This window comes from Dendrobium catenatum, unplaced genomic scaffold (genome assembly GCF_001605985.2).
Source record: "Dendrobium catenatum unplaced genomic scaffold, ASM160598v2 fragScaff_scaffold_1684, whole genome shotgun sequence".
NCBI lineage: Eukaryota > Viridiplantae > Streptophyta > Magnoliopsida > Asparagales > Orchidaceae > Dendrobium > Dendrobium catenatum.
Window position 1 is genome coordinate 865,597 of NW_021320146.1, and position 72,089 is coordinate 937,685.

The 72,089-nt window shown below is 33.3% G+C and overlaps 5 protein-coding genes across 7 annotated transcripts; 3 read left to right on the forward strand and 2 right to left on the reverse strand.

Annotated features, from left to right (window-relative positions):
- Positions 1–4,636: 4,636 nt before the first annotated feature.
- LOC110103100 (chromoplast-specific carotenoid-associated protein C1, chromoplastic) lies at positions 4,637–11,778 on the forward strand. Its single transcript, XM_020831668.2, has 3 exons — positions 4,637–5,183; positions 5,278–5,476; positions 11,311–11,778. Exons 1-3 carry the CDS (start codon positions 4,711–4,713, stop codon positions 11,620–11,622), a joined length of 984 nt encoding a protein of 327 aa, XP_020687327.1. The 5' UTR covers positions 4,637–4,710; the 3' UTR covers positions 11,623–11,778.
- A 9,604-nt stretch (positions 11,779–21,382) lies between these two features.
- LOC110103101 (transcription factor MYB73) lies at positions 21,383–22,653 on the forward strand. The gene has a single exon (XM_020831670.2). The coding sequence runs from the start codon at positions 21,602–21,604 to the stop codon at positions 22,376–22,378; it is 777 nt and encodes a 258-aa protein (XP_020687329.1). The 5' UTR covers positions 21,383–21,601; the 3' UTR covers positions 22,379–22,653.
- Positions 22,654–26,827: 4,174 nt separating this feature from the next.
- Positions 26,828–40,427, forward strand: LOC110103102. Of its 2 annotated transcripts, none has more exons than XM_020831671.2 (2): positions 26,828–27,147; positions 39,682–40,427. In XM_020831671.2, the coding sequence occupies exons 1-2, from the start codon at positions 26,950–26,952 to the stop codon at positions 40,051–40,053; spliced, it is 570 nt and encodes a 189-aa protein (XP_020687330.1). In that variant the 5' UTR covers positions 26,828–26,949; the 3' UTR covers positions 40,054–40,427. The 2 variants fall into 2 exon arrangements, with proteins under 2 accessions (XP_020687330.1, XP_028557206.1); XM_028701373.1 differs by lacking the exon at positions 26,828–27,147 and adding an exon at positions 35,509–35,855.
- A 2,266-nt stretch (positions 40,428–42,693) lies between these two features.
- Positions 42,694–54,428, reverse strand: LOC110103107 (CBS domain-containing protein CBSX1, chloroplastic-like). Its single transcript, XM_020831676.2, has 8 exons — positions 54,066–54,428; positions 50,409–50,496; positions 50,264–50,328; positions 47,549–47,597; positions 46,200–46,252; positions 43,609–43,724; positions 43,209–43,266; positions 42,694–43,130 (listed from the first exon to the last, which is right to left on the reverse strand). Exons 1-8 carry the CDS (start codon positions 54,264–54,266, stop codon positions 43,056–43,058), a joined length of 705 nt encoding a protein of 234 aa, XP_020687335.1. The 5' UTR covers positions 54,267–54,428; the 3' UTR covers positions 42,694–43,055.
- Positions 54,429–64,002: 9,574 nt separating this feature from the next.
- Positions 64,003–65,715, reverse strand: LOC114581373. Of its 2 annotated transcripts, XM_028701371.1 has the most exons (3): positions 65,454–65,715; positions 64,426–65,376; positions 64,003–64,338 (listed from the first exon to the last, which is right to left on the reverse strand). In XM_028701371.1, exons 1-3 carry the CDS (start codon positions 65,484–65,486, stop codon positions 64,015–64,017), a joined length of 1,308 nt encoding a protein of 435 aa, XP_028557204.1. In that variant the 5' UTR covers positions 65,487–65,715; the 3' UTR covers positions 64,003–64,014. The 2 variants fall into 2 exon arrangements, with proteins under 2 accessions (XP_028557204.1, XP_028557203.1); XM_028701370.1 differs by having other exon boundaries at positions 64,426–65,715.
- Between the last annotated feature and the right edge of the window lie 6,374 nt (positions 65,716–72,089).

A 72,089-nucleotide genomic window follows, 5' to 3' on the forward strand; every position in this document is an offset into this window, starting at 1 on the left:
ACACACATTATTTTTTTAATGCATTGTATTAAATAAAATATAATTGAGCTTAATTGAGAAAGTGTTAAAATATCCTAAAGATAGACAACAGAAAATCCTATTGAGCATAAATTCATATATATATATATAAATTAACCAAATTATCATATATCATATATAACAACATTATGAAGCTTTAATTGGACTAAAGAACTATTTTTAGATGTCAAAATAAAATTTTGAATCGATAAAAATCGTTCCTTTTCAAAATCATTCGGCAAAAAATTTCAAATAAATAATTAAAATAGTAATAATCTCAATCTCTATAATATATAAAAAGTTTTGTACGTTGGAAAGTTTTTACGAACATAAATCTTATTATGATTTTTAAGATGAACAGACAATTACATTGAATGAAAAAAGAATCCTTCAATAAATAGCAAAATTAAATAAAAAAGAAAAATTGATAAATGGTTCCACTTACGATATAAGTACATTGAGCAAATTTCTCAAACAAGGGTCGTAGTAGAAAAAAAACCACTCCATCGGCCTTCAAATTCCTAAAATTTGTTTCTCTTCAAGACTACTTTACTTAATCCCTAATTGTCTTTTTCAGAATGATCTTAGACTGAATTGACTTAAGGAATAAAAGGCTGTTAATGGATTCGTTGAGTGCCTTTAAAGATATCTTATATTAAAAAATAATATTAATATAATTATATAATTTTATTTATTTTTTATATAAATTTTTTAGAAACTCTTTTAGGTCTTCAAAAATTATAAAAAATTAGTGTAATTAAAGTGCTATAATACTTATATTATGGCGAAGATTATTTATAATTTAGACTTATAATGACTTCTGAAAATTTTTATTTGACAGGATTAAACTATTGGCTATTACAAAGCACATCTTCATTTATTACATAAAAGAGAAGATATAGGAGAAGTAATAAAGAAAAATGTCACCCAAGTAATATAAATGTACTCTCCACACTTCTTTCTACTCCAACTACATGATTACTCATAATAAGATAGGTAAAGATCTTCAAAGAAAAATATCTTATTTTTCTCTCATCTCCCTTAGACTTGACTCTAAGTGGGCACTACATAAAAATATAACTCCACAAAATTTTTGGTAGAGCCTCACCGAAATTGACAGAACTCTCAAATAAAAGAATTGAAAAACTTTTTATAGTAAATATAGAAACGACCTTAAGCGTCGTAGTGCTTGACATGGTGGCGTCATAATGTTATAAGATGAACTAGCACCTCAACACTATTGGGCTTGCTCTAATGCTATGATGCACTAACTTGGCATGCCTTTACTGAATCGGTGTGTTGCTTGGCTGATTCAGAGTGGCTCCATTTTAATTTATCGCTCCACCGCGGCGCCGTAAAAGTTGAGCGCTATGGTGCTTGAATGTGCAATCTGGTGCTATGGTGTTTTAATGCTTGGCATTCCGGTTTTCAAAGTTCTAAGACTCGAGTGATGTTGCACGGATTTCTAATGTTACGACGCTATTAAGCAATGCGGCACTGAATTATTTGTCTTTTTTTTCAAAACTCCGATGTTGTGATTCCCTAATCTACCGCTCTGGCATTGTAGACATTGAGGTGCTCATTCAACTCTTGTTAATTTTTTCTCATTTGCTTGAGCATTTCTTGCATAACATCAATTAAAATATTACATTTTCATTGACTTTTAACATAATAAAAATGTATAAAGTTTAGACTTGACAGACTTCATGGTTAATTACATCTTGGACAAAGGGTCCATGAATTCTCTCGATTAAGGATGTTCTTTTATTTTTCTATGGGTTTAGTACACGAATTTTCTTCTAAGGTTACCTAACTTAATGAAAGAGGAAGGCTCAAAATGGTTATTCAATATGTAAACGTGGCACATCAAAGTCATACAAAGGCTAGTATAGTGTAGGTGGAGGAATACCAAGCAAACATATCATACACAGTGGTTGAACATGTGAGAGGATGTCATCCATAGATGTGGATATGTTGGACTTATATTCTCTAAAAGAGTGAAAACTTGCCCAATGAGGAGAACTGTAACACTATGTTAATAGCGTCAGTCTTAACCCTAAATCTAAAATGAGACTAAAAATATCAAAGATGTACGACCCACATGGGCGGATCTACAGTGGGGGCCCTGGGGGCATAGGCCCCCACTGGCCCAATAATTAAGAAACAGATCATTTTGAATTATATTAATATAATTATTAATATATAAGATTAAATTTATCCGCCTCTACCTCCGCCTCCGCTCCCGCCTCGACCCATGCCCTTTTTTTTTTGCTGACATTGTTGGCACTTGGCTGCATGTTCTCTCTCTCTCCTATCATTATCAGATTAAGGCTTCGTTTGGGACGACTTTCTTACTGCTTCTTAAAACAGCTTTATAGTACAAAAATTTTAATTATTGTACTTAAAAGCTGTTTTAAGAAGCAAGAAGAAAGCCGTCCCAAACGAAATCTAAATTAATTGTTTAAACTTAAATATACGGGCTATAATATATACCTTAGGTACAAATCATTTGACTTGATTTCATTGAAGTTAGAAGGCATAATAATTTATCCTAAGAGTGCTTAGCAAGGAAGAAACAGGTAGTGAGTTTTTTTTTTTTTTTTATGGAGGTGGGGCCAATGTATAAAAGCTTTCCCTTTTCTAAACTATATTGGCTGCCATTAGATTTTTGAAAGGACAAGGCCATGTGGATTAAAGGCACATTCTTGGAACATTTTCAGTGGGTCAATTGAGCAAATTAGTAAAGTGTAATTTATAGTTTTTTTTTTTTGTCATATTTGTTGTAAACTCTTTTGTAATTTGTAAACTAATTTGTAATTTAGCAATTGATTAATAGTTTAGCAACATATTTGTGAATAAGGAATTGAATTGTAACTTGATGTTTGTAATTTATTTTAATTTTTTAACTCATAGTTGCTTTTTATTTAATTCATAGTTATTTTAATTTTTAATCTGATGTATAAATGAGCAACATAAATGTATAAACCTGATAGCTACTATTTATTTCTTTGGACCCGGGTTGGCGGGTGGTGACAATTTGATCTGTGTCCGAAGGTGGTCGGGTTCAGGTCCAAGAAAGTGACCTATTTTTAAAAATGGGTCAAGTTCAGGTCAGATCAACTAGTGTCGAGTCAATTCTGGGTTGGACCCGACCATGACTCGTGACCAAATTTTGATAGCTCTACCTCAGAGTTCTCTTGACTTTCTAGCTCAGGGTCTAAGCTTCCAAAGGTCTCAACACTCAAAGGTTCAATCCCTATTTCATGTGGGAAGAGGAGGACTATTTATAGATTTTGATAGTGGCATGCCTCGTAAGTCGACTTTTGGTGACTTATCAATACTGATAGAAGTTGGGGTTTCGCTGCTCTCGTCATCCACGATATGCTCTCTCTCCATGCAAATGCTCTCTCTCTCTCTCTCTCTCTCTCTCTCTCTCTCTCTCTCTCTTTATAATAGCCCATAATTTAACACAATCAAATAATTTTTTTAGGGGTCATTATAAGTCTATTTTGAAAATTATTTTTGCCAGAAGATAGTTATTATAATATTTTTTATAATAATAATTTTTTATTATTTTTTAGCACTGGTATAAATCCTTAAGAAAAAGATACTTATCGGTACAAGTGAGGATTTTGGGACCGTTGGGTGTCTGATTTGCAAATCAATTTCACCAATATTTTCTAAATAAAATAAGCTATTTTATAAATATTTTTCTATAATTTTTAAAGCTCCAAAAGAATTTATATGATTTTATATTAATGATTGATTAAATTAATTAATTAATTATATAAATATTATTTATTGTATTTCAAAATATTTTATGTCACTAATATAAACCATTAAATAAGCCATTAACCATTTCTTCTTATCAAATCAACTAATAGAAATGGAATGAGGGAATTAAGAGAGAAATTGAGGAGACGGAAAAAGAACTTAGGTTTGGGGGTCATTGAACGAGTTTTGGTAGTCGTTCTCATCGGGAGATTTGCTCGTCTCTTTGTAAGGAATAATGACGTGCCTCTGATTTTAATAAATTTATGTTTTTGATATTTTTTGATCAAATTGGTATTTTTGTTACTGAAAATTGAGGATAATTTTATATTAGTAAAATTTACACCGCATAACTTTTGGTATGTGATAAATCTTATCAATATGAGCATTTTAATATGAATATATGCATTTTCACCGGTTAAATGGAAGATATAGTTTTTTTGAAGTAAATACATATGAGGTAAATTTGATAGTTTTTCCTGCATTTTATGAATGACTGCATTTCATACATGACATTGATAAAAACTGTAGCATTTGGATGTAAGGGAGGCTAGATAGGATGCTTGTTGTTAACCTGAAAGATGATGATTGATACTAATTGATCGAAAGTTGAGTCTAATTAAGATTGACACCTAACTGGGCAATAACTGGAGTGGACCGATACCAATTGGTTGACAGTTGGACCTAATTAAGATTGATATCCAAAAAATCCAATCCACATAAATTAAAAAAAAAAAATCTCGAGGCAAGACAATTTTGAATTTTCTTCAATATTTTTATTTTTTTTTTATTTTTTTTTTATTTTTTTTTTTATTTTTTGAGATGCTTAAAATTTCTATAAAATGGTTCTCCAGCCGCAGAAGTTTACAGGGCGGGGAATTGAATCTTTTTTCTGTTGGTTCATAAAAGGCGTACGATAAAATGTCGTCTTTGGCATTGCGTAACGCTTTCGCTCTCAACGCTTTTCCGGCAGCTTTATCGGCGGCGCCGGTGCCGGCAGGTCGAAACCCCCCGCCACTGGCTTTACTCTCTTCTAGAGGCCTTTCTCCTGTGAGCAAGCGTCGGATACTCACAATCTTTCGTCCGCCGACTGCACCGTCCTTTCGGCTGCAGGCTGTCGCAGACGACGACGAGTGGGGGGCCGAGAAGAAGATTCTGAAGGGAGCCGCCGGAAGTGTGGCAGCGGTGGAGGAGGAAACGACAGATGTGACTTCTGTGACCGCTGAGCTCAAGCGGAAGCTCCTCGATCAGTTATTCGGAACGGATCGGGGGTTAAAAGCGACGAGCGAGACAAGGGCGGAGGTTAATGAGCTCATCACCCAGCTCGAGGCCAAGAATCCTACTCCTGCTCCCACCGAAGCCCTAAGCTTGCTCAACGGCAAGTGGATCCTGGCGTAAGATCAAACAACTTCCTCTCTCTTTTGTTTGTTTCACAAGTAGGTTTAGGTTTTGGTTTTGATTGATGTTGGAATTGGTGGATTACGGCAGGTACACGTCCTTTGTGGGGCTCTTCCCGCTGCTGGGGGCGGGGAGCCTGCCGCAGCTGGTGAAGGTGGATGAGATTTCTCAGACAATCGATTCGGAGGCGTTCACCGTCCAGAACTCGGTTCGGTTTGTAGGGCCGTTCTCTTCCACTTCGGTCAGCACTAATGCCAAGTTCGAAGTACGAAGCCCTAAACGTGTGCAGGTAATTGATTCACAACTGTTTATTTGACTGTAATGAAACTCTTTATTTCTGTAATACCTGTCTCACGATTAAAAGTTACTTCGTTGCTTGATAGTTGAATTTCAATGGACACTGTTTGGAACCAAGTGTTTAATCCAAAATTATAAGATAGAGTTTGGATGCAGCTAGGATTCAACTTAAGTAGAATTATTCAACTTAAGTAGAATTTAGTAAATTCTCTAAATCTGGATTATTAAGTACTGATGGTGTTAAATCTTGGTAAGTCTCAACTCAGAATTTAAGAAGAAACTCATATGATATTTATTTAAAGGAAATTATATCTAAATAGTGATAATTTGTATGAATATATCGACTCATTAAAGTGAAGAAAGATCTGAACATCATTTACAACATCACAACTGAATTTTTACTTCTTGTCACTTATATCCCAAATTTTCACTTCTTGTCAATGATAACCACAAACATAGGCATGTCTGACATGTGTCGGATATGTGTCGGAAGCGTGATGTGTTGAATACGTGTCAGACACCGCATGCCGCTATGAGAAATGTCGGTGCATCATAGATTTTCACTTTAGTTTGACTCCAAGTCCTTTTAATTTTTTCAATGGCTTTCTTTATATTTGCTTAATTACTTCTTTAAAACTCAAGTTCTTAAGTCATGCATGGACGGGTTACACGCTTTTGACCATAAGCACATGTGGTATGGATCATATTGTAGTAAGAGTGGGAGGATGCCAAATTGAATGGAAGGTCATTCTCATGTTGTGTATATGTGTCTTAGGGTTAGGGTGATGCATGACTAAGTGATGTGATGATGAATATTAAAGAATTTGCACGCTTCGTTGTTGAAAACAATATTAGGAATTAACTTTAAGTGATTAAAACAAAGAAGTAAAACAAAAGTGGGGTGATATCAATTTAAGCCAAGCTACACGCATCAAGTTAGGATCTCAAACAATCAATAGTTCAAAACATAGCGTACATAGGGGTTATCAACAAGATATCCCTAGATTAACAATGAGACAAGTCACTATGAGAAATTCCACTCATTCAACTCTCTAAGATTTTACTAGGTTTTAGCGGAGATCAATTAACAAGCTCCATATGAATTCATTAAGACATGAAGTAGGGTAACAAAGAAAATGAGAGCCTAGGGAAAGAGTTCACCAATATCAAGTATTATGCAGATTTGGGGCTTCAAATCAACAATCCCCTTAGCCTCAATAGTCTGGACAGCAACCTGGAATAACTATGGAATTCTGGACAGCAACTAAAACATTCTGGTTGAAAGATAAGGTGTAGATATGCCCGCAGAAATCCGTGGACAACAATCTGGCCTTCATGGAACAACATTTTTGCAAAGGTATTGGGCTGGATTCTATGATGAAGACATCTCGAGCTTCTGGACAGCACGATAACTCCAGAAGGAACTTTGTTTTCAGCATTCACGGGGAAGAATTGGAAGGGCTAACAAGCGGAGGGAGGCGGGGGATGGAATGACCGGCTAGAGTAGGGAGGGGGAGCAAGGCTTTGGGCCAGATTTGGGCTCAGTAGTAAGGAAGCCACGGAGGGAAAATCTGAAATATATATCAGATTTAGTGAATTAGGAATTAGGAGGGAATTCAAATTTCAAACCCCAAGTAATTAAGGAGAATAAAGGGGTGGCTGATTTGGAGGAGGAGATTGGGTTTAATTTGGAAGGAAAGTAATTAAGCAAAGAGAGTGGGAGAGGGGCCGACCATATGGGGAGGAGGATTAGATGTCTATGTTCAATATATGTGGGCCCCAAGGATTCAATTATGGATTTAAATCAAATTTGAATTTTAATTTCAGATTTCATTTAATTGAGGGGGTTTCCTAATTGGAGTTTATTAATAGAGAAGGTATTTGAAATTCAAATATTTATTTGAATTCAAAATACACCTTTGCACATTAATAGCTAATTAAATTAGGAAAGTAATTATGGGTGAATTTGAATTTTGAAATTCAAAACAAGAAAAGGGAGGGGATGACGGTTTGGAAGGTTAGGGGGAAAGAGGTTGGCGGGTGGGGGTGGTGGATGGGCTAGGCCAGAGGGAGGTGAATGGATGAGGGGAGGCTGGCCGTTGGGGTGACCTGTGGGATGGTATGGGGGTAGGGAGCCAACGATCTAGGGTGGAGGGGAGGTTGCCGGCGGCTTCTAGGGAAGGGAGGGGAAATAGGAAAAGGGGAGGAAGAAGAAACCATGAACCCAGGCGTCCAAAGTTGGTGGGTGTTGCGATTCCCTTTCATAGGGATTTTCTCCAAGAACTCTCAATTCTCACAAGAACTCAAAAGCGCAGAAATTTTCATAATAATTCTTCATTAGCCCTCAAAGAAGGAGGGGAAAGCTTTAAATAACCAATACAAAGAGACAAATAAAAAGTATTAATATGCCCCTAGGGCTTACACATGTCTAAACCCTTAAGTAAGGGCAAAAGAGGAAAAGACATAATAGAATGCATAAATAAAACTAATACATCCATAATACAAATTGAACATTAAAAGTAGATCGGTGCGATCGTGGCCGTAGATCGACTGCCACGCCTTTGATAGACTTTCCAAGGCCGGATGTCCTCATCAGAGGGTAAATAGTCTTTCTATTAAAAAAAGCCTAATTCTAGATGTGTACGGTGTTTATGCCTCTAGGTGCGTCTACAAGCCTCATATTGTGTATTTTTAAGTAATGTTGGAGGGTACATCTGATGATGATCCTTTATAGATCTCATGATATATGCTATTGGATCTAGGGTTATGCAACATAGGCAGAGATGCACAATGAAAACACAAAAACTCCTAATATCTAGGATTCAAACTCTCAACTTCAGCAAAAATGAGTCACCTTTAATGCAAAAATACTGAACATGCTTCTTTCATTCCTACAATAATTAGTTTTAAAATTGAAACCTAACATGAAAAATTGAGAACAACACAAAATTTGAGCGATAATCAAAATTAATGCTATAAAACAGATATTTGACATGAATCATAATTGAAAAAACATCAATCACGATACACATCAATTACTAAACAAGGAGAATAAATGATATGTATATAAATCTTCCATGAAGTGAGAAAATCCATATTATACAGCAAAAACACAAGAATTGAGGAAAACTGGAATCTTATTTCACCACTTAATGTTCAATGAGTTTTATACATCAAGGGCCTTTTATGTAGCCCACGAAATACTCAAAATAAGAAACAAAATTCTATTACATCTAGTCAAAAATTACGAGTTTCAACTCTCTTAGCATTAAGTAGAACTTTTATTTTTGTTATTTTTCCATCTTGTAAATAATGAAGAATAAATCCAAAGGAGATGGAAACCCTCGCACGAAAAATCCTATATGGCGGCCATTCTTGAGACTGCAATAATTAGAAAGTTCCTTCGGTGGCTTCGAGATTGTAGCAATTAGCGATTTCTTTTTGTGACTCCGATGCTAGTATTTAGTGATTTTTTTCTTCGGCACTAACTTTCCTGTGATTGTAGCATGCAAATAAATAGGCTATAAAGAAATAATATAGAAGGAAATGCCTATACAGTTGCACAATAAATCGTCAAGCATAATAAGAATTTTTAAGCTTCAGCTCCTCTCTGAGAGAGAGAGAGAGAGAAGATTTCAATTTGTAATCATTCATCCAATATGCTGTAACCTTTTATATGACCCCAACGTTCTTGAAGTTAATTCCTTAAATACGTTTAAAGGAAAATTTTTCTCGATTTTGATGCATCATTATCTTATCACTTTGATTGGAATTATACACACCATCTATTCACATAAAAAACATACTCATGATTGCCAAAATCAATAAATAGTTTTCTTTGAATATCCTCATGTAGATCATGCATGTGCTGTGCAAAATGACTGCAATTTCACAGGCCTAGATTCAGTAGGAGTTCTATAAGATCTATAACAATTTTAAATAGAATCATGCATGTATACCTATTAATAGATGAATTATATGCAAATAAAATCATATGTAATATCATATCTCAACTAAATACACATTTTTTTAATCAAATAACGGAACGTCTCATAGAAAATTAACTACAATTTGACCTCTGCGTAATAAATACTTGTAAATTTTAATTGGATCCCAATTTCTTTCTAAGATTAAATTAAAATGTAGTAAAATGTTTCGATATTTCATTTTATAACTAAAAATGAAATCTCATGCAAGAATTTTGTATTCAAGTTTAATTCTAAACTTAGTTAATCTCTCTCTCTCTCTCTGAGTGGGTACTCAACCCTCTCTTTCTTTCTAGGTTTTATTGGCCATCACTCTTTCTATGCAATTTTTCTTTCAGAATTTTATTCTGTGAACCAAAACCTAGCTCTGATATCCCCCTTATATCCTAAACCCTGAAAGATGGATCATTTTTGCCAAAACCATTCTCGCCCAAGAAACCTTGGGTCTTTACCATTGAATCCCCGCTCAAAACATAGAAGGATAGATCCATATCATCTCCTAGGTTTTCAGTAAGATGAGTAAAAATTAAATTACAGAAAATTATTTTAAAAGAAGTAACTTTAAGCAAAACTACTAATAAGCTTTGGTTGTACTTTGCATGTATTTCTTGAGTTGATTGTTAGCATTGCTTAAAATTGTTTGACCTTTAGGCCCATCTTGAGTTGTTCGTTAAGATTTTGGCCCTAGAAAAAAAAAATGGAGATGCACGCCTCACATTGAATCATATTGAACAATTGAGGCTTACGCCTCAAGGCATTAGTGATGAGGCCTAAGTATTTTTTGTGTTAGCATAGTCATAAAAAATAAATAAATAAATAAATAAGTAGTCTTTTTTTTTTTTAATTAAAAACCCAAAAGGACATACATGTTAAACAAGAAAAGGATACAAGTACATAAACGATAAAGAGCTCGCTATTGCTCCCAAAGCAACAATAAAAGGGAAAGAATGAACCTAATGCACCGAAAATCAGACTAGTAAACAAAGAGAAAATCAAAATACAACAATAAAAGATAAAAAGATCCAAAGATTCGGGCTCAGGAAAGAAGCCTCGCACACCCGCCCCCAAGTCAAGCAAGGGCTTAATGAGGCGATAATCACCTGCATCAACTATGGAGGAAGATGGGGGGGATGGCATACTGGTTGAGTTGCTTAGGGTTGCAACATTGTGTGGCGATGAGGATGCTTAGGACGATGAGGATTTTGTCAATGCCAATGAGAGGTGTGTCGGATTTGAACTTGCGCTTGACTAATCAATTTGTACCTGCTAGTTCATGATTGTTGAGGAGCTTCTCTACGATCTCAATCAACCTCTTTGCTTTCACCCAACTGCCATCGCCAGCTTTCATGCAGGGAGAAATTTGGAAAAAAGAGGAGAGTGAAGAAGCCAAGAAGGAATGTGATTAGTTGGACTCTTACTGTGGAAACTGGATTGGGAATGAAACATTGAAGTGTTCAAGCCCAAAATCTTAAGCTTTTGCTATTTAATTTAAGACTTTTTTCTAAATTTTTAATGATGGAAGTTTGATGTTAGCATACTTATTATTTTATACCCTTTATTAATTTAATGATTTAATTCAAAACACCTTGAGATGCCTTGCTGAAACACCGTAATAGCCGATTGTGAAATTTCAAACTTTGGCGGTGAAGACTCATATAATGTGGTGCTGAATTTCTCAGCTGTAGATTATACCATTTATGCTTAGAGCTATTACTGCTTATAAGTCTTAATAATCTAAATTTATAAAACAGCAAGAAAACTGTCCCAAATGAAATCTAAATTTCCCCGAAAAGAGTAAATCTTGTAACACTAACGTCATTTCTCAACTGTATTTTCTTAGATAAAGTTTGAGGAAGGCATCATCGGCACTCCCCAGCTCACAGACTCCATTGTCATCCCAGATAAGTTCGAATTCTTTGGGCAGAGTATCGATCTGTCCCCATTCAATGGCGTGATTTCTTCCTTGCAGGACACAGCGTCCTCAGTAGCCAAGACCATCTCCAGCCAACCTCCCCTCAAATTCCCTATTTCTAACAGCAATGCTCAGTCATGGCTGCTCACCACATACCTTGACGATGAACTCAGAATCTCCAGAGGTGATGGTAGCAGCGTCTTTGTGCTTATCAAGGAAGGCAGTGCTCTCTTAAGTTAAGGAAGCCTTCAATGAACCGTTTAGGTTCTGGAATGGATATTTTATGTTATTAGGAATTGGTTGAATTGAACTTATATATGTAATACATGAATTTGTGCTGCTATTTCTGGGTTTAGAACGTGAAAATATGATTTATGGAGATAAGTATTTGATTAAGGCTTTGTTTGGGACTGCTTTTTTATTGCTTATTAAAGCAGTTTTTGAAAGCTGTTTTAAGAATCAGTAAGAAAGTCATCCGAGGTTTTGTTTGGAACAATTTTTTTATTACTTTTTAGAACAACTTTTTATTATAAAAAAAATTTTGTACTAAAAATTGCTTTAGAAATATATAAGAAAGCTATCACAAACGAAGTCTAAATTATAGAAGAAGTTTGTTCATAAAAATTATTTAAGTTACAGATGAAGTTTTGTGCAAAATTTGGGACTTCACAAGATGTTGAAATTGAAAAATTTTAAAATATTCTGAGAAAATTTTATACAGGATGGTCTTACTTAAAGGCTCTTTGATTGGTTAAAAAAATGCCCGTGTACAATGAAATATAGTGTAAATAAGATATAATATATTTAAAATATTTGGAATTAATTAAGTGTGAACTAAATTTAGATTATTATTATTATTATTATTATTATTATTATTTTGGTTTGATGTAAAATGAAGTAGGGTAAAATTCATAAGTAGTGATAAAAATTATTAAAATATGATAAATTTTTAATGGGAAATTTGCATACATATATATCACATTATATCATGTTATTTAAATATCTAATATTTAAAATTTTATATTTTATGTTTATCATTTACATATAGATCAAATATAAGTGCAAGGAATAAAATATTAAAATTTATATGGTGGTATTGATTGTTTGAATGAAATATATGAGTAGTATATTTGATATTAAAGTTATATATGAAATATTAAACCTTTAGGTACTATATATATGTAAATAAACTTATATAAGTGGTATATATATATATATATAAATCCCTTTTTTTAATATATCAAAATTGCATTAGAGCAGGGGCGGAACCGACTTCAATTTTGAGAGGGGGCAAATACTTCATAAAAATAATTAAATATTAAAATAATAATAATATATATCTATATATTAAGAAAAGTTTTAAAAAAAATTAAGCAAGAAAAATAAAGAAAAAAAGTCTAATTAGAACTAAATGAAAGAGAATATTAGAACTAAATGTAAAAAAATATATAGATATTTCAGGGTAAGTTAGGGTAAAAGAGTTTTTTAGGGGGGCAAAAATAATTTTTTAAGGGGGGCAAAAAAATTTTTTACTCTCATATATATATATATATATAAAATTTATTTACTCCTATAAAAAAGTTTTTTTTTTAGGGGGGTCAATTGCCCCCCCCTAAATATCAAATGGTTCCGCCACTGCATTAGAGGATATATTTTAAATATACTAAAATTTTATTTAATGTATTTTTTTTATTTCAAATCAATCAATAATATTTTTTTAAATTATTGCATTTAAAATACTTTACAAGTTATAAAATGCTTTCAACAACTTCAAACAAATAACTCCAATCAAGAAAGATTTGCTAACATGGCAGATATGTTTTTCCTGACAGATCTTCAACAAGTTATTTTCCAATTTGTTCCAAGATGGCTAATTTTTGTACTAAATTGGCACTCAATTGTAATTTCCTTTGGAATAAGAATGATGTTGCTTTTGTGCCTTCCTCTCTATTGAATTTGTTAAGGGAGGATAGGCATTTAGGATTGCATGTTTAGTTTTCTATCTTGTAATCATTTGCTTTTTAATGAAATGCTATAGGTAACTTTTCAAGGATCACCGTATGTATCAAAGTGTTGTCATTGATTGTCGTAATGATATAAACGAATTCCTGAGTATAAAAAAGACTTCCTCCTCGAAGTAGCTTGTTTTTGGCAGGTTTTAAGCTTAAATATTACTAAATAATATTATGAAATTTTTTAATTTCATTATTCTAAGAGATTTATGTGAGCCTAGTTACTGATTAAATTCAAAATTTATTAAATCACATTATTTATATGATTTTAATGAATTTAAAAAAATTTGCTCTCATAAATTTTAAATCATGAAACCAATAACAGAATAATATATCAAGATTTAATAATTATTTTGCCAAACAATTTTTAATTTTAACCTCCTCATGATCTAGCAAATATGAAAAATATAGGATTTAGTGAATCATCTAGTAGCCAAACAACCTCTTAAGATGTCATGCAAAATAATATAAAATTTGACTCTCCTCATGATCTAATATTATAAAAATAAAGGATTTAGTGAATCCTCTTGTAGCTATTGATCTCATTTTTAGCTCAGATTGAAATCATAATCCTTGAAATTCACTTCAAGCTAACACTAGATTGTTATAGCGTTACATTATCCTTTTATGAAGCGGTAAGAATCCAAACCTTAGGTTTCCTACCTTGGCTTGCCAATTTCCCCCTAATGCATGCTTCATCATTAATTCAAATCTTTATTATCAATCTAGATCAAGATAAGATCATACCTAAGCCAATCTACATAGCCCAAGAACTTCGATTCAATCCCAATGGACCCTGTTTGACCATAAGACGACACCCCATATTCTTTTATGCCTAAGATATCCTACCTTGAGTTTGATGACTACTCTAATTGACCTAAACTTTGTTATTGAACCCCTAAGATTATTTAAGTCTATCTAAACTCCCCTAAACCCTTTTAAACCTTAAAGCATGAATGAGTTAATCCAAAACCAAAGTTGAATGACTCACATCCTGCATACCTAGTAGACTACATTACACATGACATTGGCATGTTGACTTTAAACCTTACCTAAATCCTAACCTTAAGAGTTTAATACATCAAACCCAGCAATTGTAGCTTCCCAAGATAACCTCCCAAGGTAAAGGTTGACCCACTCAACCTATTTGAGCTAGGTCAAATTAGCTTAATATAGGTTAAACCCTTGTACTAATTATAAATAGCCTGTTTCAACCCATTAAATTTATCCAATTAAATTTACCAAATCTCCTAAAGGGTACACCCATCTATCTTATTACCTAGGTTAAAGATTGACCTTGTCAACTCTACTAGAATTTGTCAAATCAACCTAGCCTGAGTCAAATACCTGCATACAACCAATTTGCCTGCCCTAATCATCCAAACACAATCGAATTGACTTTCAAAAGCATCCATCTAGCATGTTCCCCATGTTAAAGGTTGATCTGATCACCTCACATGGAGAGGTCAAATTATGCTAATTACCTTAAGGTCTACCCTAGCTGCATATACTATGTTTGACCAATCAAACATGTTAAATGGTCAAGTTTCTTGCAATTGGTCAAAGCCTTCATATATAGTAAATTACTCTATATAAACTGTTGTAACCAATTTGGAATCATTTTCAAAAGCTTCCTGCATGAATTTGACATAACCCAAAGGCTTGTTTTGGCTTGAGCTAGACCCAATGGTCCCCACATGCTAAAACAACAAAAGGTCTTTTTCTACTTTTCCAACCAGTCTTTTTCTTTATCCCCTACTCCATAACCACCCCAATCATAGGTAAAGAGCCAAGAAATTCTTGCTGATCGATCCTAGCACTTGGGATTAGCCCCCTACAGCAGAAATAGGGAAACTTGGAAATATGAGTCATTTAAATTTCATTCTCTCTAATCACCAAAAGCTCTTGCTCCTATTTCTTTTTGCTTCCTTAGGGCCTGCTCCTTTGATTCCACATAAATTCCAATTGTTTGGACATTATTGGTGATGAAAACCACAAAGTTCTGGGCACCCCTTTGTCTCAATTTTGTCAACCCTTTCTCTATTGCTCCTTTAGCCGAGCTTCCTTCAGCAAACTTGTTCCCCAAGAGCTTAGGAGTGCACTATAATAAAAAACCTGCATAAACAGCCGTATTCCAAAGTAAATCTTAAACCCTAGTTTTAAACTTAGGGTTTTAAATTATTGCTTTAACTTTCTATATGAAGCTTCAAAACTTCATATAATAGTAGTTTAGATTTGTATTAGGTTGTGTAAATGATTTCATGTATTAAACTTAACTTTATAATTCATTTTAAATCAAATAAAAAATCCTTCATGTATGCAACCCTTGTATCGATTGTCACAATCTGAACCATTCATCCCATGTGTATTCATATGGATGATCTAGATCATGTCAAATCATTCATGTATGCAACCCCATACTCATAATTTTGATATATTGGATCGTAGCCATTTGATCATCTGATCATACAACTAATATATTTGTCAATGTGTTTATGTTGGAGGGAGAAGAGAAATTAATCAAATGATAAATGTAGCAGATAAAACATAACATTTATGGTTGCCAAAAAATTTTGATAAAGACTTTTAACATATATTTTTCAAAGATGAATACAACAATACAAGATGAATAATTTCTTTGACAAAATGGATAACTTGGCTAATAAATCTTCACCTTCTCACTCTCTCTTTTCCTTTTTTCTTTCTTTTTCACTTTTTCTTTCACCAAACTCTATCATCCTCTTTTCCCCTCCTTTTATAGTCATGCCCAACCACTACTCCAAGGTTTCTAGAAAAATCTATTACACTACTCTTTGAATATGAAAGAACACTCTAATTAACTATTCTTTGAATATGAAAGAACACTCACATTAACTATTCTTGGAATATGATAGAACACTCCTACGGCTTTCTTGAAGCTTCCTTCTTCTAGAACCTTTCATGGCTGAAATTCCTCTATAGCCTTGTCGCCTCAAATACCACAAATGATGCCATATCAATACTTTGACTACAAAAGTTAACATACTTCTTAAATTTAAAATAAAAATATAATATAAAAAATATATATAATATATAATATAAGATAATATAAGACCCTCCTCATGTATATGATTTGAGTCATGTTCGCCAAGGTAACTAGGATTAGCTTCCAACAAAACTCTCCCTTAATCATAGCTCTTCTTTCTTCAACATACCAAGTCTTTCTCTCATCTTCAAGAATAAATCATGCTTCAAATGTTTTGTAAATATATCAACAATTTGATTATTTGCTCTTACATGTTCAAGTACAATTTCTTTGGATACTACTTTCTCTCTAATGAAATGAAATTTGGTGTCAATGTGTTTTGTCCTCTCATGATGCACTAGATTCTTTGTCAATTCTATTGTTGATCTATTGTCCATATAAATTCTTGTTAGTTCATCATAATCTATCATAAGAGGACTCATAAGTCTCGACCCATACACCATAGCAAACACATGTAGTAGCGGCAATGTACTCGGCTTGGAAGTACTTAGTGTCACTATTATTTGCTTATTACTAAAACATATAAATGGTGTATCACCAAGAAAGTAGATGAACCCAGTTGTGTTTTCTCTTTCATTAACATCATTACTCTAGTTAGTATCATAGAATTCTCTTAAGAAAAAATCATCACAATTCTTATAATTTAGCCCAAAATAAATAGTTCCTTTAACATACCTTAAGATTCTTTTAGCAACATTCAAATGATTTTCTGTTAGAGTTTCCATACACGTGCTTACCACTCCAACTACATATGGTATATCTGGACGAGTGCATGTTAAATATATAAGATTTCCAATGAGACACTTGTAGTAGGTTGGATCAATTAGATTTTCATCATCATGTCTTGATAATCTTACTCCAGCTTTTATCAGAGTAGATACTGGATTGCATCCATTCATCCCAAATTTCTTCATGATTTATTTAGCATATGATTCTTGAGTAATAAAGAATCCTTCCTCTATACTTAATATTTGGATCCTAAAAAAGAAGGTCATATGAACGCAGTCAGTCATATCAAAGTCTTTTTTCATCTTTTCTTTGAAACTAGTTTTCAAGTCTTCACATCCAGTAGAGGCAGCAAAGATGATGAGTCATTTAATAAAAATAAATTTTCAAATTGAAAAAAAAAATCAAATAGATTTGGCCTTTATATGGGAAGCCAAAATATTGTTCATAATAATGTATGACGAAGTTGTGAGGATTTAATAAAATAAATTAACATATTAGTTTTTTTCTTCCAAAAGCAATCAAATTGAGCTACAATTGCATATCGTTTGCGACTGAATAGTTTCGTTGATCGCATAAGATTTCTTTTAAGATAAATATTGACTTTTTGTGAACATAATAAATAAAAAAATCAAGACAACTTCTTGAACTAGTTTTTTTTTTATTGAACATAACAAAGATATAAAAGATGTGGTGTAGAAGAATGCCTCCAAAAAGTTAAGATAAATTGCGCATAATATTCAGAAAGATATCACAAGGGCTATGTCAATCACAATTACCAACTTCATAACTAAGAAAATTAGTAATAGTTTTTTCCTTAATTTTAGTTGATGAATCACGTAAAATATATGCAAAATAATAAATGAAACATGTATTACGATTTGTTAATAAAAGGGTCAAATAAATGAACATTTTTTGGGCATTGCTCATTTCCAGATTCAACACTCAAATGTCTCAAAATTTTTATCGAACAACTCATTTCAACTTATGGATTAAACGTTTCAAGAATGCATGGTCAAAATTATAATAGTGCTAGTAATATGAGAGGAGAGTTTAATGCCCTGAGGGCTCCATTTCTGAATGAAAATAAATCAACACATTACATTCATTATTTGTAACATTAATTTCAATTAACATTGGTATATGTTCCAAAAAATCTTGTTCAAATTATTTTATTATTTACCATAATTTTAAATGTGATGAATATCATTGGTGTTTTATATTAGCGTCATGACTAACTTTGAGATATACAACGAGAGAAGAAATTAAATGAATTACAGAGTGGATAACTTATAACAGGGCAAGGGTTGAATCAATAAATAACCCTAAGGCGTGCAAGTAATACACGATAGGGTTTACATTATGAATCAATTTTAATGTTGATAACAATGTTCTCTGATCCTCAATTTATATTTTAAAATTTATTTTGAAAGATGGTGTAAGCTTTGAACAAAGAGATGAGACATATATACACATTATTGAAACCATTACAAACTTTTGAATTTTCTTTTTGCCTACATTTGATGAAAGATATACTTAGTATCATTGTTAAACTATCATAAGCTTTGTATAAAAGAGAATAAGACATTACAAAGGCTATATTTTTTGTTTAGATATCTAAAACAAGACTATAAGTTATAAGAGATAATAAGTGGGCAAATTTCATCATCAATAGAACTTCATTTTATGAGCAGTAGAAAATAAAATTCCACACATGGATGATAAACAGGTTACTCATGGACATCCTTGTTGCAAAGCTCAAGACATAATAAATTTATAACATTTTTTGGTTGACATTTTCTACACAGTCATTGATATGTAACTTCAAGAGCTGAATAATTATTTTATAAAAGCAAATACTAAGTTACTTTTATCTATTGTATGTTTGAATCCTAATATTTTATTATATGCATTCAATAAAGAAAAGTTGTTTAGAATGACATAGTTTTATCCAACTAATTTTACTCCTCCTAAGCTGACGATTCTTGAAAATTTGTTGGACGCTTATATTATGGACATGCAATCTAATGAACAATTTTCTTTATTAAAAGATATAAGATGTCTAGCTGAGAAAATGATCCAAAGAAAGAAAGATGTTCTATATCCTCTTGTTTTGAGACTATTAAAATTGACATTAGTATTACTCATTGCAATGACAGAAGTCGAAAGAGCATTTTTCATTATGAATATTATGAAAATTTGGCTGTAAAATAGAATAGGAGATCAATGACTAAATGATATATTAATTGCTTATACTAAAAAAAAGATAATATATTATATTGATAATGAAGTAGTCATTCTAACTCTTTCAGAATATGAATAGCAAATATTATAAACTGCAAGTTTTTTATTATTTTACACTTAATATTTTATTTGTCTAAATAACAAATTGAAAAAAATTAAAATTGTTTATGCCGGACCCAAGAGCTTCTAACAGACAATTCAAGAGCTTTGGCCTCTGAATGATATATTAATAGAATAGGAGATCAATGGCTAAATGATATATTGATCACTAATACTAAAAAAGAAATAAAAGATTATATTGATAATGAAGTAGTTATTCAACTCTTTCATAATATGAATAGCAGATATTATAAACTACAAGTTTTTTATTATTTTATATTTAATATTTTATTTGTCTAAATAATAAATTGAAAAAATAAAATAAAATTGTCTATGTCGGTCCCAAGCTTGCATAAAAAGAGTTGAGAAAAATTAAAAATAAATAAATTTAGGCATTAGCTGAAAGAAATTTCTGGTTCTGACATTCTGACGGACAATTCAAGAGCTTTGGCCTCTGAATTCCCTATCTCCCCTTTTTTTTTCTTCTCCTCTCATCTTCTTCTTCTCCTTCATTCTCTTGTAAGGTTGAGGTGGAATAAATGGCCAAATGGTTTTAAATATTTTATTATTTGAAATCCATTAATTTTGACTTAGCACCACGATGCTCGCTTTCCCCGCATCGCTGCACTTAGGGGTGTCAATTTCGGGTCACGGGTCGGGTTCGGGTCGAATCCGGAAATGACCCGGCATTATTTGGGTCAACCCGAACCCGACCTGTTTTTACAAACGGGTCGATTTATCGGACCCGAACCCGACCCGCGGACACGGCAAGGTCGGGATCAGCTTCAGCGCGGCAGCAGCGTCCGGCGGCAGCGGGCAGCGGGGTCGGGTTCAACCCGAATTTTCCGGGTCGGGTCCGGGTCGGATTTTCGTGTCGTGTCAAATATTGACACCCCTAGCTGCACTCACAAAAAATCTTTAGATTTTTCTAGAATATACTCACTTGAGACCTGACGTTGAGGCACAAACCCAAACCTAATTTTTTGTCCAAAAATTCGTAAGCTCAATGCCAGGGCGCCACCAACACCACGTTGCATGCATAACAAATTTCCAAACATTAGATTTTCATTTCTTAAACCCAAATCTTGATTACTTTCTGTCTCATTCAACATGCTAAAACTTATAATTATTAATTAACTTAAAATTAATGATCATTAACAAAAAATTTAATTGAATTTCAAATAACGGATATAACAGATAACTCATATCTCATAGATTTCATCAAAGATGTTTGCTCCACCTCACATAACTTATAAGTATGCAACTATTGGTCATATGACTTCCAAAATAGTTAGCATACTACAAATGATCTCAAGGTAGTTGGCTATAATATTTTATGCAAAGTATAAACAAGGTTTAGCTTAAATCTCATCAAAAAATATTTTTTTTAATTTTAAATCCTATTATTAATGAATCTTATTTCAATTTTTTTATCAATTAATCCAAAATTTATTAGATCTCACCAAATAAATGAATACATTTAGGAATTTATCTCTCTCATGATTTAAATTATTAAAAATAAATGATATATTATATCAATATTTAATAGTCAAAATCAAATATTTTTAATTTTTTTCTTTTTAAAATTTATTAATTATTTTTTAAAAATTAAATATTAAAAAAGAAATATAATATGATTGAGATTTTATCATAGGATCTTTAAAATAATACTTAAATTCTTAGTCAATTAAATTAATTCACATCTAATAAAAATTTTAAATTTTAAATCAAATTCACCCTACCGAAAAACACACGAGGCATAATAAATAGAATTAGTTAACTCGTGCGTTCGAATCCGTGGGGCCCACAATCCACAGGGAAACTGGGTAGAAAAGGACCGGAATGAATCACCGTTGGAAACGTCCGACACGTGGAGTTTATGACAGCTGTATCCGAGCGTTTGTCTGACCTGAAGTAGCCGGTGAGATCCCATCGCATCTCTGCAGCGAACTGGCTATCCCCAGTCAACACCTTCATATACTCCCAACTCCTCCCTGTCTCCTCTCTACACCGCAGTACTCTCCCATGCTCCCGCATTGACGTTGATTTGGGCGGCATTTTAAGGGATTAGGGTTAGGGTTAGTGAAACTAAGAGAGCTTTGGACGACTGATCATGGCGGCTAACGACGTGGATCCGATCAAGGGGCCATGGACACCGGACGAAGACGAAATGTTACAGACGCTGGTGGAGAAGCATGGGCCGAAGAATTGGTCTTTGATAAGCCAATCGATTCCTGGAAGATCGGGGAAATCGTGCCGGTTGCGATGGTGTAATCAGCTTTCACCGAAGGTGGAGCATCGCCCCTTCACGCCGGAGGAAGACGAGATTATCGTTAGCGCGCACCACCGCTTTGGTAACAAGTGGGCAACCATATCTCGACTCCTACCCGGCCGCACTGATAACAACATAAAAAATCACTGGAACTCAACCCTCAAGCGCAAGCAAGCCGCCGTTGCCGCCGTCGCGTCGGCTTCGGAGGAAAGAATGACGGGGGCTTTCGAAGATTGTAGGCTGATCAAACGTCCGAATAGTCCAGAAACAGATTCTAACACTAGGAGTCCGAATCGCCACGATCCGTTTACATCGCTCACCCTATCACCCCCGGGATCGTCTAGTGATAAGTACCAATCCGCCGTTAACCAGAAACACAGCGACCCTCAATTTCTAGCTTCGCCGTCAGCTACCACATTAGCTGCGAGGACGACAACGCCGGAGGAGAAACTGCCACCCGCGGTGGCTTTCCCTTTCAGCCCCGAGTTCCTGGAAGCCATGCAGGAGGTGATCCACCAGGAGGTGCAGAATTACATGAGCGGGCTGGAGCACCAGGGAATGATACCTCCTCCTCCTCCTCCTACTCCACCTACGCCGCCTACGCCGCCGCCGCCATAGCCGCAGGAGAGCGTGCTAAGCAGTGTCCTGAAGAGGATCGGGATATCCAGAATCAATTAGGAAGGAAGAAGAGTTGTAGGAAACCCTAGACGTAGATTCGGATGCAACGGTAAATCAGAATTGCAGAGAAGAACAGAAGATAAAACCTTTCTTTGTCAATATATCTTTTTTTGCTCTACACATGTTTCGTAATTTCCTAGCACGATTTTTCATCTTCAAAATCATTTCTTGGGCTCTATTTTTAGTGTACCAATTAAATTATTTCTCACATATTAAAGTTTCGTTTGGGACGATTTTCTTACTATTTTTTATCAATTTTTTAAAAATCTTATTAAAAACACAGTGAGAAAGTCATCCCAAATAAAACATAAATATTCCTTATGATTAAGCTACTCTTATGTTTTGAAGTGCTTAAAGAAAATTAAATTATAAAATTCATTTTGAAAATTAATTTAAATTTAAACGATGTAAATTTATAAATAAAATGATTGTATCATTGTCAATATTCAAAAAAGATTATTAAAATGTATGAATTAAAACTCAATGTGGGCTCAAATTTCTTGGGTTGGTTTGGATCAACTTGCTAGTTTAGGATTTTTATAAACTATGCAATTATAGAAGTTTTAGCTACTAAGGAGTGATTATTCCTTCCGGACACCGAAAGAGATCAATAAAAAAGCGCCACATCACTGGGCGCTCGGTACCATGCTCGATACCGACCGCGGTATCGCTCGGTACCCTCGGTACGCTGTCCGGATAGAATAATTTTTTCTAACCAAGAGGTGATTAGTTCGAGTCTTGGGTATATGATGCATATGAATTTGCCTTAAATTGATCTAAATGTTTAAAAACAAAAAGGATTTCTATAGACTCTGTCATACATAGAGGAGAGGGAATTGGACGAAGTCGTAGGCCATTGAGCGACATCAAATTGGTTGAATTGGTCGCATCAAGAATTATAAGATGATGTATAGTCTCATTGATCAAAGATTTTATTGGTGATGGGTATTATCAAATTATGAGAATTAGGCCAACTTTGACTTGGGATGGTTGGGTTGATTTGAGGGTAGAGTCTCTAATTATTTTTTAATTATGAGAGAATGTAATTTAGGTTTTGTTTATGAAAATTTTTATATTGTTTTATTTTTTCAGATTGTAATGGTCATTTTTATTTAATTATTATTTTTTTATCATTTTCAAAAAAAAATTGTATTAAAAAGTTGCTTTATATAATAATTTAAAAAAAATTAATTTCTCTACTAACTTTATAAAATAATAAATAATCCGTCTCAATCGAAGCTTAAATTTATTATTATTGATTCATGGAGAGAAAATAAATAAAGAGAGAAATTTTAGTATTTTTAATATCATCAAGCAAATAAAAATTACTATTTTGTTACATTTGATTTCCATTTTATCAAATATTAACCTCAATTTCAAAATATATTTTTTTTCAATTTGAGGCAATGAACGTATATGGTCATGATGAAAGCCAAACAAAACACACATTTTATAGCAATAAAAAAAAATTAAGAGCTTAAATACCACAATTTTAAAACACGGGCAATAAATTTTCTAAATAGCTCTTATTAAATATCCTTTTAACATATTAAGGTCTTATTTGGGACAGTTTCTTTACTATTTTTAAAGCAATTTTTCAGTACAAAATATCTTAAATTAAAAAAATATATATTAGAAAACAGTAAAAATTATCCCAAACGAATACTAATTAATTTTTTAATGCTTTTAAAAGAAGCTTTCTTGTAAAAAATATCTAATATATATATACTAAAAAGTATTTTTCGAAAACGCAATAAAAAAAGTTGTTCCAATAAAGCAAAAGTTTTTAAAATTATTAACATTTTTCAAATAAACAATGTATGAAAACTACGGAGCTAAAAATAATAGAATTTAGAAACTCTCTCGCTATATCTAAGACAACTTTATTACTACTTCTTAAAATAATTTTTTAATATAATAATTTTCTTAAAACTAATAAAATTTACTTTAGAAGCTATCCCAAATAAAACCTTAGTGCGTCAGACGACTAATAGAAAAATAGAAAAGTATAAACTCTCTCCTATCTCCATTCATTGTCCAAGCCTATGTATGCTTCATGATCAATATATCTCCTATAATAAAGTCACCAAATAAGACTCTAATCTGACAATTAAGTAACTTGCAAGCACTAAATAATAGTAATTAATTGTAGTTAGTTAACAATAATTAGCCATATAATTAAAGACAACCTAGTTAAGTTTCATGCTTAATGATTTTATGCAAGAAATCAGCATTCATTAGCACAAGTCTAGTATATGTTCTTAAACCTAATCTTTTTGCATTTGTATTAGCTATATATTGTTAACACCTAATTACTTCATCGATTGAGCATGTCCACCTGATTAAGAGATTGAGGATATCTTTGGGACATAGACTCTTTTTTTGCGTTCGTAAAACAGCTTTTTAATATAAAATTTAAATTCTTTTTACTAAAAATTTGTTTTAAGTAGTAAGAAAATTGTCCCAAATAAAATCCGAGTCCCTAATTATTAAACATCTATAGTATTTTATAATTGTTGTATTTATCATTAAAAAATAATAAAAAAATAAAAAAAAGAAAATAATAATAAAATAAAATAAAAAATAATTGTTGCATTTATCATCATTGTTTAATTGCAAAGAAAATACAACTCAAATCAGTCTTATGCAATATAAGATGGGCACCCTTTTATTTATATAGAAAAAAAATTATGGCTAAAAAATATAACAAAAATTTAAAAAGTTCTTAGTGAAATAACTGTAAACCCTCCCAACTAAATATATGTAGCACATTTCTTAATAGGGAAAAAAATAGAAATCACAGTGTGACATCACTATCATGTGCATGAATGATGATGATCATCATATATCATAGTAAAATAACTGTAAACACTACGGACTAAAGCATCATTTGTGATTATTTTCTTACTGTATTGTAAAGTTATTTTTTTAGTAAAAAAATCTTTTAAAAAGTAGGAAAAAATAGTTGTCTAAATTTATCTCAACTAAAGCCAAAATATACGTAGCACGATTTTTTCATAGGAAAAAAAATTAGAATCTACAATGTGTCATCAATTGGAGAAATTACTCTGTGTGGAGGTCGGACACAGAATGTCATCCAGAGACGAACCATAATGCATCACGTCAGCGGTACCGAGCCGTAGTACCGAACGATATCGAGCAGTACCAAGCAAAGGGGTGACGCGACGCATTTTGATTGATCTCTGGACAGCGTTTGACGCCTGCACAGAATGATTAATCGTTTGAGTGATGGTCATCAACAAGTATGAAAGACTATCACCTTGATCGTGGACCGTTCGTCAGACATTTGAAGGTCTTAATGATGTAGGAATTCATAGATCTTTGACTTGTTGGATTCATCTCATCGAGCAGATCGATTCGACTATAAGCATATAATGTTTGGAAACCGTTTGGTGATCCAAATTGTGGTTCGAATCTTCCAACAACGTTTCAGGTCCTTGATTTGATCTCATTTGGGCTTGGATTGAGTCAAAATTGGTGCTGTTGGGTTCGTATTTCCGAGACGTTCAGTTTGACTGTAAGTTTGCTGAAATCGAAGTTCAGATGGTTCCAATTTTAATTTCGGAAGTTTCCAACTTGATTTTGCATCGAAATTTGTGTCCGATCAAGATATTTTTTTTGATAACGTATCAATCTTAATGGCTAAATTCTTTTTTTTTTTTAATCTAAATTGATTTGACTAGCAATAAGACAATTTTTCAAAACTACGATCGGTTGTGTTCAAGTCTAACTAAAATTTATTTTGACCCGAACATACTTGATGCAATCATATTATTTTATTTTATGTGTCAATGTTCAACCCAAACATACCAAATTAGAATCCAAACTATTTAACATATTTATTATTAAGATTATGTTTTTTAATCAATTCAACTCATTTAATTAAAATTCCACTCCTTTAGTTGAAACACAAATAATAATCATTAATTTTAAAATTTAAAGTTAATCAAAATCTAGCTTAAATTTTAATATTCTCAAAATGTAAAATGCGAATCAGAATACATCTAGATTTTATTTGGGACAACATTTTTAGTGATTTCTAAAGTAATTTTTAATTTCAAAATTTTTTTTGAACTAACAAATTTATTCAAAAAGTCAAAGTGTCCCAAACTAAACCTTAGTCCATATGTCCAACAATTTTTTGAACCCGGCACCTTTTGATTTAAGACAGTTTCGCAAGTCTCCGAACCCGGACATAAATTATTATTATTTTGACATTTAGGCGAATTAAGTCAAATTCACACACACATCACATACATAATACTCGAATCTAAAATCTCTTATTGATAACCTTAGCTCCTAAACAACAGACCAAAATGAACATACGAATCAGGTTTAGGGAAGAGGCGAGCTGTAAGAGAGGGGAAGGCGAGCTTACTAGAAGCTGCTAGAAGCATCGCGTCTTTTAAAAGGAGGGTTCGAGAATCGACGGGAGAGGCGAGTTCGTGGCGACAAACCTTTTGTGATCTAAGGGAGAGCCCGAACCGGCGATGGAATCTATGAACATCGACGATGGCCTTGGTGCTCGTCATCCTGCGGAGGGCAGTGAACCCTTGCCGGTGGCAACGGCGGCCGGCTGTGAGGCCGAGCAATTCCCGGTGCCCGCTGGCTGTGAGAATGGTTGGCCTCTTCTTGATTTGGCACGGCAGCTAGTAACCCAGGGCAAGCCTTCTCTTGCTCTACAGGCGGTAAGGTTGCGTCGGGCCAGAAAACCTATCTACGCCGCTTTTTAATTTTTTATTTCATTAGCTCATGAGCTTGATCATGGAAATTTCCTCGAAGCTTGGTATTGATTTTTCACAATTTGATTGATAGAAGCACATTTAGTTGGTATAAGTGAGACTTGATGCTTTTTTGTTGATGTAAAATTAAATATATATATAGAATCTGATATTCAATTTTAAGCAAGTAGCAAGTAGCAAGGATGTATCTAATTAAGTGAAAAAGGATAAGCCTGCTGGACTGAGTTATGGAACTTCGATGTTGTCCTTAAGGAAATTGCATAGTTTCTAGGGAATTTCATGGTATCTTTGCTCCTAATATGAAACACTCCGATTCTTCACATTTCATGAGTGATATTTATGAATCTTCTCGCTAGCGAATGGCTAAAAGAAAATGAAGAATTTCTGCAGCATAAAAAAATTGGCTAGAGGAAGTGTAAAGAAGGGAGGTTTATAGATTTATAATGAATTGTAATATTATCCTTATGATTGAAATCATGATTCTATTTATAAGCATAGACCTTTTCATAAAAAAATATTAATATGGAAAGTTGCTTCCTTTCATGAATTAAGGAGTCGCATTCTCTCATGAGTTTTGGAGAGTTACAACCATTAATAGCAATTATGTATGCTGCACAATTTCATGATTTTTAAATCTGATCCCGACCCGCATATTAAGGAGTTGCATTCTCTCATGAGTTTTGGAGAGTTACAACCATTAATAGCAATTATGTATGCTGCAAAATTTCATGATTTTTAAATCTGATCGCGACCCGCATATTAAGGAGTCGCATTCTCTCATGAGTTTTGGAGAGTTACAACCATTAATAGCAATTATGTATGCTAATCTAGGTTATGCTTTTATAAAGTGATCAATATGATACTAATGACTAGTTCCTACAATATTTTTCTTCCTATTGCGACACCTTCTTCTAGTATTGAATCTTTTGTTAGATAAAAAGTTCTATTGCTTTTTGTTAAGAATATTGCTTCATGCACATGGTGAAACTTCGTTGACCCATGTGCAACTAACTTTGCTAGTAATTAGGGTTGTCAAAATCGGGTCACGGGTCGGGTTCGGGTCCAACCCAAAATTGACCTGACATTGTTCAGGTCAACCCGAACCCGACCCGAATAGTTCAGTCCTTCAACGACGTTCCCTTCCAGTAGGAATCAAAATTTACAACATTTTGATCGGAAGCAACGATGGGAGTTTGCTCGCTGTGAAGGAAACTTTCTCCCTTTTGTGCGCTTCTTCTAGTTGTTTGACTTCGCTCCTTGGACAACGTTCCCTTCCACTCGGAATTGGAAGTTACAACATTTGATCGGAATCAATGACGGGAGTTCGCTCGCTGTGAAGGTTAAACTTTCCTTTCTCCCTTTCGTGCGCTTCTTTGTTCGGAAGCTGGCTGGATGCAATGTCAAAACCGGGTTTCTGAGTCAACCTGAACCCGACCCGGAATTCCAAATGGGTTGAAAATCAAGATCCGAACCCAAAATTTTCGTGTCGGGTTCGAGTTGGGTTTTCGGGTTGTGTCCAATATTGACACCCCTAATAGTAATGCTCGGTTGCATCTGTTAGAGTAGTTGCCTGCATGGTCAGAAGGAGCAATCCTCAATAGGGGAAGGTTAGGATAGAACACACCATTTGTAGAGCAAAAAAGTTGAAAGTAGGTGTTAGACCCACAATTTAAGAAAAGGTTTTAGATCTTTTTCCATCGAAATGTTTAATTATTTGCATGGCATTGCTTTTATATAGATAATGCTAACAATTCTATATCTTGTTGGTTAATTTATCTTCATATTTTCTTGATACAAGTATCTATTGCAATCAGAGTGTACCTTTAAATTTGAATCAATTGTGTACATTTTAATATTCAAATTGAGCCCATTTTCTCGTTACCTTAGGTTTTACTTGGTACAATGAAGCTTTGTCTTACTGAGAATTAGAAAAAATCATTCCTATCCTCTTTATGAACATACTTTTTGATAGTTTTTTTATATGTAAGTGTCATTCATACCTACTTTTGCATCACATGATTGCTCACCGTGATTGTCAATGGGAAGTACTAGGTCAGAAGTGAGCTCATGCGAATACTTCAATGACCATTTGGGAGTTGGAAACACTGTAAGTTGTCCATGCCTAAGCATCAAAGGACTTGCAAAATAATGAGAACATGATATGTATGAATAGGTGCTCATCCATTAATAATCCTAATAGACATGACATCACTACACATATCAAGATGGATTATTAGAATAGTCACTTTATTTCTTGCATCTTTCTTAGTCCATCTCTCTCTCTCTCTCTCTCTCTCTCTCTCTCTCTCTAACTAGTAACTTGTTGGTTGTATTGTTACCATGCTTTGTAGTCGCCTAAATTGCAAATGCACTTGGCATGTTTATTGCAGCATACCTTGGAAAATCTTCCGTTACTTTTTTTTGTTTTCCATACGACTTAATGTTAATTAAACAAATTTCTTGGCTTTCTATGTCATTTTATGTCTTTTGGACTAAATAGTCATTTTTAGTTTCTTCAAGTTCAATAATTTGTTACTATTTTGTTAACAATTTTTAATTCAATTGTATCCTCATTCCTCAATACTACCATGTCCATTTATGGAATAGTATTCTTAGTAATGTAATCCAATTTTGTAGGCTTTAATAAGATTTTGATTAGATGAAAAAACTTGTCTTCATCTATTTAAGTAATTTCATCTTTGATTAAGTTCATGACATTAAACTCTAACAATATATGTTGTTCTTGTTCATGCTTATAGCTTGAGGTTACTTTTTCTTCTAAACTAACCAATTAGTTTCATTTATGATGCATCCCAAACTATTTTTCATCTTCTTTATCATTTTCTTCTAAACTTTTTATCATTGTCTTGCAACAAATTAGTATTAGAATTATGAGTTTTAATTCTTCTACATTTTCTCATATTGAATTGGAGTTACATTAAGATTTTATGAATTTCTTAATCTTATTTTTATAATTTATTTATGTATTACACAAATCTCTAATAGCTCCTCAAAATTTTCTACTGTCCAAAATAATTCCCATATTTAAATTTAACTTAAACCTCACCTAAGTATCTGTTCACAAATTTCAAACTCAAATTCTCAACACTCCAACTAATTCTATAATGCTAGTTGGATTCTTGTTAAAATGGCCCTTCCCCCCTCCAGCACACATTCGGTTTCATTAATGAATAAATAGTTTTTACATGAGTAACGCCTAAGCCTTTGAATAGTAACTTGAACTTTTTTGATCTAAAAGAAATTTCCCCCTTAAAATGGTGCACTAATAGAATGTTGAAGAAGTACAAAACAAGTGGAGTACTAAAATATATATTAATTTTTTTTTACTTAAGTAGAACAAGAGGATAGTGACAAATATCTCACTGCAATCATTAAAGGGAACGAGAAATAGGAGAGAAGTTCCTCTATCAGTATATGTCCAAGAGAAAAAAATTAGCTTATAAAAGAGATCTCACAATCTATGTGATATGTTCTCAAGCTTTCTCTCCTCCTTTACTCTCCCACCATCACTCTTTCTTGTTTGATCTCCTTTCATTTTGATGTCTCAGGAGCCTTGCTTTTTGATTCATTTGACTAGGAGAAGAAAGCCACTCTGCTTCTCTTTTGAGAAGCCTAGCTAATAGAAAACCTGGATGAAAGTGGGGCTAAATAAGTTTTATGCCAAAAATCCAAGAGATTTTAACATAATTACTAAAATTTTTTATATCAAACTCTATAATATTAAAGATCAAAGTGATTAATTAATCTTGCTCAAATTATAAAAATCTCCATAAACAAAGCCTTGAGTAGTTGCACCAGCTGTTCAAGTCCAGGCAATGCGTGGACTTGAGAAATGGGGATCACATCGGTAAGCAGGCCTAGAAGTTTGTGCTAGATATAAATCTTTTGAATTAAAATCTCACCATCTTTAACCTTGTATTAAATCTAAATATGCTTTTTTCTTTGATGGTACATTTGAACTTCGCTCAAGTGAATCATATAATGACTGTCATTGAAATCCACTGATCTACCCTGTGTAAGCTTAAGCCTTCAACCGAACTTTGGAATCAAATAAACTTTTTAAATATCTTCAATAAGCATCATTTATCTTTGTAGTGGTAAAAAAAAAATATAAGTTAAAGGCAAGCCTTCAAATTAATGGTACACATAGAAAGCTCCCTTATTAAGATGATCGATAGTATCAATATAAAAAAATCTTAGCCGTGCATTGCTTGAGAATCCCTTTGAATCCAATTTGTATCACATAAATTCAGCCCCTCAAGTATTGGGATTGGATCTTGATATTTGAAGTTCAATACATCATTTGTTTGAGGAAATTGATCGTTTAGTTGCTCCTGATGGGTATATTGTTGTTACGCTTTATTCATTTTCTATTGAGGTTATTTTTCACATTTTTGTGATTTATTATGCTCAGGAAACTCCATTTTTTGAAACTAACCTAGCTCCTTATGTTGACTGATCCTTATTATGAGACTATTTATACTCAAACTTTAATCTCTAAGCTCATACTTAATTAGTTATTGGATTTAACCATTGTTTATATTGGAGGTTGCATTTCCTCTTGTTCTATTTATTTTATATAGAGGGTGGATGTTAGGCCAATTTTTGTGGACATAATTACAAGAAGATATTGAGATAAGTATGTACCAAGTTTATATGAAACCTCTAAATGAAAATTTTCCATTAAAAAGGGCTAGATGTTACGAGAAAGATTATTAAAAGAAAATTTTCAATAAAAAGGGCTAGATGTTGCAAGAAAGTTCATTAAGATTTGAAGTTTCACAAGATCCACATCTCATGATTTATTTACATTTCAAAATTCAATTTGGGATGACGATTATTCTTATGAATGAAGTTTAAGTAGTAATGGTGGTGGAGAATATGTGGTATTTTATTTTTAACATGCATTTTATCTTATGATACACCAACACTTCTCTTCAAATATCAGACACGACACTGCGTCCAACAAGTGTGTAGTGTGGACATGCTGAAGATTTGTCAGATTAAAAAAAATTAAAAATAAATTGGATACATGTTTCTTTAATATTTTATGAATTTTTTTAAAATATAATTTTTGTATTTCAAACTTTTACTTATTAAAAAAATTTCTTATTTCCTCTCCATAGCCTCAAATCGATCTCCTGAACTGAATTACCCATGCTCCGAATATTTTCATATTCATGTCTCTGGTGGCTTGTGGCTAAGATTTCATAATAATGCCATATGTCATTTCAACATTGATGTCAAAAGTCGTCACAATATCAATGTATCAAAATCACCTCAATATCAAAGTCTAATGCTGCTTGACATTGGCACTTAATGCCAACAATTTCTACACTTACAATCACGCCACCATGTTATCTCGGTATCTCATTTTTATCCAAATTTGTTTCAACATTAATGGTCGTCATTTCAACATCGATGCTCAACTCTCGACATCCTAATATTAATAATTTTAATCACAAATTCTTATTAAGTAGTTATTATTTCTTAATTATTCTTAATATTATGCTTATTTAATTTCTCTAAATTATTTTTAAAATATTAAATAATAATATGATGTCTAACCTTTATTCGTGTCTCATATTTTCAATAGTTAATTCATCTTATGTTTGTTTCTTGTTTGTGACGTCATGTTTGTGTCAATGCATCATTTAGCATTTTATTTTAGGATTTGATTCTCGATTTATATTGCAATTTTTTTCTTCCAAAGCCTTGATTGTTTCTTTTGTAAATTTGTCAAATCATGCTCTCAGAGATTATTTAAGGCCATATAAATCGTTCTTTAATTTGTGCATTTTGTTTATTGTGAAATGATTATTAAATCTAGATGGTGGATGCATGTAGACTTTTTTTTTTTAATATTCTCATGTAGGAGAACATTCTTACATCATACTCCAACATGAATCATTCAAGATTGTCTGCAAAAGAAATTATGAGATGTATTGTATTCATTTTTCACAAAAGGAGCAAAATTATCTTGGTAGTCAATTCCATATAATTGAGTATAAATTTTTACTTTCAATTGCACTTTATGTTATTTTTGGCTTTCATTAGCTTTATATTTTATGAACAATATCCATATGTATCCTACCATTTTATTCTTTTTTGATGGTTATTGATCTAATATTAGTGTATCAAATAGAAATTACAATATTATTATGAAGTTAGAGTTGAAATTCAAATAGAGTTTATAGGATCGTAATACTCTAGTCTTGCTTTATACCATTTTTAGCTTTCATATGCTCTATTTTATAGGAAACATTCATTTGTATCTTACTGTTATGGACTCCAAAAATTCGCACTCCCGCCTCTCTGTAGCTCCTTTATTTCTTTTTCGGGTCATCGAGGAGAGTTTTAACGAGTAGGTTTTGAGACAAATTTTTAGAAGATAGACTGGGTTTTTAATAAAACATTACCAGGAGATTTCGCCGTCATCTTGCGAGGACTTTATGATATGAGTTCAAGTTTCCTATAGGCGCAAGCCCCTATAGTTAATTACTCCTCCCGATAGCGAGAGAGAACTTTTGATTAAGGCTAGTTGTCAAACAGATAAATGGTATCTGGCGTATAGTAACAACGTGATTTGGTATTTCAAATTTTAATATTTAAAATTAAAAATTTACCATCTTGCACTTAAATCATATGATAGGGAGTGATGATAGACCCGATTCTTAAAGCATATGATGGTGGGTGATGATAGACCCGATTAAGATCCCATGGTTTCGTTGTCCCGGGCCATCATGATCCTTAGTTACTTAGTCAGAGGAGGTAGTTGACCCAACTTAACCGAAGAATTCTTGTCGACAACCGTGAGTTGCTTCGTCCAATGGTACCTTATAGACCTGGGGTGAATATTTGTCTAATGGGACAAATTTGAAGTTACCTTAGCTAACATAGGGTTTTGTGCCTTGTCAAATATATCCTATTGATTTATTATTTAAGGATTTAACGCCGATGAGGAACATATGTTCTTTAACCATAATCATAATATAATGATATCATTTGACGACAAAACCACCCAGTTAGAGGGTCCCAGTCATTACCGTTTATCTGTGATGTCATTTGGCAGTAAAATCACTGGTTAGAGGACACATACCACGTTCTTACTGGCAACAGATGATTTGAGAATGAATCTTAATGATATTCTTCACCATACATTTGCTCTTTGTGTGCTAAAGTGATTTTCAAATTTGTCCACATCGGCAAAACTGTTGTGGAGGGTAGATGGGTATTTTTTTAAAGTGTTTAGGTGTTTTTATTTTTATTTTGAATATTTTAGGTTTTGACATTTTTAAAATTTTGAAATTTTATGAGAATTTGAGAGGCATATTTAAATATTTAGGATCCCCTCTGATTGAGATTTTCTATCAACACGGCCATCATTGGGGTTTTATGGGAAATTTTATTTTATCTGTCGAGCCTTATCGAGTTTGTCAACTTGATGACAAAGGATCGGGTTTGTTGTCGGTTGTATGCTGCTATTGGTGAATTTTTCTTATACTAGGTCTTGAAGGCCTAATATGAACATATAAAACAAAAATTTCGGTCGTCGCAATGATACATTTGTTTGACGGTTTGAGCCTTGTCGACTTCTATTTATTCGCATAGAAGGATCTGTCTCGAAGTTAGGTTCAATTGTTGGCCAACACTGCATTCTCATACGTCACGTGTGTGTGCATAAATCACGTTCGACTGGACTCATGCGGGTATTTACTTTAATATGCATTTCACATAATGTGTTTTATATTTTGCAATGTGTATATGCATGATATGACTGAATCAATGCGTATCTCAATGCATGAGGGGGGGGGGGTTCTATATTCAACTGTAACTAGTGATGATCATCTGGAAAATGTGCAAGTTTTATATTTAAGGGCCTGTAAACGACTTATGTCCACTTGTACGAGTGTTGCGGATCCGGTGACATTATTTAGCAGCTCGTTGGGTTTCATTTGTCGCACATTGGCAATGCAGTATGTTGGGTCTCATATGTCACAAGTATTGAAAACATTTGCTAATTATTCAAGCTGTAGGTTTAATAAGCAAATGGGGAAAGACCCCATTAGTGAGCAATTTTTATGAGAATGAGGCGCTAGCAGCGGTGAGGAAGCCTGACTTCCAAAGAATCCATGGAACATAACTTATTGCAGAGATCAAAGAAGACAAGACTGCATCATTAGCAAGCTAGATTGACTCCTATTTTTCACTATGATGCACCGAAACTTCGTTTTAAGAGGCAATGCAGTGTCGGACACGGACACGCTTCCGACACGCCTCGGCCACGTGTCCGACATGTTCTGGGTGTGTCCGGTTAAAAAAAAAATTTAAATCGGACACGCGTGTCGGACAGCGTGTCCGGCTATTTCATAATTTAAATTAAAAAAAAAAGAAAAACACATCTAATATGCCGGTTCATTCCCGAGTCCGCCCTAATCCCGCGTTCATTCGAGCGATAGATAGAGGCAGCGGAGCGCGACTCACGAACAGCCGATCGAGATTCTTCCAGGCTCCAGCCCGCATCATCACCTTCAGCTTCCGGCTGTCCCGAGCAGGCGAGCTTCCGGCCGTCCCATTTCTCATTCTTCCTTCTGCGTGCTGCCGACCGAGCCATCGCCTGGAAAAAAATTTCTGAAAGTTAGATTTCGATTTTTTTTGTCATTCTTCATTTCTCTCAATTTTTTCTCATTTATCATGTGGATTTGTGTTCACAAGAGCATGCTATTTTTTTTTGAAATTACTTTGATTGTTTTGGGTTTTGGAAAAAAAATACCAAAATCAAACCCTAGTTTATTTGATATGCAATTGTTCTTGTTTTTACCTAAATCAAATCCTAGGTTGTAGATTGTAGGTTTTTTTTTGCTACGTTTGTTTTTCATAAAACTTCTTGGTCAAGTATCATCCTCTTCATATTGTGAGAGAAATTGGAGCATATACTCATTTATTCAATCAATGAAGAGCAATAAAATAACTCCATAACGAGCTGAAGATTTAGTTTATGTGCATACAAATCTTCGTCTTCTATCAAGGAAAATCCCACTTTATATGACAAGTGATAACAAGACGTGGGATGTTGCTAGAGATGGTTCGAGTGCCTTGATGATATGGGATTATTGGAGGTTGCAAATCTTTCTTTAGATGAACTAGAGTTGGAAGCAATGATATTTAATGATGATGATATTGAAGGCCAAAGACCAACCTTTGAATCTAATTCTATCATTCCCTCTATTGAGTAGTTAGACTTTCATGTTGTATTAAATGATTTTATGTTATATTTTTGTGGTTGTACTAGACATTTTGTACTAAACATCTTTATGTTATAAGCTAAACAAGTTATCATGAGAAATTTATTATCGCTTGTCATTTTTAATATAATGTCACATTAATTTTTGTATATTATATTAAAAATTTATTACGGCGTGTCCACGCCGCACTCGTGTCCTATATTTTTAAAAAATGTTGTGTCTCGTGTCCGTGTCGTGCTGTGTCCGTGTCGCCATGTCCGTGTCGGTACATCATAGATTGTTCAGTGATATATATTTAAACGAAGGATTTGGGATTTTCTAGTAAGCTTGTAAGAAGCCTGACAAGATTGAGGCTAGTGGTGGAAGTTGCAGTGATGCGATGATGAGAAGGAGCATGCAAGAGATTGCAGGCTAGATGCAAGGCTGTGTGTGATTTGCACGAGATGCGAAAGAAGAGTTGTTGTTTGCAAGGCACAAGAAATTGATATTGGCTTATGAGTTCTGGGAAGCTGTTTGTGAGATGAGAGTATGTAAGTGTTTGCAATATCTGTGATTTGTATGCGATGGAAGTCAACGTGCTTGATGCTTTATGGGGTATGCAGGATGTGTGAGTTGTGACACAAAATGCAATAATATATCAGTAACAAAACAGTGGAACCAGACAATTTGATTTGCTAGGGATGGGATGTAGCAATATGCTGCAGAATTAGTCGGTTTGATCTTCCCTGTATCTCAAGTGCCTCAATCTGTACAAGACTTAATCCTATTGAAACTAAACTTCGAGAAATGAGAAAATTTAATTAGAAATTCTTGGTTGAAGCGATGAAGGAAATCTATTTACTATTTAGAATGCACTTTATTTCTACTCATATTTTCATGTGGTGTGATTTCCTCTTCTTCTTCCTAATGATGTTCCTCACTTCTACATTACCATAGGTCGTCACCTTAGGAAGGGTATGCCAATGAGATTTCTTAGTTCCTAGATGAAATTTTCTCTTTTATTTGCAAAATCGTGTACCTTTTATCTTTTATATATCTTTTCTTATATGTTATCTACCACCTTATTATCAATAGAAAATTTTTCTGCATATTTCTTCCTTTTGGCTGATGAGAAAAGGGTGAACAATGTATATTGTGGTGGCATTTAATCTCATAATTCACCTAATTGGTCTCTGTAATATATTAAATGTTGATTTAATTTGACAAATATTAGGTTGTACTGACACTTGCCCATTTTTGAAGATGATTTGATCATGTTCAAAATTTCAAAATTTATTTTTGCTATCATGTTTTAATTTATTCATTAATTTGTAAATCATTTTTTATGTGTTTTAATTTTCAAACTATTTTTAGTATAAGAGTTCTTCCTTCCCCAAATTTTCTTTCGCCTTTTTATTATAAATGGGGGATTATTGACTGTATATTATTTTATTGAGCACAATTAGTACAAAAATTATGGATTAATTATTCTTCTTCAAGATGATATTTAGCCAGCTTTTGTAAAAAATCAAGATATGTATTCAAGGGATTGAAGGGTAAAGAGAATTATATGGGAATTCAAAAGGGTTGCCTAAATGCATGTCATAATTTTCATGTCTTGAATGATTAGAGTATTTGTAAATTTCATTAAAGGACCAATCAAACGAATCTAAATTAATGTGGTTCTTTCAGTGATGAATGATTGACCTGATAAGATTATCAAACTCTCTGAAGTTTAAAAATAACTAGCCTTAAAACTATTGCTATCATGAGGCCATACTAGTTTGGCTAGTTGATTTCATTAGTGAAATCAGTTGGGTGGTTTGAGTTAGCGTAATGAAAGATAGACGACTATTTTGGTTGGGCCAATTTCATCTTTAAAATTGTTACCTAAAAATCAATTAGAAATAGCTGCTTTTGACATAATTTTCCATGATATTGTCCTGTATAAGATACTCTGTTTTGAATAAATCTTTTAGTCAGTTCCATTGGTTGGAAGCTTTAAGCAAGGACTTCTTTCTCTCATTTTGAGAAGAAATGTGATTGGATTAGGGGTGTCAATTTTTGACACGACCCGAAACCCGACCCGAACCCGACCCGGAAAAATCCGGTTTCGGGTCAACCCGGACCCAAAACGGGTCGGGTTTGGGTTTAACAAATCAACCCGTTTTAAAAATTGGGTCGGGTTCAGGTTGACCCAGCAACCTGAAATTGACACGAAAACTCTTATTTAACCCGAAAACCCGTTTTGACCCAAAAATCGAAGATTGACCCCATTTTTTATCCGAAAACTAGCAATTTTGGGTCAACCCCGAGCCATTCGTGTCTGGTCGGGTTGACCCGGACCCGAATCGGGTTGGGTTTGAGTCCGAAAACCTGACCAGTTTTTAAAACCGGGTCTGGTTCGGGTTGACCCGAATAGTGCCGGGTCAGTTCCGGGTTCGACCCTAACCCGACCCGTTGACCCGAATTGACACCCCTAGATTGGATGGGTGATATTAAGAAAATATTCCGGATTTTGAGCTTGTTTTAAAAAAAAACATTTCTTGCCTATAAATATCTCCTATGGAGAAATCAATTTAGTATTGCAAGCTTTGGGACTTTCGAACTCTCATCTACGGTTCTAGGCGGTTCAAATGTTCTTCTCTTCTGTTCTCTGAGCTTTTTTTCTTCTTCCAGCCATTTGATATTTGCGTTGGCATTCATTGGCATAATACTTCTTGGAGGAATGTTTTTGCAAGTTGGCTTATTTTGAATGTTATGTTTCTGAAAAGTTTTTTTTTTTTTCAAATTTTCTTTTCGTTTTCATTATTTAAAATAATTTAAAATAAGTATGTTTTTATTGGCTTGGCAAGCAGTGGTAGTGGAGAGCTTCTCCATTAAAATAATTTAAAATAATTTATATTATTTCACCTACCATCCCCTCTAACATTGCAGTTCATAACCTATCTTGGTGAGTTGATCTTTTGCATGCTTTATTTACTTTACTGCAGTCATTAAACGTACTAATACTTGCAGTCTGCAACAACTATCTTTACTTTTATCACAGCAATTACCAACTCCTAACATCTCCAATCCACTCCAATTTTGGAATGTTGATATTTTATTTACTTTTATTTCAAATTTCATGAACTTACTTTATGAACCACTAATTTTAACACCCATTATTAGCATTTGTAACTCCTAAAAGATTTCCATGCTTCCTTAGTTCTGATTCTAGAGAACAAATTAACAGGTGGTGATGGCAATAAAATCTGCAGGAGGAGATCAGGCAGTTCGCCAGACCCTCCTCCGTGCTCAAGAACTTTACATTAACAGAGTGCGAGCAGACGCCGCCGCCGACGAGTTAGCCTCCGTGTTTGCAGAATGCGCGATTGCCGAAGCTCAGCCGCCGAATCCTGTTCTACCTCCCCCACTGGAACAGATAAATGCAACTAACCCAACCTTGTTGCAAGATGCAAGTGACACTTCCATACTTGCACAGAGTGGCAGAATGCAGATCATGTTAGATGCGTTCGCCGATGGGAGCAGCTTCGTCTGTCTCAAATGCGGCGGACTCGTTAGTAATCATCGCAAGGATGAGCATTTTATGTATTGGTGTGGCTAAGGCGACTGGTGTTCATCACTGTATCTGTCTTTTGGCTGGTTATCTGATATATCCTAGTGGCCATATTTAGAGTCAGAGATGTGCTTGAGCAGTGTAATAGGCTAATGTAGTTTTCTCTGAGGTTTATTAGCAATTTTTATGAAGTAGCAGCGTGTCTATAAAGGCCTTCTATTGCTATAATTCATGTGAACCAATAAGTAGTTTGTGAGTTGGGGATGCTGAAGGCTCTAATGACTAGATATGATGGCTCAGTGTCCCTTTGAAATGATCTGTGAGACTTATCTTCTTGCGTTTGCTAGAACAAATGTGGCCTTATTCCTCTGAGAAAACTCTCATCAGTTTTACAAATAATATATTTGCATATTATATTGCCATATTTAGCTGTGGATTTAGGCTTCATTTGGAACAGTTTTTTTACAGTAAAGCAATTTTAATTATTTTTTTTTAAATAGAAGATTTATTGCTTGACAATTTTTTAAAAGAAAAAAGAAAAACTTAAAATAGAGAAAAAGTAAAAAGATGAGAAGTTGTCTCAAATAGATCTTAAGAATAAGTTTGGGATAATTTTATGGTTGTTTTTTTAGATAGTAATTATAATTTTATTTGTTTACTTTTTTTTATGTATTTTTTATTGATTTTTAGAATTTTATATGATGAAAGTTTGATTTTTATAATAAAATAGTTATTTTTTCACCATTAATTTTATAATCAATTTTATAAAATGTTACAGTTATCCCAAATAAATCCTAAGAGGGCTTTGATGGGACTTGAATTAGTTTATAGATATTTATTAACCCCCTTTCCTAATAACTAGTGTTTGTCAAATTATTTTTTTTCTAGATTTCATATGAAAATATTTAAATATTTATAATTAATTCAAAGATAAATATTAATATTTTAAGATATTTATTAATTCTTAATAGTAAAAATAAAAAGTATTCATAATACTTTTAAAAATAATAGAATTTATAAAAATATATCTAACATATAAAGAATTATTATAGAGTTAGAAAATAAAGAAGATTATTATTATTTAGAAACATATCACTCAAATTATCTATAATAAAAAGTATTTCAAGTTGTCAAGTATAGAAAGATAGATGAGATGAAGGTTTAGAGATAGCGAGACATGGGCATTTAGAAACATATCACTCAAATTATCTATAATGGTTTACCCAAAAAAAAAAATTATCTATAATAAAAAGTATCTCAAGTTGTCAAGTATAGATAGATGAGATGAAGGTTTAGAGATAGCGAGACATGGGCCCCTTGGTGGAGGAATTTGGATTTGAGTGGGTTTAGTGGATTGTTCATAGGTTTATGTGGGCCGTTTGGTGGAAGAATTGGGTTTTGAGTGGGTTGAGGCTTTAGAAGTTGATTGAAAGTTGGGAGAATTAAGGAAGAGGATTGTTGGGCTAGTGAAGCTAGTGGGCTGAAGATAGTAGGTTTATATGGGCCGTTTGGTGGAGTAAGATGGGCTGAGTTGCTAGTGGGAAGTGTGGGGCTGTAAGGTGGATTGGAATGGATTGTTTTGTTTTGAAACATAGGTGGTTGTAGGGCTGTTTGATAATTGGGCTGCTGGAAGAAGAAGGTTTTAAGGTGGATTGGAAGAATGGAAGTGATGGGCCTTGGGCTTGATACGAGAAGGCTGTTGTGTGAGAACTTAGGAGAGGAAAATTAACGAAGTGTTATTTTACTTCGTTTTAACGATGAGTGGGGTGTAATTGGCGAGCTACCGTGCAGGAAATCCGGGAAGAGACAGATTCGGCGTCGGAGGCGGTGATTTCGACGAGATTTACGGGATTTTCTAGCGAGCAAATCTTTTTTATTTTCTTAATTCTCATTTTAATTTAATTAATATTAAGAATAATATTAGTATTATTATGATTTATAATTGAGATTTACATACATACCACTTTATGCTATTCTATTTACATATTTAACACCTAAAACTTTAATATTACATACATGCCACCCATAGTTCATTTTTACATGAAATATGAGTGGTAGAAATGAAATATATGAGTGATAGGAAGAAAATATGAGTGGTATATTTGATATTAAAATAGTATAGGGTGGTATTTATGTAATATTAAAGTTTTGAGTGTTAGATATGTAAATAGAATGTTATAAAGTGATATGTAGGTAAATTTCCCTTTTTTTTTTCCTTTCAAAAATTTAAGTGAGGCTTCATTTGGGATGGCTTTCTTACTGCTTTTTAAAGCAGCTTTTTAATACAAAAATTAAAAAACTACTTTAAGAGGCAGTAAAAAAGCCGTCTCAAATAAAGTATGAGTTTACATCAATTGTGTTTAGATATCTCTTAGATTTCATTTTGGATTACTTTTTTACTATTTTTTGAAGCAGCTTTTTAACATAAAAATTTCTTAAATTAAAACTTTTTGTATTAAAAAATTATTTTAAAAAGTAGTAAGAAAATTATCACAAACAAAGTCTTATAGTTTAGAAGGCTGAGTTCTCTCCAAATTTATTAAAAAAAAGTAGTAGCAATAGGACAAAGGCTAATGAGCTCCGGCGAGGTATCAGCGCTACTAACTTCTCATCATTAATGGAACAGAAGCAAAGAGTGCTCTTCTGAAGAAGTATCGCTAAAATTTCTATAAATGAATTGCTAATCACTGAACAATTGGATGAGCTTCGTTAGTGTATTAGTCTACAATGATTAAATGAGCATTTGTTAAAAGAAAGAAAAAACCTATAACAGTAACAAAAGAGATCATACAATCAAATCATACAAGTTTAGATGTAGAAAGACTCGGATTTATTCGCCAAAATCATTGAAGGAATTGATATGCACAAGTGACTGGAACTTATTGAGTATGAGTAAGGTTTCGCTTGGGACAGTTTTTTTGTTACTTTATAAATCTATTTTTTAGTAAAAAAATTTCGAATTCAAAAATTTTTTATACTAAAAAGTCGTTTTAAAAAACAGTAAATAAGTTGTCCCAAACAAACGAAATAAGAAGTAAATATTGCTTCCCTTAAGCTCTCTTTGCCCTAGCATTTCTGAGCTGTAGCGCTGCTCTAACAACATTTCCCCTTGTGATGATTCCAATCTTCAAAGAAAAAAAATATGTAAGGTAAGCTACAACCAAAAAAACTTGAAGAGCTGGAGCATGAAGAAAAAGGCTTACCAATTTGCCAGCAACATCCACTACTGGAAGCCTGCGGTACTTGGTTTCAAGCAATAGCCTGCAAGCAACAAATTTTCTAAGTTCTTTGTACTTAAAATAATATACAACAATATTAAGCCTTTATTACACTATGTGGGGTCGGCTATATGAATTATTTTTCTCTATTGTGTGATGTTAAAAGTCAAATTCTCTTTTAAATCTAATAAAGAAAGATCATTTCTAATATTTTCGAACCAAGTCTTTTTAGATCTACCTCTCGGCTTTTCTAAATTAAAGTGTTATATAAATAAATGTAAATATTTAGCTATGAACATACTGAATTCAAATTTTTTTTTTTGTAAATGCTCCATTTTTTTTAAGTTTATGCAAGACAAGATTTGTGGTAAGATTAGTAGAAAACCTGGCAGCTGCTTCAAGATTAGAGGTCTCCCGAACAACAAGAGGTGCAGGTGTCATCAACTCACCAACGGTCTTGCCATTTGTTTTACTTGACAACTTCTGAATTTCATTAAATTTCTGCAACCATGAGAATAAAGTTTTTACAAGTTGTCCAAAAAAAAAAAAAAAAAAGGAAAAGAATTTGGCATAGACCAGCATGACAAATGGGGCATGACAACAAAAAACTCGAGCTTCTTACATTTCATGAGAAAGGATCATGCATTAATTATGTCCAAAAACTAGCGCATAATGCATAAAAAACAAAATGATATGTTTTTTTTGTAGTCCAAGTTGATATGAAATTTTCTAGTTGAGGGAATCTACAAAAATATTGATATTGCTTAGATGTATTAAACCTAAAAACTGTTTTAGATGAGCTAATTCATGTTTTCCTGCACATTTCTATCGAAGGCTTCATCAGTAACAAGTGAGAGCTGGAGAAGAAAATGCAGTTAAATGGAACCTGAAGTTTATGTCTGGCAAAGTGAGCAAAAACCAGTCTAATGAAAAACACAGCACATCAACTACAGTAAAAAAGAAACCAGGCAAAAACAGATCTACTAGTACATAAAAGGTTCAACAAGAAAAAGATGGTTCGGAAAGACAAATGTCAGTCAGACGCTTGGGGTGGATGCTAAGAGGTGCTGCTAAACTAGATAAAGCAAATTATTATTACATATAATAATTATATATATATAATATATTATTATATATAATATAATATTATATTATATATTATTATAAATTATACTTAATATGATTACTATATATTATATATTATATATATCCCTCTTGCGGCCAACCGCATCTGCCTATTTCTCTCTTGACCTCTAACTGTAGCCACTACCTCTTCTACTTCCAGCCTTGGCAAGTCATAGTCCTGCACTCAACCGAATCTCTCCAGCAACTCCAATAGCAACCGAAATCATCCTCAACAGTCATTTTTTTTTATATCATTATTATATTTATTATTATTATTATTGATTAATATTATTATAAAAAAAAAGAAAATGGAAGAAAGAAGAAAAAAAAAGTAATTTAGAAAAAAAAAAGAAATAAAACTATATTGTGACATGCCTCATCAAGCCGCCGTGCCCTCACTTGCAAAGGTATAATGCTCTGAAACTCAATAAAACCCGCAAATCCCGCTTTTAATACTCGTAGCGCACTAGAAAACCACATATATCGTCCTTTTCTAACACATACAAGCATCAAGGCTCATTCAATCATGCATTTCACTAAAAATGTCGGCTACTAGCATGAATCAACTAGAACAATGCTACAAAGATAACATCTGTATTTCTTGGAATCAAAAGAGATCAACCTTTTACCATTAAAGCCCATACACGGCACTACAAACAACCAACTTATTGTAAGTTCGCAGAGATATTGTGCATGAATGTTACCAAGATGAATAAATAAGATTGGCGAGGTCCCATTGATAAATGAATGCAGTGAGCTGAACTTCCCTTAAATAGAAAATCATCAGAAAGTAGGGTTGTAAATAAACTAATACACTAAATGAATAGCTCAATACTTATTCAAATGAGGCTCGCTTAAGTTATAATTTATTTAGACGATTACAAAAGTTCTAATATTTTTTATAAACTCAGTATATAAATGAGCAAATATGTAGCAAATTTGAACATTGACCTACTTGCTCATTTATGTTCATTAATATATTCATTGTTGTTTGATAAAAAAACTGACCATAAAGATAATGATGACTTAATTTTTTCTTTGATAACTCATTCTCTATTCTTGTATCGATTTTCATCATATGTATTTTTAAAACTATTTACTTTATAGGTATAAGAATAATGAAAAAATTGAACGAAAAGCTGGATTAAAATATAATTTTATTTTACTTTATTAATTTTTAACTTAAAAAAATATTAGAAATAATGCTAGGTGAATTATGCCAATTTCAAAGGGAGTTTAAAATACATTTATATTTAGTAATAAGGCTATATATTACATCATTGTCATCCTAAATATTATTAGTTAGGCTCAATTAATGTTTAATTACTTATGGATCAAATTTGAAATGAAATTTAAAAAATAAGCTTGAACTAGATTTTAAAACTCAGGCTATATTCAAGTTCGAGTGGCACCCATTGATCTTTTGGGTGAGTCCTCTTGTGAGCTCCATGAGTGTAGAGTTACTCTTATCATCCAGGAGAATACATCTTGTAGGTTATATTACCTGCTAAATGTCTATAAAGACATATGTAAGCCTACACTTAAAAAAGAAAAAAATTAAATAAGAAAATAAAGTGCGAAATTATGCATGATAGGATTCATTCAACTTGATTCCTTCAAAAGCCCATCACAAGCACATTCACAGTTACTTATGAAACTAACGATCAAAAGATTGCACTTAACAGTATCAAAACATTTATCATCATAATTTGCAACCCTTTCAGGAGATCATGCACTAAGCAGTCTTATCATTTCCATACTTTGCAATAGCATACCAAAGAGTAACGAAGAGAATACTCAACCATTTAAAAAAAACTAATTTTCTTTTAATATTAGTACATTGTTGCATACCTTCCACGTGCTATCCACCTCAGGGAACATACTTCTACCAGTTAGTCCACACCCTAATCATAAGAAAGAATGAGAAATGCATTTAGTAAAAATGATTTAACCATCAGCATGGTTTCTTTTCCGCTTACAATGTAGCTATTTGCAAGTGGGAAAAAGCATAAAAACATGTGACCAAAAGCTTATAGAGTTCTAACATATGAGCTGCACTTTTCATATTGAAAAACAAACCACATATACGTTACAATTGTCAAAATAGGAAGTCTAAAATGAACATAAGAATTGTGCAAAATCAAGCCTATCAAATGATGCATACAGAAAGTTTACTACATTTGTGAAGTTTCTTATGAAAAAATCATTGCTACAAAGATGTTGGCACATATACCTAAAGGTTTTTCTTGGGTGCTAGGGAGGACTTGCTTAGGAACATGTTTCTAAGTCATAATCAAGAAGTTTTCTTAAGAATAAACTTAAGATTCAAATTTAGGGTTTTGATTTTGATGGGGCTTTCATAGAGAATTATTAGAGAGTGTTTGTGTGCACACTCTTGAGTAAGAAAATAAATTGTTTTATGAAGAAAATTGTATTAAATAGAAGGAAGAATTACATAGCAACATCTCCGATGGAGTGAAACCAAACTATCTTCACCCACATTGCATGTTGTATTGCTTGTCTTCTATTTTCTAGAAATATAGTATATAACACAGGGTAGTAGTGGGACTGAACCGTGTATGAATTAGTTGGTTAGCGGATCAAAGAAAAGAAGCAGATAAGGACGTCTATAGATAGAGATTCCATATGGAAGATTGGGGTTAATTTTTTTTAATACAGAATAATAGTAACAAAAAAAAAGGCTTATGACTGAACTGAAACCGTAAACAAATTACAATATAAATTAAGTTCTTTCGTTATTTGATGACTAGAGGGTACACTCTAAGAAAACTCTGAAAGTTTACTCCAATATACATACATAAAATCTTTTAGAAGGTAATCTCTTAGCTACTGAAAAACCCACGTGCTGTCCCCATCTCCTACATCCTTCCTTTCCCTTCTCTCTCACTCCCTTAACTAAACAACATATGTTAATTCTTTTGAAATATTTAGGACGATACATCTTTAAGTTTCATGAACAATGTTGCTTGAACAGCCATAATCTTAGCAAGACAATCAGAGAAAGTAATGGAACAGTACGCATATTCAAGATTGATCCAGTTCAAAAACAGGTGAGTTCCTTTATGATGTTGTTCACGAGGTATAATATAGATTTAATAATAAGCAGCAATATACCTTAAATGGAAAAATAATGAAAAGTACTAAAATTATTGTTATGAAAAACAAAATATCAATAGGACCTGATATGGATTTCAATGCCAGCAAATCATAATCAGAAACAACTCCAACCTGCAGGAAGAAAAGTGAAAAAGAATTTTCTTTATCAATGATCAGCTATCACAAAATATAATTGGAAAATGGAATCTTTTAATACAAGTAAAATGATAAGGTGAATAACTGGTAAAATTGTAATCAATATACCATATTTGCAAGCAGGGAGCAACAAGACTTTGTCATGCATAGCAAAGGGAACCAAAATTATGCTAAAAGACCTGAAAACAATATAAATCCACTAGAAATTTGGTGTACTTATAAGTTATCATTTCAACACGATTTCTTGTAAATTAAGTGTGCAATTTTGAGTACATAGGCATGGTTAGGGTGAATAGATATGGATAAAAGCATATTAACCATATATACATTGTTTAAATACCCAGGTAACTAAAGACTCCTCAACTATTTGTATGAATGCATGTCAGGTCCTGTAAACCCATACTACATTCACGGTTCACATACAATTGAAGCAAATGCATAGTATAAACATAGCATACCTAGCTTTGTTGTCAACAGAGGACTCAAAGCTAGCAAAGTTCAAGCAAGGCTAGGGTTGTTCTGGAAGGGAGCTTAGCTAAGTATGGAATAAATTGAGGGATTATTGTGGATCAATTTATATATTTGATGGACTAAATTGAAGCAACGTGATATTCTAGGATTAAATTGGCCATACACGAATAGTCTGGAGATTACTTTGGAGATTTTTTTGGGGAAAGAATTTAAGGTAAACTATAAAAGAAGATAAAGAGTATAGTGGAAACTTGTTGATTAGATAAGTGATAACTAGAATCATGGCTTTAGCGGATGATGACTTCATCCTTATTTTCTTTTCCCCTTCTTCTTTATAGTTCTAGTTTTCTTCTTTCATCTACTTAATTTGCTAGGATACAACTCAATCCCTTAGATTTACGAGTTGAGAGAAATTGAGAAAGAGATCTTTTAGCCGGAAAGGGTTAGAGAAAGAATTTGGTTGGTCATATTGAACTTTCTAAAGTGAGAAGAACCAACATGCCCTATGAAGAGAGAAAGATATTATTTAAGGAGGAATATTCAAATTTTTATCAAGTTACTATGAATTTAATTTATCCATGAAAAGCTTATAAATAATGATCAATTTATATATTCCAAGGGAATCTTAACCTAAATCAAATTTAATCTAATAATTCCATGCATAAATTATGGGCATCACTTAATTCCATGCATGAAATATGAAAAATAACCCTAATAATAACATAAAAAGGGTGAATCTCCAAATAAAAGTTAGTCTTTGACTTTTTTATCTTAATAGAGTAATTATCATTTACTCACCTTAAAACTAAGCTAATTTAAAAAAAAAAAACAGTTTAGATATATTTTTAGAATTTTGGAATTTTAGCATAACATTTATTTGATAAACATCAAACATCTCTATCTTTCTAATCTGTTCAAGGGAAGAGGATTAGTTTAACATAAAACTAATGGATGTTGGATGAAAAAGACACCATAAGGGAGGCATTTGATATTTTGCGAAAGCCTAGAGGACATTAAAACATTTAGTTAAATTTAAGAGGATATAAATCATTATCCCTCCATAATATCCTTAACCTACCCACTACCTTCCAACAAAATATTATTAAAAAAAACCCTTAGAATAATGGCTAGTTCAAATAATAATAAAATTATTATTATTTTAATGACGGTGGCCATTACAATAGAGAAGAGAGAAAAAGGTGACTTCAGCCCTTAGGTGGTCACTTTAGTAGGCTTGGATACTCTTATGCATTCCATATAGTTTACGCAACTTTAGTCATATTCAGGTAAGCTATGTGCAACTAAATTGTTCTGCTTTTTTGATAAGTGAGTCGACATGTGGGTCTACATAATCTTAAATCCTATGAAACTTAATGTAATCTAGGAAAGATTATCCCTCAATTTGGCGCACTCATCCACTCATAAATGTGGCTACCCAAATACTTGGAGAGCATCTAGGATCATGACTCCAAAGTTTAGGTTATTTTTTCTGATAAATAAACATTGAAAATGGAAGAACCTCTCACTTCAACAAAAACTTGGTTGAGGACTGCCTAAATTTCCTTTGGTCTCCATACTTTTTTAAACCACTAACAAGGGTTAAGAGTGTCTTTGTTATTGAAAGAACTCCTAGTTTTGGTAGAGAGTGAATCTATTTCCTTTATCAATGTCGCCATTGTAAATTGAGTTATTTTTGCTTTACTAGCATAACAAGTTCACTTCTTTTTCATAGCTTGCTTAGGTTGCCAAAGTAATTGCTTCTTATTGGCAAAGTAGTTGCTTCTCCTGAACTGACTTAGATTGGCAGGGTAGTTACTTATTTAGAACTCACCTAGAATGGCAAGTTTGTCATCTAAACCGCCAGTAATCTCCTTTTGGCATCCTTGTTGTCATCTAAACTGCTACTAAGCTCCTATTGGCACCCTTGTTTTTCTTTTTCTTAGAGTATAAGAAACAATACTGTAATCAATCATGCTTCATAATTGCATTTTCACAACAAATGAAACATATAAAAAGATGAGAAAACATAATTAAGCATTTATATAAATGAATGTATATAAAGTAGCATGATGTCATTTCCTCAATTATTTTCTTAGGATGAAAGTCAAAGGAACTATGATTAAAAAAAAAAAACAATAATTCAAGGTTTGAAAAGGGTAACGAGAACTTACCAATGTCCAATCATCATCGATCACAGGAAAACCAGTGATCCTATGCTCCACTAGCTTTTCGAGAGCTGTTAACATGAATTTTGATGGAAATAAGGAACCAGAACACTTGAAACAGAAAAACGTTTATTAAACAGAACCTAAAAACCTTCATCAACTGAAGTAGATGGCTTGACGATGATGAGATCTTCCTTTTTTGTCATAAAATCGCCAATCGCATAAACTCCGCGGTTTGACTGTAAATCAGCAAATAAGGCACATTACAATAATATTGCAAATAGTTCAAATTATTTAGGTAATCAAGAAGCCCATGGATAGTGCCAGTGAAAGCAGAAGATCAACACCTCTATATACTACTTAGAAATAGTCATAGTAAAGGATGATTGTGCCCCACATCATTTCAACTTCACTTGCCTGAAGACATTAGGGGTCACAATGAACAATCTAGATTAAACCAATACTTTTTAAGACTTTTTTAGCATATATAATCATACTAGAATCAACAACACAATTCCATCCTGTTAGACTAAAAATCGATACTTATTTTTCTGACACATCTTTTTCCTATAGCAAGACATACCTAATTAACAAGGCTCCTCCCACATGTAGGGCTTGGAGTGGGTTGAAGCACTTAATTTATCTCTAAATTTAGCGAGGTTGTTTATTGAATTCAAACGTGTAGGCTTCTATAATAATGGTGAAATCTAACCACTCTATCTAAGTCCGCAAACTTTTCAGTGCACACAAAGACCCTATTTTTTTGTGGCAACAGAAACATCCTCTTTTTCGTAGCAAAAAAGTTGTCTTATTCTTACAACTTAGAATTTGCTTTAAATTTTGCTTCATTACTTTTTATGATTTGGAATCTCTCTCCCCCTCCCCGTAGTGTTCAGGTGAAGCCTTTGGAGAGGAGGTAGAAGCGGTTTTATGTAGAGGGGCTATTGGAGGGTGCCAGAGGTGATGATAGGATGGATTTATCTAATGGGATTTATGGGTAGAAGAGGGTTTAAATTTGGCTTACAATGGGTGTGTTTGAAAGATCAAGTGAGGAATTAGGCCTAGTGGCCTAGTTGATATGTAGAAGAGAGCATAGATGTGGTCGAAGGGTTGGGGATGGCCTAAATGGTGCTTGAAAATGGTGAACACGAGAGGTGTATGGTTTAGGATTTTCATCATGTAGGTCGGGAGAGGATATTGAAGATGACCTTTGAACGGTTTAGGTTTTTCTTAAGGTTGTGAGGAAGATCCAACTGGCAGCTAGATTTTTGGATGTGTATGATATGGAGGAAGAGGTGAAAACAAGAAGCTCACCAAATACTTTCAATTTGGATAGGCTACTAAGCTTCTCCAAAGGATTACTTCAATATTCATTGAATAGTATGTTCTAAGAGTACATGAGATCTTTTTAAAAGCAAAGAAATAAAAAAAGAAGTAATGCAATGTAAATCTCAACTGGAGGGGTCAACTCGCAAAGCCTATTAAAATTTTAAAATATAATATCTATCAAATTCTAAATATTTAAATAAAAATTTAATCACAAAAACTTAAAATAAAAATTCATCCACACTTCGCAACGGTTTGGCAGGGATGACGAATTGAAGAATAACTTTAGCCCACAAAGAGCAAATGTCTTGTGGAATGTATTACTATAATTCATTCTCAGTTGATTCATTGCCAGCAAGGATGTGACATGTGCCCTCTGACCGAGTGATTTTGCTATAAAATGACACCACTATATTATGGTCATAATCAAAGCTCGTATATTCCCTAATGGTTAAAATCCTCCTCAATAATGAATTATAAGGTGCGCTCTATAAGATATAAAGCCCTTTGTTAGCTAAGATTGAATTAAATTCACCATCTTAGGGAAACATCCACCTCAAATCTACGAAGTATTCTTGGACGAAGAAACCCATAGTTGCCAATAAAGTTTCTTCTGTCAAGTTGAGTTGACCACCTCCTCTGACAATAGACCAGAAACTATGATAGCTCGGGATGATGGAATCATGGAATCTTGATCTGGCCTGTTTTCATTCCCCCATCACTTGTTTTAAGTATATGGTGATAAATTTCAAATTATAAACTCTAAAATTCAATATCAAATTTAAACCCTACAATTGTTATTATTATAAATTAGGTAAATATTGCGACCTATTTACCGACTAGCCATAATCAAAAGTTCTCTCTCATTATCGAAAGGTTTAATTAATCATACAGGCTTGCGCCTATGGAAAACCAAAACTCAAATTATAAATCCTAGTAAAATGAGGGTGAAATCTCTAGGTATTGTCTTATCTAAAACCTAATCCACCTTATGAAAATCAACTCCGAAACATAAACTCATTAAAACTCTCATTGTCAATAAAAGAAGCGCGGACCTAAATTCTCAAAGCTCATAGATTTCTGGTTTCTCTGCGCCTCTTTTATTCATGGGGAGAGTTTCATTTCCTTAAAATGAAGAGTGAAAATGAAGAGGGGTCAAAAGATAGAAGGGGGGAGCGAGGGAGAAGGACTTGCGAGCGAGTTCTGTGCAAGGTCGGGGGCAGAGCTGTGAGCAACATTGACAATTGAGAAAGAAATGTTCTTATTTATATATATAATGAAAATATTAATTTGTTTAAGAAAATTTTTGTATTTTATTTTAGAAATTTGATTTTAGGACTTTTCTTTTTAGGAAGAAGATGAATATATTATTAATGAGATTTTGTTTATTTAAAATTTATATTGTGAATAGAGAGAAAGAAAGAGAGTGAGAGAGCAATGTAGCTTGTTCAAAAATAATAATTTAAAATTTTAGAGTAAAATTAGTTTCGCGATATACTAAGAAAATAGATCAAAATAGAAACTTTTTTATTTTAGGTATAATTTCAAAATTATGACGATGAAAACATCTTAGATGTAATTATTTAGGTGTTAAATTGACGACGGTGGAGTAAGGTGAATCACCGAGTCCTATAAATCGAGGTGAGTACTTATATTTCTAAATTATGATAATGATATTGATTCTTCTAATTGCATTTAATTGCTTATCATTACTACAAATTACTTAAAATACAGTTGAGAGATTAGTGGCCCTTACAATATATTGGAAATAGTTATTGTTAAAAATTTTAGCAAATAAAATTTTAAACCCATTCGATCTTCTGTACCCGTCTCATTAATTCGAGCCTCCAAGTCAGATCGTGATACTACGCATCCCGACTAATATGATTTCTTTATTTATCAATCTTTATTTTTTTCCTTTTTCTATAGTTGATTTTGTTGTGCATATTCATAAATTATGTTCGTAGTTTAAGGTAATGAATCATCAAGCCTTGCACAATATTCCCTAACTTCTGCGTAAATTTTGGTCTGTAACTAGCAGTGAGCCATCCATCTCCCTAATTGGCCACGTGCCTTGCTATCTGGAATAGGCAGTGTCTTACTTTCAATTAACTAAATATTAAAAAAAAAAATTCTAATTCCAGAAATCTATGGCAGAGGGAATTGCCAGTGCTCTGTTCGCCATAATTTTTTAGTATATTTTTATATATAATAGACATATATTACTATCCACATGATATTTATTATTTAATGTTTATAATAAACATTTAATTCGTGCATCCTAAAAACTTAATTAATTTATATATGTCCATTGAACAAAATTCCTAACTCTACCGCTACAAACCATCATAAGAATTACAACTACACAGGTTGCACGTATACTTCATAATAGCCATTTATAGTTATCTCAATGGAAGAATTTCGAACTCATTAAAAAATTGAAACCCTGGATACTAATACGGGAATCATCTAAGAGCCGCACCTGCATCGATTTCGAAATCAAAGACCCGTTCGTCGCCGAGGCGGATATCCTGCTGGCAGTCGCCGGAGACAGGTGTATAGATCGCCGACGCATCAGGGGGCGAGAAAGCTGCGCGAATGATCCCCCCGTCGCCGGCCGTAGGACAGCTGCTGCAGAACACCGCGGATGGAGGGCAAAACCGTCAGTTAGCAGAGATTCCATTTCCTCCCTTCCCGCCTCGCTTCTCAGAATCCGAAATCTACCGAGAAAATAAGAGAATCGTTTAGGGCTGGATATAAATAGAGAGGAAGAACTGCGTTGCTCATCAGGATGGGGTATTCAAAATTGCTTTTGAGTTCGGTAAAGCCGACGCTTCTGCGTTCAAACTTCCATGCGCGATTTTTGGGGCACCTGACCGGTCGAACGCGGGTCCCGCTGCCGCTCCAGGCGGGACTTCAGCCGACTCCATTTAATTTGCGCGAAAAATAACCATAAAAAAATCAAAAGATGGAAGAAAATATTAAATATATCCTGTCAGTACCGCAATTTTTTCAAATTTGCAAATGCGCACGTGATTTTAATGTTATATAATTTTATTGTTACACTTATGATTTAAGGAAAAATATTTTTTTAATTAATTAATGAGCTGTTTGGTTATCTTTAAAAGTGTGTAATTTACAGTAAAAAAAATATAATACATTTGAAATATTTTGTAACTATTTAAAGGCTGTTTGATTATCCGAAAAATGAATGCAGTATAAAAGCATTGTAGTGTATTTAAAATATTTTAGAGTTTTTTAATTGAATGTAAAGTAAATGCAGGTTTTTATATTTTTTATCTGGCTTGAAGTAAAGTGAATGCAGTGTAAAGTAAATGCAGCGGCAGTTCTTCTTGTTCTTCTGGCCGCTCTCTATAACCCCATTGTCGTTAACCTCATTATCAATTTCAGCCTTGCACTACTTCAGGCTCAATATTTGGCCCCTTAGGCTTCGTTTAATAATATTCTTCTTCCTTATAATTCGTCTTAGAATTTTAAGTTATATTTTGATCACGAAGAAATATTAAAAACTAGAATGAATGCCATGCCAAGCTATATTTTGATCACTAGCATGGATTGGTTGCAGAGTAGACCCATTTTGCTTTCTATCAATTTCTCTCCTAGAATATAACTTGAGCAACATAGAGGGATTCTAAGCTCGAAACTAGCGAGTGAAAATGAAAGCAAGTTAAAAAGAAGAGGTGATACTAAACAATATCATTTACCTGCTAATGAGGCGCCAAATGAGTACAAATGCGAGCACAAAGAGCGCCTTAAACTCACAGACCGCCAAGCTTGGAATGCGGTCGATCTGCTCGTCTACCGAGATGCTCAATTTGCTCGTCACACAATGCCTCGCCAAAGGCCACACGTCGTGTGAAGTCGTCGAAGTTGCAGCAACGGAATGCTTGAATCGTGGAAGGGCATGAATCACTACACTTCTCTCAATGTTGCGAACATCCAAATCTAAAAATTAACGTCGATTTGCACTTCTCCCCGACGCTCGTGTTGGCATCCAACATGGAATAAACGACGTGAATGAAGAGACGAAGATGTTTCCCATGGGCTTCTCTCTTTTTCTCCCACATGATTTCCTTTTTTGCTTAAAAGGGCATATTTCTTTTACGCGAAAAATGAACTGGAGACGGGGTTTGGAATACATATTAATTTTATTTTACTTTACACGGTATCCAACTAAACACCAAAAAGTAAAAAAGTAATGCATTTGATTTACTTTGCATTCACTTTTCCTACAACCAACCATCCCCTTAGATGATTGTAAAATAAATGCAAGTGATTAAGCTTATTGAAGAACTCTAGGTTACTAGGTTTATTGAAGAAAGTTTCCTTGATGAATTAAAATGTTTAAATAGTTGGCAAGTTCTACTTAAGAGAATCACTTAGTTGGCTTTGATGATTACTCTTGGATGAGTAATAAATATATTTCATGATCCTCCACATGAGGTGGTGCTTTGATAAAGAGTTGAGTTATTTAGTATAAAGAGCCAATCGAGATTAAGGTTTCATTTGGACATATTTTTTACTACTTTATTTTTTAGACCACAATCATAATTTTTGTCAGACCACTATTTTTTTGTTGCTTTCAAAAAAAATTTTGTACTAGAAAGCTACTTTCTACAATAGCTTCAAAAATTTATTTTCTCTATAACAATTTTATGAAGCAATAAGAAGGTTGTCCCAAACGAAGCCTAAATCTAGAGTGAGTTTGTAAGATTCATTTTGAGATTATTGGAGCCCTTTGAATAAGTTTCTATTTAGTTATTGACCAACAACATTGTTGAACCAACGTGGGCTCTAAAAATTTGCACCCCAACCTCTCTATGGCCCCTTTCTTCTTTTTTGGGTCCTCAAAGAGAGTTTTAATGCTTAAGTTATGAGGTAAATTTTTAGAAGGCAGATTGGATTTTGAATAAGACATTACCTAGATATTTCACTCTCATTTTGTGAGGACTTTATAATTTGAGATCAGCTTTCTTATAAGCACAAGCCCCTATAGTCAAATACCCCTTCCAATAATGAGAGAACTTTCGATTAATGCTAGTCGTCAAACAAATATATAGTATCTGTTGTATAGTAGCAGCAAGGTTTGGTATTTAAAATTTTAATATTTAAAATTAAAATTTTACCATGTTGCACCTTAAGCAGATATTGGGGGAGTGATAATAAACTAGATCAAGATCCCATGATTCTGTCTTCTCGGGTCATCATGGTCCCTGGTTTACTTAGTCAGAGGATGTAGTCGATGAAATCTAACAGAAGGGTCCTTGTTGGTAGCCATGGGTTACTTCGTTCACCCTATGGTGAATATTTATCTAAGGGGATAAATTTGAATCCACCTTAGTCAATAGTGGGCTTTGTGCCCTATCAATCATATCATATTGATTCATTACTCAATAATTTGAAGTCGTTGGGGAACATACGAGATCTGACCATGATCGTAATGTAACAGTGCCATTTGGCAGCAAAATATCCAGTTAGTGAGTCCCAATTATAACCTTTTTCTTGTGGTGCCATTTGGCGGTGAGACCATCAATTAGAGGACATGTGTCATGTCCTTACTGGCAAGAGATGGATTGAGAATTAATCCTAGTGATATTCTCAATCAGACATTTATTCTTTATGAACTGAAGTAATTTTTAGATTTATCCACATCGGTAAACTATTGCAGCGGCTGGAAGGGTATTTTGCTTTAAGTATTTTGGTGGTTTTGTTTTAATTTTAAAATATTTTAATTATTTATGATTTTTCAAGTTTTGAATTTTTATGGGAATTTGGGAGTTATTTTGATTGTTTGAGATCCTTTATGGTTGAGATTTTCTATCAACATGGCTATCATCAAGGCATCTATGGGTAATTTTCATTTAATTGGTTGAACCTTCTCAACTCTGTCAGCTTGACGATAAAGAATCAGGATTGTTGTCTGTTTTATGCCTTTATTAGTGATTTTTTCTTATTATAGATCTTGAAGGCCTAATATTAATATATAAATAAATATATCGGTCAATGTCGTAACCATATATTTGCTAGATAATTCGAGCTGTGTCGATTCCCATGTATTCATGTAGAATGATCGAGCTCAAACTTAGGTTCATTTCTTGACCCATGTAGTATCCTTAGATGTCACATGTGTGCCTAAAACACCCTCACCATGGCCCATATGAGTATTTGTCTTTGCATATACATTATATATATGTAGTGCAACTGGTGTACATGACATATTTGCATGTTATGTTTATGTTAATACATATGTTTTTATATTCCTTAATATTTGGCATGTTGCATGTTAGCTTAATGTGGTAGTAGATGATTGCATGCATAATATGGTGCATAATGATACAATGCTTTCGTATAGTGCATGATATGTTTGCATATCACTATAGTGTGTTGTTGTTGCACGTTATATTTTACATGTGATAAATAATACTTATGTAATGCTTTTTGTATGTTGCAGTGTATATGCGTATAATGCAGTTTACATATTAATGCAATTTGTCGTTAAAGTGTGGAGCATTTTACATGTTAGATGGTGTATTTACATAATGCATCATATATACTACAAATACATGCATGTTATGAACGTATCAGTATATATTTTAATACATGCAAGGGGATGTTTTTTAATGACCAACTATATAAATTATCAGTTTTGATATGTATGCAGAGTTTTATTTTTGAATTAGTTAATGCCTTGTGTCTACTTGTATGCATGTTGCGGATCTAGTGGTATAATTTAACAATGTGTTGGGCTTCATTTATCATGTATCAATAGTGTTATTTAGCTCCTTTCGTCTTCTGCAAGCTATCATTTTCTTCAACATTCAACCTATAGGAGTATATTTTTATCTGTAAATAGCTGTGTGACACAGTAGGAATCTTTCACCTGTTAGTTACAAGTGAGCTGATTTATTCAGTGTGACAGCCTGGCATTGCAAATTTTTTGCCTCATTTCATAGTTTTTATTATGAATCCCCTGCTTCTACTTATATGAGAATTGTAGCATTACATTATAGGCCATTTGTTACTTTATTCAGGTAAACTATCATGCACTAATGAATCCCATACTATGACTTGTAGTTGCTTATCACAGTCTCCTTTAATATATTTGTAGGATAGCTACCATCTCACAACATATCTAACATTATCTTATATAGATAAGACAGTGTGCTCATTTACATGTTATTGTTGATCGTTGATGAACTGCATTCATCATTTGTCTCCTTATATTTGTTGGTTGTCAAGTTACTGTATTCACTTTCACACATTATGTTATCTCCTATAAACACTCACAAGTTTTGTAATGCTCTAGAATCAAATTTGAAAGAATTGTCTATTTGTCATTTTGAGAATATACTAAAGCTTCTATAAATCATTAATATAAACAATAGCCATAAAAAATAACTAAAATTATATACATCAAGATATTATACTATGTATTCACCAAAATATCATTTACAGTAGCTAGGAGATTACTCTATCACAAGCTCCTGACTACAAAATAATAAATAAAAATACATAATAAAATTTAATGAAAACTTAAAGATCTCTAATAATCTCACTCCAACTGATTATGACCCATTCTCTGATATGAAATCATTAAAAATTCATATAATAAGCTCAAAAGCTAAACAATAATCCAAAACTCACTAAAACTTTCAATGAAAGGACTAAAGAATCATTATAACATGCTCAATCTAACATAATCAATATCAGTCAATATAGTTAATATCCAAATATTATTAATAAAACTCAAAATGATCAGTAATAAAAGCATAGAATCATTACAAGGAAGCTAAAAATTAATAATCGATATAAAATTCAATAAACTAATAAAACAACGGTGCAAAAATTAGCCTTAAATCACTAAAAAAATTTATCATATCTATTCATATATATATGCACCATCTATTTATGTATTATTAATGCATCCAATATTGTCAACGATATTAATGCATCTGTTATTGTCATCAGTGCTATCAATATATGCATGCATTAATATATGATTTAGCAAGGTAGGACATCCAACTTTAATGTGGTGTTTTCAACATTTTTTACCACAATTATTTTCCAATTGGTCATTACTCAGATCAATTATCACTTATCCAGATAATCAATTATCATATTTAATCAATCATTTGTCATTACAGGTGGCTTCATTGAATCAATAAAGAGTCGTCACTCTCTGCTCGTCGGCATAATTGATCATCTATAATAGGCTACAACCTAGATAACACCACAAATTATCTTTAAAGAAAAGCCTATTAGCCCCATTCTATTGTGTATGATATTATATTTTGATAGTCAACCCATTTTATAATATTAACAATTAGTATTTCTTGATCATGCAAATGCCATAATCAAAATACATTAAGAAATAATCAATTATATTCATTACAAGAAAAATTATATAATAACCAAAATCATTAAAAACTAAAATGAGATTTGAGTTACTTATAACAAATAAAAAAAATCTCTTAAAAATATTGACAGATGAAAAAGCCTCGAACGACCTTCTCTCTCTACCCTATCTCCTCTTCGGCAAGGTACGATGCTAAAATTCAGATTTTTCAAATAAAAAAGTCATTTCAAGAAAAAAAATTGGATTATTAAAGGTTCCTTGTGACGGCTTATAAATGGATTATTGTGTGTGTCATAAGCTCACAATCATGCTTGTAATCCAATTAACTCATTCACTACATGTCCTCTGCATAAACTCATAAGAATCCATGTTCACTACTTGTTCTTGGCCCTTGCTTGTAGATTGGTTAATTGAATATGACATGTTACTTTAATTTTACTATTTATCGATAAATTGTGCATTGAGAATCTGGCTAGTCATTTACCCCTTGTTTATTCATTGATATTCAATTAGATGACAAAAATTATGATTCATTATTTGTATTTTCATCTTGATCGTGCCTTTCGTTAATTTAAAGTTTAGTCCCCTGCTCATCATTTTAAGTTTTATTCCCTGCATTTTGTTTAAGTCCAAGTCCTCTATCAATTCAGATTTTGGCAGTCTCACGGTATCTCCCCCATTTAGGAAAAATTTTGGGAGCTAGGCCTTTCCTTCCACACTACGAGAGCATGTAGCGTAGGTGTTAGATGACACCATGGCAGTGATTTTTAATCCCACCATGCTACGAGAGCGTGTTGGGGTCTTTGAGGTGCCTATTTAAAAATACACAATTTTTCCCCTGCAGGCATGACAACACATATATGGGTATTTAAGATTGTCTCGCCATGCTACAAGAGTGCATAAAAGCTTACCAGCCCCATTAAAAGCGTTGCACAGGGTTCCCTCCCATCATGCTACAAGAGCATATAAGGTTGTCCCCTGACGCGAAACAAGCGCCAAAAATGAGATGTTTGAGTTTTAAGTTTAGGGAAGTCATTATAATTGAGCGATGAGGTTGGCAACGATGGCAATAGAAATGAGGTAATGGTGGCGATGATGTTGAGGCAATAAAGATGTTTTCATTTATTGCTTTGCATTCCTCTTGAAAAGAACAATGAATCAATCCATAAAATTGAATTTGGCACAGGTGTCTCAAAATTTAATCCCAAATATTAACTTGATAAAAAATCTTATTTATGGACATGTAGCAATAATGACATCAACTCAAACATAATTATAATGTTTTAAATTCCTTGCAAAATTTCTCATTAATTAACTTTTAATTATAGTTTATTTGATTGCTGAATTGTTTTTATGATTATTTATTTATTTATTATAGGAGTGAAAGAGATTGATTGTCTTTGAAGAGCTAAAAACTCTGCTCTATTGACAAGAAAATCTAAACAATTCAAGATATGTAGAGAACCATTGAGCGATTTTTCATCAACAAGTTTTTCTCTATTAGAGATGATGTAGTAAGAGCCCTCAAACGAAGCATGAGGTGCAAAAAAATTCTTTTGTATTTTTTCTTTTTTTTTTTTTTGCAAAAAAATCAGAGATCTCCTTAAACTATTATCAAACATATTAAAAGAAAAAAGAAGGGATAAGTCCACTCTAAATCATAGGGCTCAAAAGTAATGCAAATAAAATTATAGATGTTTTCCATGGGTTGCGAGGGCAACCACAAAATATAAATGTCAATATTCTCCAACATCCAGAAGGCACATGATATTCTCTCAAAATATTAAAAAATTGCATGGATGCAAAGAACATAACTGATTTGAACATCTTATGCATTGTCTCCTATCACCGCCTAATAAAAGGAAAACTACACAACGTAATCAGTCAAAAAAATAGTGTCTGATAATGAACTAAAAAAAAACAACAATAGCTATCAGAATAAATATCCAGCTCCTCAAGCATGCACCTCCCCAACATGTTCTAATCAAATTTCATCCAGTAAAATTGACCAGGATGAATTGTTCAACATAAATCAAACATACATACTCAGATATCTTTAGTGAAGGAAGGTCAATGCATATGTCCCCTAAAGAATCAAGAGCCATAAAGCACTTAAAAAGGAGTTACAGTAAGCATGGAACAAAGAAAAAAATGTGTTCTGTGTTGTAATAAGGTAAGAGATCTTAATTATTGTAAAGTAATCAAAATTTATTTCTCATAAGCATTTGGTTTCGAGCGCCAAGTAGAGGAAACATCACTATTGCAGAAGCGTTCCTAGATAAAGCGTCATGGTTTGACACAAGGAGGTATTCAACTCTGCAAGTTGTAGTTTATGTGTGAAAAGACATCATAGAATCTCATAGATAAATTAAGTTCGGAGCATTTGAGCCCACAACAAGGCTTCCAATAGTTGATCAATGTTTAATGATCCTAGTTGGGGATATTCGAAAGAATTATTTGTTAATGATGCTTTGTTAGAGAAGACTAAGACTTCGTTTGGGAGAGCGTTCTTACTATTTTCTAAAGAAGTTTTCTCATACAAAATTCCTTAAATGCAGAAAAAAGAAGTGGCCAAAATCCACTCCAAAGAAACCTGTAAAAAAAATTTTTAGCAGAGAATGAATTCATCATGAAGAAGGGAAGGCTAGATTAATGATTGAATAGGTGTATAGTATCAACCTATCCTACTCCTTAAAATGTTGTGTATTTTGATGAGAAAATTTTTGTAGATGCTCCTTATTAATCAGGTTTTTGGTGGTGCCGCGCAAATTTTATGTTATGATAGTTAATACATGACAGCAGTATTTCTTGTTAAGGTTTTTCTTTTGAGCCAGATTCAAGAATTTTAGGTGGTGTCAAATTAATATATATATATATTAAATTTTACTAATATATATATATAGTATATATATATAAATGAAATTTTTAGTGCTGCATCTTCCCCGAGTCGCCCTCTAAAAAATTTTATTATTTTTTAGTTGTCCTCACATTATAAAAATAATCATTATACTCATGTTGTAAATGTGACAACATCTAAAAGTTCTCAATGGCAATATGCTTTTAGCAATGAAGTGTATTTCTAACTACTTCTGAGCTAACTTCTCAGACTAAAACATTAAGCTATCTCATTTCAATGCTACATTTAATCTTAAACTCCAACATATGGAGATTTCCCTCAGCTCTCAATTGAACTAAATCGCTTGAACATCTCTGCAACATTACTTGAGCTCTAGAGGCTTCATCTCCATATAGATATGATCTACTATGACATATAAAGCTCTTAGAAACATTAACCATAGAATGCAATATTTATGCGTCATTGTGACTTGTTATGTTTTTCTTCATGATTTTCTAATTTATAATCAATCAATTAAACATAATTGCTGATATGGTAATGCGAAACATATATCTATATTTAATTGTAAACTTCAAGCAAGAGTTAGGGTACGTTTGGAAGATAGCTTACCTCTATAACGATGATCTAAAATTATTGTGGGAAGAAAATAATTTTTAAAGATGTATATAATAGTAGCTTTTAGCATATAAAATTTATTTGTAAAATTACAAAAAATAATAGTAAAATAGAAATAATCAATTATGATTATTGATTTGAAAAACAACAAATAAAGAAAATTTATTATGATGTAAAAACAATCAATAAGAAAGTTGTTGCAAACGTATGCGCCTTGTTTAAAAAGTAATATACAAATTTGAATAAAATAAATAAATAAATGAATCTGAGGCTTCGTTTGGGGCGGTTTTCTTACTGCTTCATAAAGCAGATTTTTGGTACCAAAATTTTATTTTTTACTAAAAAAGCTGCTTAAGAACCAATAAGGAAAGCCGTCACAAACAAAATCTAAATTTCATTCAAAATAATAACAATAATATTTTCATTTACATCACTTCATCTAGAGATGGGACTCTCTAACACTGGTTCGAGAGATCATTCGCCAAATAGATTTTCACTCTCTTTAAGATAACACTAGTGTTAGGCCTTGTATATCCAAAAATTTTCCAAGGATCTTGATATGCTTGAAGAGTGGAGTATGAATTAGACTCTCCTGCAGCTTTTTTGAGACCATTGTTGTTGTTGCTGCTCCAAAGAAGTCACATGATCAAGCTGTGAAGTATTTACTAATGGTGCTGCAAAAGATGTCTGAGCGTCTCCAAACAAGCCCATTTGAACAGGTTGTGAAGGACCGAAACTTTGCGCATCCTCCTCCTCAAGCGTTTCCATGGGAATAAAGTTCATCCGATCTGCTCCAAAATGATCAAAACGAATCGGTGCTTTCTGACGCATTTCAAACTTCTCTAATCTTAGACCCTGTTCTTTTTGCAGTGGTTGTAACGGATCCAAGCCATATCTTTCAGCTTCCTGAAATTGGATTTGTCAAGGATGTAAATGTACTAAAGATAGAAGAATATGCATCTGAGGAAGATGAAAGTGTACCAGTTGTTGTACCTGGTGAGGCGCTTTGGACGTAGAAGCAATATTGTTCCCAACAGATGGTTGATTGACAGTTTGAGTAGCCACATTTGTTGTGCAATCAAGAGATAAATGAGCCGGAAATCTCTCATACTCCAACTCTGAATTGCTGTCATTCTCCACAAATCTTGATGCGTAAAGAGCAGCTAAAAGATTGGTAGTAGACGTGTCTTCATTGATGAATCCATCACCTTCGGCATCTGAGTTCAGCTTAAAGGTGACGTTTTTCATTTTAGCTTCCCGATGTGCTCTGCGGGGATCTGCCTCAAAAGCAGGCTCGCTATGACTCTCCATGTCAAAGGGTGACGAGAGGAAGACTCGAAGCTTGGCGGATCGATCTCCAGAGGCCTGTGAGAGGCGATCATACTCTTCCATCATATTTTCCATATCTTCAGCACAAGAGACGCAGACAAGGCTTTCGAGGTCTTCTTGATCCGGAAGCTGGTAATTGATCACGACAGGGCCGCCATAGGCATCTTCCATCTTGCTACAGAGCTCATTGAAAGTGGAATCACGGCGGACTGCTATAATCCGCGTCAGTCCGCCGACGTAGCTTAGGGCGCCATCGCTTTGACGGGGCATGATCTTGCCGCCGAAGCTGCAGAGGAATTTGACCTTACGTGATGATCGGTCGTCAGCGGCGTATTCCGTGTGTGGGATTCTGGCGGCAGGTGGGGTTCGGTTAGCGTTCAAGAGGGCGGCAGCCATTGGAAAGCAGGGATTTTTAAAGGTGGTAGAATGGAAACAAATGTCAGAAATGCGAAATTCGGAAGCGGGGGGCTTGATTGGAGGTTCATGCAGATACTTGCGAAGATAATTCACCAGCCCGATCATTGTGGCTGACGGCGTAAGCGGAAGCGCGGTGGCGGTGGCTGTTTGCAAAAGTGAAGAGAGGCGAAGGCTACCAACGACTAGTCTTCCGTGGCGCTGGAGGAATTTCAAGAAACGCTCAAGATCACTACTACTCTCAGACTGAACTGATAACATAAAGAAGATGAGAGTACCTTCAACTGAGCGCTGAAATAAATAGAACCCATTCCTGCGTGCAGGGCCTTCGGCTACGGATCTAATTTGAATCGTTAACGCTTTCCTCCATTTCCGCTTATACGAAGCTTGCTGCTTCTCGGCGGCATCAAGGTCGGAGATTTTGAACGGCTTTATATTCCACTCATCAAAAAAATTAAAAAAAAAATTGCTTGATTCCTGGGAGGAAGTTGTGGATCAGTCACGGCTAGTGAGATGATAGAAAATCAGATTTGATAGATGACGAAACTTATTGAAGTTCATTATACTCTTTAGAGGCTGTTTGGCAATAAGTAGCATTTAGTAAATCTGGTAAATTCGGATATTATTAAATATTAATGTTTTATATTATATTAGAGTATATATATTGATATATCATTAAGCATTTATCTTGATTTGGCACGAATCTCGAGAAAAAATCAAGTTAGAAACATCAAAAATTTAATCGGAGATTGTCTGAATGACGATTTCAGCAAACTTATAGTCGTAAATTCGGATATTATTAAATATTAATGTTTTATATTATATTAGAGTATATATATTGATATATCATTAAGCATTTATCTTGATTTGGCACGAATCTCGAGAAAAAATCAAGTTAGAAACATCAAAAATTTAATCGGAGATTGTCTGAATGACGATTTCAGCAAACTTATAGTCGAACTTAACGCCTCGACAATACGAACCTTATGTCACCAAATTCAACTCAATCTGAGCCCAAATGAGCAAAGACCCGAAGCACATTTGGAATGATCAAACCTTGATTTGGACTACCAAACGATTTCCAAACATGACATCCTCATAGTCGAATCGAGCAGCTCGACGAGGCGAGTCCAACGAGCCCAAGATCACCGAATTTCGATATCATTAAGACATTCAAATGCCCAATAAACGGTCCCTGATCAAGGGATTCAACATCGGACGTCCATTCCAACCACTCCCAATTCATCATTGATCTTCCTTCTATTTATTAGTCATGACACTCTCAGAAAACTATAAATATACGCTTCATTTCTCATGCGAGGGGGGCCGAGCAAGGAAGAGCAGAAAGAAGAAAAACTTGAATTCTCTTGCCACCAGACTCCTCCGCGACTACCTTCAGACTTCCACCATGCAGCCGACCGACTCTGGACTTCTGTTCGACCTCCGACCGATGCGGACTTCCGCTTGACCGTCAATTGAGGTCGGATTTTTGCCCGACCACCAAGTGTCGCCGGATTTTCGATCTCCGTTTGTAATTGGATTTCAACCCGACGGTTGATTTTTGTAATATGATCGTCCTCAATTTCAGGAACGAGTCGGCCACTTGTAATCTAATTCAACACTTGTTGAATCATTTCAACTGAGCATGGCACCGCTGTTTTCCCCTTTTTCATAGTTTTCCATATAAAAATTACAGTGTTTTGTTTTTCTTCTATTTGTGTGCTAGATATTCGTACAATGCTGAGACAAAAATTCATTCAATATAGTTAACATCTAAATATTATTAATAAAACTTAAACTGATCAGTAAAAAAAGCAGAGAATCATTACAATGAAGCTAAAAATTAATAATCGGTATAAAATTCAATAAACCGATAAAACAACAGTGAAAAAATTATTCTTGAATTACTAAAAAAAATTATTCTATCTATTCATATACACCATCTATTTATGTATTATTAATGCATCCAACATTGTCAACAATATTAATGCATTTGTCATTATCATCAGCGCTATCAATATATGCATGCATCAATGTATGATTTAGCAAGATAGGACATCCAACTTTAATGTGATGTTTTCAACATTTTTTACCCCAATTATTTTCCAGTTGGTCATCAATCGTATCAATTATCACTTATCCAGATAACCAATTATCATATTTAATTAATCAATTGTCATTACAGGTGGCTTCATTGAATCAATAAAGAGTCGTCACTCTCTGCTCGTCGGTGTAATCGATCATCTATTATAGGCTACAACATGGATAACACCATAAATCATATTTAAAGAAAAGTCCATCGGCCCACCTTATTGTGTATGGTATTATATTTTAATAGCCAACCTATTTTATAATATTAACAATTAGTATTTCTTGATCATGCAAATGCCACGATCAAAATACAACAAGAAATAATCAATTATGTTTATTACAAGAAAAATTATATAATAATTAAAATCATTAAAAACTAAAATGAGATTTGAATTACTTATAACAAATAGAAAAAAATCTCTTAACAATATTGGCAGATGAAAAAGCCCCGAACAACCTTCTCTCTCTACCCTATCTCCTCTTCGGCAAGGTACGGTGCTAAAATTCATATTTTTCATTTAAAAAAAATCATTTCAAGAAAAATATTTGGATTATTAAAGGTTCCTTGTGAAGGCTTATAAATGGATCATTGTGTGTGTCATAACCTCACACTCATGCTTGTGAGCCAATTAACTCATTCACTACATGTCCCCTACATAAACTCATAAGAATCCATGTTCACTACATATTCTTGGCCCTTACTTGTAGATTGGTTAATTGAATAAGACATTTTACTTTAATTTTACTATTTATCGATAAATTGTGCATTGAGAATCTGGCTAGTCGTTTACCCCTTGTTTATTCATTGACATTCAATCAGATGACAAAAATTATGATTCATTATTTGTATTTTCATCTTGATCGTGCCTTTGATTAATTTAAAGTTTAGTCCCCTGCTCATCATTTTAAGTTTTATTCTCTGCATTTTGTTTAAGTCCAAGTCATCTAACAATTCAGATTTTGGCAGCCGCACGGTATCTCCCCCATTTAGGAAAAATTTTGGGAGCTAGGCCTTTCCTACCACACTATGAGAGCACGTAAGGTAGGTGTTGGGTGACACCATGGTAGTGATTTTTAATCCCACCATGCTACAAGAGCGTGTAGGGGTCTTTGAGGTACCTGTTTAAAAATACACAATTTTTCCCCTGCAGCCATGACAACACATATATGGGTATTTAAGATTATCTTCGCCATGCTACAAGAGCGCATAAAAACTTCCCTGACCCATTAAAAGCGTTGCACAGGGTTCCCTCCCATGATGCTACTAGAGCATATAGGGTGGTCCACTAACACGACACAAGTGCCAAAAATGAGATGTTTGAGTTTTAAGTTTAGGGAAGTCATTATAATTGAGCGATGAGGTTGGCAACGATGGCAGAAATAAGGTAATGGTGGCGATGATGTTGTGGCAATAAAGATGTTTTTATTTATTGCTTTGCATGCCTCTTGACAAGAACAATGAATCAATCCATAAAATTGAATTTGGCACAGGTGTCTCAAAATTTAATCCCAAATAATAACTTGATAAAAAAATCTTATTTATACACATGTAGCAATAATGACATCAACTCAAACATAATTATAAGGTTTTAAATTCCTTGCAAAATTTCTCATTAATTAACTTTTAATTATAGTTTATTTGATTGTTGAATTATTTTTATGATTATTTATTTATTTATTATAGGAGTGAAAGAGATTGATTGTCTTTGAAGAGCTAAAAACTCTGCTCTATTGACAAGAAAATCTAAACAATTCAATATATGTAGAGAACCATTGAGCGATTTTTCATCAACAAGGTTTCCTCTATTAGAGATGATGTAGTAAGAGCCCTCAAACGAAGCATGAGGTGCCAAAAGATTTTTTTTTTTTTTTTTTGCAAAAAAATTGAGAGACTTCCTAATATTACAAACAATAAAAGAAAAAGAAGGATAAGTCCACTCTAAAATCATAGGGCTCAAAAGTAATGCAAATAAAATTATAGACGTTTTTCATGGGTTGCGAGGGCAACCACAAAATATAAATGTCAATATTCTCCAACATCCAGAAGGCACATGATATTCTCTCAAATTATTAAAAAATTGCATGGATGCAAAGAACATTAACTGATTGAACATTCTTATGTATCATTATCTCTCATCACCGCCTAATAAAAGGAAACTAACAACGTAATCGGCCAAAAAATAGTATCTTGATAATGAACTGAAAAAGAAAATCAACAATAGCTATCAGAATAAATATCCAGCTCCTCAAGCATGCACCTCCCCCAACATGTTCTAATCAAATTCCATCCAGTAAAAATTGACCAGGATGAATAGTTCAACATAAAATCAAAACATACGTACTCGCATATCTTTAGTGAAGGAAGGATCAATGCATTAGGTACCCTAAATGAATCAAGAGCCATAAAGCACTTAAAAAGGAGTTACAGTAGGCATGGAACAAAGAAAAAATGTGTTCTGTTGTTAAGAGGAATCTTAATTGTTGTAAAGGTAATCAAAAGTTATTTCCTCCACTAAGCATTTTGGTTTCAGAGGAGGTCCCCAAGTAGAGGAAACAATCACTATTACAGAAGCGTTCCTAGATAAAAGTGGCCATGTTTTAGACATAAGGGAGGTATTCAATCCCGCAAGTTGTAGTTTCTTGTGAGAAGACATCATAGAATCTCATAGATAAATTAAGTTTGGAGCATTTGAGCCCTACAACAAGGCTTCCAATAGTTGAATCGATGTTAATGATCCTTGTGGGGATATTCGAAGAATTATTTGTTAATGATGCTTTGTTAGAGAAGACTAAGACTTCGTTTGGGAGAGCGTTCTTACTATTTTCTAAAGAAGTTTTCTCATACAAAATTTCCTTAAATGCAGTAAAAAAGAAGTGGCCAAAATCCATCCCAAAAGAAACCTGTAAAAAAAATTTTTGAGCAGAGATGAATTCATCATTGAAGAAGGAAGGCTAGATTAATGATTGAATGGTATAGTAATCAACCTATCCTACTCCTTAAAAATGTTGTGTATTTTGATGAGAAAATTTTTGTAGATGCTCCTTATATGAATCAGGTTTTTGGTGGTGCGCGCCAATTTTATGTTATGATAGTTAATACATGACAGTCATATTTCTTGTAAGGTTTTTCTTGAGCCAAGATTCAAGAATTTTTAGGTGGTGTCAAATTATATATATACGGAGAGGCTGGGATGCGAATTTTCGGAGCCCACACTTATCTACATATCTAAGATGACTCTCACAAAGATCTTTAATAAGATGTATCCATATCATAAAGGATCCAATGAATGCATTATTTCTTCTTCAATTGGAGGTTGTAGAAAAACATTTTAGCTTGCATATTCATTTTTAATAGTACTGTACATTAAGTTCTTATAGCTATTACAAAAGCTTACATTTGATTAAAAATAAAATAAAAAAAAAAACTTACATTTGATTGGAGGCGATAAAAGAGGAAGCAAAGTTTCATTGGATCATAATACTCATGTTGGAATCGATCATGGGATGACATGAACCAAGTAGTTCTAAGTTCAATAATCACATATTTATCACATCAATCCTATGAACATGGGTCACATGCAGATCTAGTACGTATCCATCATAGTATTCATTATTACCATAATGAGAGGATTGATCAAAGTAATAATCTAAATGTTTCTTTTAAAGATATCCAATATGATTACAATAAGGAGTTAGATAAGGATTTCAAGGAGGCAACCAATTATTGAAAGTAAAACAATCATACTCAATCTTTGTAAACAGGTATGTATGCCTTCGGTAGAGAATTCTGGTAATTTGAAGTAGGTAATTACAATTTGAAAGGATATCATCATTATAATTGATGGTTCCCAAAAAGTATGAGAAGAATAATTTAAGACATTGAAAACACAATAGTTAGAAGTCATACAATTTTTAGTTGGCGAGCATGATCCAGATAAATTCTCCAAAAAGTAAAGAAAGTTCCTCAATTTATCAATTTCTTTTGGATTGACCCTTTTGATTCTAAAAGACAAACACATCCTTTTTGGTAACCTTTTTCATTCCCACCATATTCTAGGGCTTTTCATGAAGTTTCTACAAAATTTCTTTGATGTGTCCTTACTTCATAAAGTAGTTGCATCATAGATTGCATTTGAAAGAAAGCTTTATCTTTCTTTAATAAAAAAGTCTGTAGCAATCCATTCCTCATTTCGGGGGTTCGATGGTTGCTATGGCAAATGTTTTAGAGGGTAGAACGTCGAGCATTATTGTCCTTACTTCTTTGGCTCATATAAGAGAAAAAAAAAAACCTCAATTAGTGATGATGTGTTTTTTATGCTTAGGATTTGGACAAAAACTTGGCCTAAGTCATCATTGAGTCATACAAGAAACACCCTTTCCTTTCTACAAATTACATCATAATCATTGAATCATCATAGCATATATTGAGATTTTGATAATAATTTAGTTCAAGCAAATAAATCTTCATTGTATTAAAGTATTTAATAACATGAAAGTTATTTTGTTTGGCCGTTGAAATTTTAGTTTTGATACTATAACTAAGGGTAGAATTCTTAACTTTTTAGTACATATATTTGACAGCATCTTAAACTTTTTTACGATAAAAATAATAATATATGACCAATTAATTTTAAGCATCAAGATATTCCACAACTTTGTCATGATCATGATTCACTTCATCCCAAATTATAAATTTTAGGTCCTTGGCTCCACAAGAAAATGGATCGTTTAGTTTCCTTATAGAAAGATCTTCATAATTTAGTACTACTTTAAATAGTTTCTCCTGCTAACGTTATAAGGCTTATAGCTCCAAGAGTTCTCCC

What these genes read in the sequence shown, in the direction of transcription:
- LOC110103100 (XM_020831668.2), top strand. Translation starts at nt 4,711, where the DNA reads ATGTCGTCTTTGGCATTGCGTAACGCTTTCGCTCTCAACGCTTTTCCG. An exon ending in AACGGCAAGTGGATCCTGGC is followed by an intron (nt 5,184 to 5,277) that starts GTAAGATCAAAC and finishes GGATTACGGCAG; the next exon opens with GTACACGTCCTTTGTGGGGC. An exon ending in GAAGCCCTAAACGTGTGCAG is followed by an intron (nt 5,477 to 11,310) that starts GTAATTGATTCA and finishes GTATTTTCTTAG; the next exon opens with ATAAAGTTTGAGGAAGGCAT.
- LOC110103102 (XM_020831671.2), top strand. Translation starts at nt 26,950, where the DNA reads ATGGAATCTATGAACATCGACGATGGCCTTGGTGCTCGTCATCCTGCG. An exon ending in CTTCTCTTGCTCTACAGGCG is followed by an intron (nt 27,148 to 39,681) that starts GTAAGGTTGCGT and finishes ACAAATTAACAG; the next exon opens with GTGGTGATGGCAATAAAATC.
- LOC110103107 (XM_020831676.2), bottom strand. Translation starts at nt 54,266, where the DNA reads ATGGAATCTCTGCTAACTGACGGTTTTGCCCTCCATCCGCGGTGTTCT. An exon ending in TGATTTCGAAATCGATGCAG is followed by an intron (nt 50,497 to 54,065) that starts GTGCGGCTCTTA and finishes GCTGATTTACAG; the next exon opens with TCAAACCGCGGAGTTTATGC. An exon ending in AATCTTGAAGCAGCTGCCAG is followed by an intron (nt 43,267 to 43,608) that starts GTTTTCTACTAA and finishes TGTTGCTTGCAG; the next exon opens with GCTATTGCTTGAAACCAAGT.
- LOC114581373 (XM_028701370.1), bottom strand. Translation starts at nt 65,436, where the DNA reads ATGTTATCAGTTCAGTCTGAGAGTAGTAGTGATCTTGAGCGTTTCTTG. An exon ending in CGTCCAAAGCGCCTCACCAG is followed by an intron (nt 64,339 to 64,425) that starts GTACAACAACTG and finishes ATCCAATTTCAG; the next exon opens with GAAGCTGAAAGATATGGCTT.
- LOC110103101 (XM_020831670.2), top strand. Translation starts at nt 21,602, where the DNA reads ATGGCGGCTAACGACGTGGATCCGATCAAGGGGCCATGGACACCGGAC.